This window comes from Xenopus tropicalis, chromosome 3, assembly GCF_000004195.4.
Source record: "Xenopus tropicalis strain Nigerian chromosome 3, UCB_Xtro_10.0, whole genome shotgun sequence".
In the NCBI taxonomy this organism is placed as follows: Eukaryota; Metazoa; Chordata; class Amphibia; order Anura; family Pipidae; genus Xenopus; species Xenopus tropicalis.
In genome coordinates, this window is record NC_030679.2 from 50,222,999 (window position 1) to 50,278,953 (window position 55,955).

At 38.6% G+C, this 55,955-nt stretch overlaps 2 protein-coding genes across 2 annotated transcripts; one reads left to right on the plus strand and one right to left on the minus strand.

Moving 5' to 3' along the window:
• Nucleotides 1-3,365: 3,365 nt before the first annotated feature.
• Nucleotides 3,366-21,637, plus strand: actr6 (ARP6 actin related protein 6 homolog). The gene is given in 11 exon segments (NM_001016472.1): nt 3,366-3,465; nt 5,153-5,270; nt 6,663-6,731; nt 8,486-8,609; nt 9,781-9,916; nt 10,028-10,084; nt 18,328-18,426; nt 18,500-18,578; nt 19,204-19,375; nt 20,637-20,775; nt 21,360-21,637. Coding segments are annotated over 11 exon segments (1,191 nt in total). The 5' UTR covers nt 3,366-3,397; the 3' UTR covers nt 21,490-21,637.
• On the minus strand, nt 21,602-50,835 carry aldh1l2 (aldehyde dehydrogenase 1 family member L2). The gene is made up of 23 exons (XM_002938070.5): nt 50,623-50,835; nt 47,248-47,392; nt 45,046-45,280; nt 43,570-43,735; nt 42,366-42,467; nt 40,681-40,770; nt 40,438-40,572; nt 39,587-39,712; nt 39,224-39,315; nt 37,032-37,176; nt 36,474-36,593; nt 35,363-35,490; nt 33,770-33,920; nt 31,897-31,967; nt 31,700-31,805; nt 30,761-30,848; nt 29,244-29,337; nt 28,961-29,060; nt 28,306-28,404; nt 26,593-26,758; nt 26,152-26,257; nt 24,899-25,098; nt 21,602-22,559 (listed from the first exon to the last, which is right to left on the minus strand). Exons 1-23 carry the CDS (start codon nt 50,668-50,670, stop codon nt 22,504-22,506), a joined length of 2,769 nt encoding a protein of 922 aa, XP_002938116.1. The 5' UTR covers nt 50,671-50,835; the 3' UTR covers nt 21,602-22,503.
• Nucleotides 50,836-55,955: the final 5,120 nt, after the last annotated feature.

Sequence of the window (55,955 nt, forward strand, 5' to 3'; positions counted from 1 at the left end):
AAACACTGACCTAGATTGTCAGGCTTTCAGGTAGCCAGCTTAGCAGGAGTTTCAGCATGAGCTACTTCTATGCACAGATTGGCTAATCAGGGAACCACAAGCAGCAGCAAGTTCAATATGCTGTAAAACCTGAAGTGCCTCCCTGATTGGCCAATTTGTGCACGAAAGTACTCTTAGTAACAATTTTTTTTTGTCTATGAATATTCTCATTCATCCAGGTCATTATATACAGTATCTAGTAGAATTTAGTCTAAAAACAACTGGACTTTTCTGAGTTTTTCTTGAAAACGTTTCACCACTCATCCGAGTGGCTTCTTCAGTTCAAATGACTGGTAGGGAATTCCCGGTATTTAAACCCTTCAAAGCACCCTTAAAGCACGCAAGGTTCTAGCTTGAGTCCCACCACCCTTTGGAACATAAATTGGGTGTCATTAGGACATCATTGGGCTGAAACTGTGGCATTCAATGCAGAGGCTAAAGAGAAGGAATATAAACATCCAAAAGGAGCTCTGAAAACTTGTGGGTACCCAGACTGGGCCTTTATCAAAACCAAATCTAAGACTAGCAGAAAGACCAGACCAACAAACAGAAGGGAGGAACACAGCAGGCTGAGCAACATAGTCCTCCCATATGCTGCTGGGACATCAGAAAAACTTAGGAGAATTTTCAACAAACCGCATGTTTTTCAAACCCAGCAACACTCTGAGACAAAAGCTGGTACATCAGAAAAACTTAGGAGAATTTTCAACAAACCGCATGTTTTTCAAACCCAGCAACACCCTGAGACAAAAGCTGGTACACCCTAAAGACCCTACACCAAAGCACATGAAAAGTAATGTGGTCTATGCTGTCCAGTGTAGTGAAGAGTGCTCTGACTTATACATTGGGGTGACAAAACAACCTCTCTGTAAGAAAATGGCCCAACATAGGCAGACAAATTCCTCAGGACAAGACTCGGCAGTCGATCTACACCTCAAAGAAAAAGGACACTCTTTTGAGGACAGTAACGTGCATATTTTGGACAGAGAGGACAGATGTTTTGAAAGAGGTGTGAAAGAGGCCATTTATGCTAGCCTGGAAAACCTATCCCTGAACAGAGGGGGCCTGCGACACCGCTTGGCATGAACATACAATGCTGGTGGTTTCACAACAGTTCACACTTCCAGTCATGTACTTTTTAACACCTAACTGAATAAGTTCAATGGAACCATTGTGATTGGATGTCTGTGTCTGAACTATCTGAACTCAGAAAAGTCCAGTTGTTTTTAGACTTAATTCTACTAGATACTTTTTTTTTTACTCATCATTTTGGCTAGTGTCTCTCCCATAATCTGATCTCCCCCCCCACCCCATGCCAAGAGAATCGGGCATTTCTCTTCATATGAATTTGTGCTGACATGAGAGGCTGATGTTGATGTATTGCATCAAAATAACAACCAGGTTAGGCCCTGCAGTGGAGCAAAAATCTTGCCCACCTGCCTGGAGGCTAACAGAAACCTGCTCCACAATCAACAGCAGCCTGTGCTCCTCTCTCATTCTAAAAGATGGTCACAGAGGCACCTGTCTGCTCAGCCTGGCCAGTCCTGGCTGATTTTCCCGCCACACCCACATACACGGGCAGATATCAGCCGCTGATTCGGACCCTTCATACTAATTTGGTAGCCTATCTGCTCGTGTATGGGAGCCCAACAGGCACAACCCGACCGACATCTGGCCTAAAATTGATCAGATCTTGATCGGGCAGGTCTGATTTTCCGTCAGATCAGGTACCGCATCTGCTCATTTATGCAGTCTTCGATTCGATGGCACCTATGCCCACTTGTGTAATTTGATTGTTTGGCCTTAGGGAATTAACCCAGTATTGCCCACCATATTTGGCATACTGGGACACGATCCACTTGTACCATGTATGGCCACCATAAGTATTTACTTATTGTCACCTTAGCTCCATATACTGACCTGCTGCTTCCCCAATAGGTTTCTGTCACTAGTCACTCATAATAATTTACTTACAGCAAGGGTTAAGCTGCAGATTTCAGTGGTAAGCCTGTGTTATTGTTTTACTGTTGTAGAGCCCAGCTGCAAGCACAACCCCTTTAAAACTCCCTTTTCTTTCCCAAGAACTCCCTATACTACCTTCTGCAGAACACAAACATGTATTTGTACAGAGAATATAAAGACCATCCCAATCCTTTGATTATTCTGACCCAGTCTTGTTCAGAATCACACGGAATCTGTGATAAACTTCTTCTACCCAGGGTCGGACTGGGCCGCAGGGACACCGGGAAAAATCCCGGTGGGCCCCGGCCCTAGTGGGCCCCAGCGGCCCAGTCCGACCTTTGCCGGCGCTCCCCGCTACTGACTGTTCCTCCCCGACACGTTCAATTTATACGCGCTCGGGGAGGACGTCAGGCGGGGGCCCTTCGGGGGGGTTAGGGGGGCCCTTGGGGGGGTTAGGGGACGCGGCTGGGGCGGGAGCCCCGGTGGGCCCTGCACCCCCCAGTCCGACCCTGCTTCTACCCCAAATGACCTCAGGTATCTGAATTTCCATAACAGATACATGAAATTACCACTGTGTTCATCCTTCTATTTAGTTCTGAGGGTATTATATTTGAAATTGCCACTATGTAATCCTGCTACAAGGTCTGGGGGTATTAGGGACCAGTTTTGTCATGGCACTCCACCATGCTTGCCCCCATGCCTGGATTACACTCTAAAATACCTGCTCACCTTACATCAAGCATCATTGCCAGCCAGACAGCAGCCCTAAGGCTAACAGGTAATTATGTGCAACAAAATTCTATTTTAAGGAAGTAATTTCCCTTTTGTTGTTTTCACAAGAGCTTGGAGTAAACAACTGTGACATATGCATTACGGCTGATTACAAATTAGCACTACTTGTTAGCACACAATGGCATATTTGGTTTGGACATGCTTGAAAAAGAGCGCTTGTAAGCCGCATTTTGGCATGACATTTCTGCCTGCACCTATGTTAGCCCTTTCTTATCAAGTTAATAAAAAAGGGCATATTTTGTCGAGGTCTGTTAACCAACAGTTACCTCTCTAATATATTTTCCCATTCTAATAGCTGACCATTACACCCCAGCTGCTGATTGGCTACAATGGTTTACAAGCGCAGGGCACGGCGGGGCGGGGATTGAAAGCGTTAAATAGCGTTCCACATCGCCCCTTGTCTCCCCTCCCTGTTACCTTCTATTCCGCGCCTACTCTGTTCGGATATTTTTGGCACAAAACTACAAAAATACGCAGCTATGAAAGTCCTCCCACATCCCACAATGCACTGTTCTGCGGTATTGGCAGGTTCTTGCCGGATATCCGCTTGTTCCCGTACAGTGATATGTGATTGTTAGTTCAAGCTTTGTGAGTGGCGGGCAAGATGACCACACTTGTTCTGGACAACGGGGCTTATAATGCAAAGATTGGTTACAGCCACGGACAAGTGAGGTGCGCTTAACATCGCCATGGCCTCTTGAAGTGTTAGCCGTGCTATTTTGTCTCGTACTTCTGCACTGACTTATACACAGATCCCCAGCAAGCAGAATTCCCATGCTAAATGGGTTTCTCCGGCTACTAAAGGGTGGCATTTGTTAGATTCTACTGATTCCTGATGTGATTGTAATAGTAAAATAGAATCCACATTTAAATGGCCTAAAAGCCAGATGTATTGTAGCGCTGAAGAGTTTATAAAGCTTTTAAACCTTTTAATCTTACATTTCTTTTCTTCAAATGTAGGAAGAAATCTTGGAGACTGACTGTAACTAGCATAGGGCTGCTGCACATTCCCTGTTACTGAAACCAGGGTGTAACTATAGAGATTGTAAGCTCTTTTGGGCAGGGCTCTCTTCACCTCTTGTATTGGTTATTAATTGCTTTATATGTTACTCTGTCCAATGTATGAAACCCACTTATTGAGAAAGCACACCCTAAGACTGCTGTGTGCTAGGGCACAGTGTGTATAGGGCCCAGTGAGACAATGACAGTTAAGCAATTTGTTTTATGAAAAATGTTATTGTTAAAGTTTAGAAAAAGGGCACTTACCCTTGCGGTGCACAGCAGTGCATTACATGTTCCTACATTAAACACTCCACCACATTTACCAGTACAGCAAGGGTGAGAGTTTTTATATGTATGCCAATTGCAATACCCGTTTTATAGTATACTGGTTGACTGACCTGTTCAGCTTGTAATATTCAATATGTGGGCTGCACCATTCGTCCTTTAAAATGCAGAATGCGGGAATATATTGGACAAATTGTGTCTAAGAGTGGCAACTGTCCAGTTTCAAAACATTTTATACAGTGTTGCAATGGCGATGTGTCCCATTTACAGATACAGGTGATCGATAGAGTGTTGCCAGATGAAAGAAGTAGAGATAGATTCACTAGGTTGCTACGTTTGGAGGGTAAATGGATTTTTAAGTTAGGTACACGTCAGCCAAAAGGATTAAATTCTGTTTTTGACATCAGTTGTTATATTGCCTCCAGCTGAGTTAAACCTTTTAATAAAGTTAATATTTGATATGGTTAAGTTTACAGTAGGTCCTCCTTATTCACATTGTTTAATTGCAGTTTCATTTATTGCTTTATTTATTTTATTTACAGAGATGTATATTAGTGCTGAATGTTATTTGGTTACAAATAATACGTTTTGTCATTTGATGTATTGTATAATGCTATAAGAAAAAGAAAGAAACAAAAATTTGTGTGCCTCTGCACGAAACTAGTTAGGCTTTGTTCTTTTAAATGAGCGAATAAAATTGGATTTTAATTGACTCCTGTGGATGGTCCTGGTGTATGAGCACAGCTGTTTTTTCATGTGAAGTTTAGAAAAGCACTTAAATGATTTTGCTGTGTCGCCTTCAAACTTTTAGGTATGCTAGTGAGCACATAATGCTAAAGATAATCATACAAGCAAAGATTGGTAGAAGGCAAGAATGGCAAAAGATACTCATCGCTAGAAAAAATATCCCTGCTTGCATACTTCATTATTACTTGGAAAATGGGTTTATGTGTCAAGATATGGAGTATTGTACATAGAAAGCATTTAAATGCAACACAATAACACAATAAGCTGTTGAAAATATTCCAGTAGTGCTTGCAGTTTTCCTTACATGCGTTTCTTTTTATTGCAGTGTAATTCCCAACTGTCAGTTCAGAACCAAAACAGCACGTTTAAAAACATTTACAGCTAATCAGATTGATGAAATAAAGGATCCATCAGGCTTATTTTATATTCTCCCATATCAAAAGGTAACATGTTGGTGTTTTTTAACAGGACCGTGTGCATATATGTCTTCTTATGTGCAGTTTTTGACAGAATAAACATTTATACACAATGGAAATTAATGTTATAGCAGCTAACTAATTACTATTAATATTCTTATAATAATGCAATAGGAACTTCATAGACTGTTTCACCATAATAAGGACCTAAAAATTAATGGGCTAGTGAAAATAAAAATCTTGACAGTGGCTGCAACAATAGGCACCTCCATTTATATCTATGCAGTGGTATAGTTCTGTAATATATGTAATTTAGTACTAATGCTACGCTGGGTGAGTACTCAGAGATGAGTAAAAAAAATCAGGGAAAGTCACCCAGAATATAACTGATTTTCTTCTAACAGAGCAAGGCATATGCTTGTCGGCAGTTCTCCATAATGCCTTGTGTATATAGTTTATCTATATTGTGCTATTTGTATATGCAACTTTATGCATTTTTATATTGCCAACAGACTTATGTATGTTTTCATATTTATGTCAGAGATGCCATATTGTTTACTGATCTCCATAAACTGCTAGAGTAGTGCAGAGAGAGCTCTTCTGTTTAGGATAAGCATATGGCAGCTCTACTCACCTATACACATGCTCTACTCAAATAAAAATGTAAATATGGAAGAACCTTCCTACAGATAAGTTATATTTCTTGCAAAATTTGCTGTGTTTATAAGCACAGCAAGACAGGAGGGATCATCATTATGAAAAAAACGCATTCGGATGCTTTTCGGACGTTCGTGGATTAGTAAATGTGCCCCTAAGTATCTTAATAAAAAAGTTGGCCCGCGACTTAGCCTGCGTTTTAGATTTCGGCCGCCTTATATGATTGAGTTTGACACCCCTGTCGTAGACATTTTAAAGCTGCTAAGTATAAAACTGGGTCATACATAATGCAAAGAACCTGCAGTGTCTAACTGGCATTTTTTCATATGGATAGAAGTTACTGTAGACAACAAAAACAATACCATCTGTATATGACTACCAGAGTCCTGGCTTACCATTATGGAGAATATACGAGCAGAGGCAAGCGCCACAGCAGCTCCTTGATGTGAAGGAGAGAGTAATGCTCTCACACTTTAAGATATACTCAACAAAATATATATTCCCTGATAAGTGGCACATTTCTCTTGACAGATTAATTTTTACTCTTTGCTTACCAGCATTTAAATCAGCATATGAATCAAATTCCCAGCATGAGTCATTTACTAAGTCCTTTTAATTTTTACTTGGCTCCTTGTGATGTAAGGAATTCTGGGAAGGGAATCACAATGTTATTTACATGGTTTTCACAATTCAGACGTTGGGCTGCAATTTATTTTGTCTGTTTCAAAATGTCTACTAATGTGTCTTACTCCAACACGATAGGGTTATTTGGTCAACTGGGATGTCCAGAGACAAGTTTGGGACTACCTTTTTGGGAAGGAAATGTTTCAGGTATTGTACTTGCCAGTTTATCTTATCAAATTGTGTATGTAATTTTAAAAGGAAAACTGTGTCACATTTACAGATTAGGCTTTCACTTCCATATATTTTCTCTTATGTGTATGTCATGTCAGGCAGTGTTTCTGAGGAAACTACACTTTGAAGGAAGTTGTATCTGCTCTGTCCCATTGTTAGTCTGGTGCAACATCAGCCTTAAATAGACTATATAAAGGCATAAATTATGTTGTGTACAGGACACTCATTCTGACTCTTTTGGTTTTTTAATGTACTTAGGTGGGTACTGATGAACAGCTTACCTCACCCAAACAAAAAGATTCTCCACAAACCACAGCTAAAGTGTGGCGTTCGGTGGGATGTGTATATCTGCCCTTGCAGCATTGTGCATGTGTTTAATACTGTTGTGAGTCTTTTCCTTACCTAGTTACTAAGACTAAGGGGCTGATTTACTAATCCACGAATCCAAATCCCGAATGGGAAAAAATCAGATTGGAAACGAACATTTTGTGACTTTTTCGTATTTTTTTGCGATTTTTTCGTAGCCGTTACGACTTGCACGAATTGTCACGACTTTTTCATAGCCATTATGACTTTGTGAATTGTCGCGACTTTTGCATAGCCATTATGACTTCGTGAATTGTCGCGACTTTTGCATAGCCATTATGACTTTCGTGAATTGTCGCAACTTTTGCATAGCCATTATGACTTTCGTGAATTGTCGCGACTTTTGCATAGCCATTATGACTTCGTGAATTCTTGTTGCGACTTTTGCATAGCCATTACGACTTTCGCGAATTGTCGTGATTTTTTCATATTGAGCGCTCTAAAAATTTGCGATAATTCTCAAAAAAGTTGCAAAATACCGATCATTATGAAAAAAACGCATTCGGATGCTTTTCGGACGTTCGTGGATTAGTAAATGTGCCCCTAAGTATCTTAATAAAAAAGTTGGCCCGCGACTTAGCCTGCGTTTTAGATTTCGGCCGCCTTATATGATTGAGTTTGACACCCCTGTAGTAGACATTTTAAAGCTGCTAAGTATAAAACTGGGTCATACATATATATAGGCAAAATATAATACTGTAGCTGTACTTCACATATATCACCCTCTTTCTGTCTTTGTGTGATACACTGATGAACTATGTTCCCAGCTATGATAAAGATCATATTTTAGCATTTTTGAAAAGGGGTGCATGTTTCAGTTGCAACATGAAAATAAAGCCTTTTGAGCATGCAGATACACCTCTCTTTGCTACAGTTTAATTACAGGTATGGGACCTGTTATCCAGAATGCTAGGGACCTGGGGTTTTCCAGATAAGAGGTCTTTCCGTAATTCGGATCTCCTACCGTAAATCTACTAAATAAATTATTTAAGCAGTAAATTAAACCCAATCGGATTGTTTTGACTCCAATAAGGATTAATCATATCTAAGTTGGGATCAAGTACAAGGTACAGTTTCCTTATTACAGAGAAAAAGGAAACCATTTTTTAAATATTCACTATTTGATTAAAATGGAGTCTATGGGAGATGGCCTTTCTGTAATTTGGAACTTTCTGGATAAAGGGTTTCCGGATAAGGGGTCCGATACCTTACTACTTTGTGCAGAAATTGGGGAAATGTAAAAGTGTAGGCCGATTGCTAAGTTGCTTAAGCTTGGAAATCGGCAGTTGGAGTTATTATTTCATGTTACAAATCTGGGCTTATATTAGTGTTGATAATCAGAATATTTTACTGTCTCTATGCAGGTGGACTTTCCTGATTCTAATATAATTATTACAGAACCTTATTTTAACTTCAGTTCTATTCAAGAATCCATGAATGAAATTTTGTTTGAAGAATATCAGTTCCAGGCAGCTCTCAGAATTAATGGTGAGTGCCTCTTGATATTGGAAATTCTTAGAAGTTTTCAGTGAGTGAGTGATTCAGTCATCATACCCAGTGAAGGTTTTTAATACGCAAAGCCAGAGATACTGACACCAGAAATGGAACCTTTTTTACATCTATCATAACATTGTCTTTGCATGCTGTTTATAATTTTGCCTTATAAGTATTTGCCTGGTGTTTTTACATTTCCTGTCTGATCCCCCATGTTCCTCTATGAGGGGGCTGCCATATTTGTGCAGCAGGGGTCCATTAGCATTAGAAGCTATAACTGACAGGCTGAGAAGGGACAGTCAGGTTTGGGAACTTCGAGTAACAATGACTTACAAAAGCAGCCCTATCAGCAAAGAATGGTCAACATGACCTATAGGTAACTTTTTTATGTAGATTTATATTTTAAAAAGTAATTTTCATTTTTTTGTGTTTGTATCACTTTAATGTGCCTCTATTTGCATTAACCCTCTTAGCATCACACTTTTTGATCTGTCCTGTGAGTTGTCATGTATACATATGAGTGGCACTAATCAAAGTGCTTGCCAGAAACTTAGAAAGAGTCAAATAGGTGGGTAAATAATTATAAACAATAAAAATTTTGTTTCATCTGAAATTTTGCCAACCATCAACAATTTTAAAGCACTATAAAAGTTAACTTAATTGTGAAATATTCTAACCCAGGGATGCCCAACCTTTAACTCGTGAGCCACACTCAGATGTAAAAATTGTTGGTGAGCCACACAAGCATGAAAAAAGTTCTTTGGAGATGCCAAATAAGGGCTGTGATTGGCTATTTCGTAGCCCCGTGTGGACTGCTAGCCTGTAGGAGGCTCTTATTGGAGTAAAGCTGTGTCTCCGTGTTTCCAATATTTTCTTCCACTACTTTGAGGCCACTGGATGCAACATCAAAGGGATGGTGAGCAACATGTTGCTTTGAAGCCACTGGTTGCAGATCAGTGCTATAATGCCACAAGACATAGCATCTACATCGCAAGTTGGTGTGAATGCATGTATATACAGGTCAATATAATGAACTTTTAGTGGTTAAGCAAATTACATTTTCATTACAATACCATGCTTAATTATCATAATACATACATGTTTTTATAGAGAGTGACTTAGAAATGCTTTGAATAATACCAGTGCATTTCTTCACTATTTTTAGCAGGAGCTTTGAGTGCGCACAGGTATTTTCGAGATAACCCATCGGAATTGTGCTGCATCATTGTAGACAGCGGTTATTCATTTACACACATTGTGCCATTCTGCAGAAGTAAGAAGAAAAAAGAAGGCATAATAAGGTAACTGTAACTGTTAGCTGGCCACATCCAAAAGTTAAAAATAGTTTTTCTTGACCAGCATGTAAAAACTAGTATCTGTTGTTGATTCTGTGTATTTTTTGTCTGTGTTAGGATTAACGTTGGAGGAAAATTAATGACAAATCATCTTAAAGAAATCATTTCATACAGGTATGTGGGCTAAAAATTAACATGGAGCAATGTCACTGTGTATTACATAATTAGAGTATGTTGATTGTCATAAACTGTAATCATTTGTATTTCTTACTTTCATTAGCTATCTTATTGATAAATGTATCCCAATATCTGCTATATTACCCAATTACCTTATATAACTATATATATATATATATATATATATATATATATATATATATATATATATATATATATATATATATATATATTTTAACCCTTTAAGTGCCAGCCGAATTCGTCATTTCAGTTCCCCCCAGTGCCAGACGTTTTGTAAACATTCTGTGCTCTCTCAATGTAGGGGCTTTTACTGGGGGCAGGGTTAAGTTTAGGTAGGCAAACTATATATTGTTTTTTTCAGGAGAACCTGAGCTTTCCAAATATACCTGAGTTTTTGTGTATTTCCACTTCTGGAACAAGATTTAGAGCTTGAAATACAAAAAAAAAAAAGAAAAAATGCTATTTTTCATGATATAAGGATTTCTACCAGAAACATATTTTATTTTATGGACAAAAATTCAACTGATTTGGAAAGCCTCATGTCTCCCGAACGTGCCAATACCTGATATGTATAGTTTAATTGAGATTTCTGACTTCTATAGATCAAAAACTCCCAGCAGTAAATTACTAAATTTTCAAAGCATTACAGCAGAATACAGCATACTTTACATTCCAAAGCCAAAAATCCTGGAATATTAGGTTTACCCCAGGAAACCATACATTTTTGAAAACTACACATTCTGACGAATCCGAAATGGGTAACTATGTCTTCCAACTCCTAAGTACCAAACGGCAATGCTTTACTGAATTTAGCATTTTCTATAAAAAATTATGAAAATTCTAAAAAATCACCTCAAATCTTCCATTTTCAAGCACCTTATCTCCCACATAACATTAGGTACCAAGAAAACACACCCGAAATATGAAAGCCAAGGGTCCGCTGAACAGTTTGATGCCCATTGTGCATAGGATCAGCACTGTATCTGGCATTTAGAGACCCCATAAGGACGTCAGTGCATAGAGATTGCCCCAGAGGTCTCTTTAGCTACTGAAAATTCAACACGTTTACTGCATTTTCTGTGGGGTAAAAACCCAAAAAAATACATTGACCCCCCAAAACCATATATTTTTGGAAAGTACACATTCGGGCGATTTCAAAATTAGTACCCATGTCTTTCTACTCCAAACTACAGAGTCGCAGTGCTTTCCCAAAATTGCTAGTTTTGGTGAAATACCTGAAAAACACATCAAATCTTCCACTTTCAAGCACCTTATCTCCCACATAACATTAGGTACCAAGAAAACACACCCTAAATATGAAAGCCAAGGGTCCGCTGAACAGTTTGATGCCCATTGTGCATAGGATCACCAATGTATCTGGCATTTAGAGACCCCATAAGGAAGTTAGTGCATACAAATTGCCCAGGAGATCTCTTTAGCTACTGAAAATTCAACACATTTACTGCATTTTCTGTGGGGTAAAAACACAAAAAAATACATTGACCCCCCAAAACCATATATTTTTGGAAAGTACACATTCGGGCGAATTCAAAATTGGTACCCATGTCTTTCTACTCCAAACTACAGAGTCGCAGTGCTTTCCCAAAATTGCTAGTTTTGGTGAAATACCTGAAAAACACATCAAATCTTCCACTTTCAAGCACCTTATCTCCCACATAACATTAGGTACCAAGAAAACACACCCGAAATATGAAAGCCAAGGGTCCGCTGAACAGTTTGATGCCCATTGTGCATAGGATCAGCACTGTCTCTGGCATTTAGAGACCCCATAAGGACGTCAGTGCATAGAGATTGCCCCAGAGGTCTCTTTAGCTACTGAAAATTCAACACGTTTACTGCATTTTCTGTGGGGTAAAAACCCAAAAAAATACATTGACCCCCCAAAACCATATATTTTTGGAAAGTACACATTCGGGCGAATTCAAAATTGGTACCCATGTCTTTCTACTCCAAACTACAGAGTCGCAGTGCTTTCCCAAAATTGCTAGTTTTGGTGAAATACCTGAAAAACACATCAAATCTTCCACTTTCAAGCACCTTATCTCCCACATAACATTAGGTACCAAAAGAACACACCCTAAATATGAAAGCCAAGGGTCCGCTGAACAGTTTGATGCCCATTGTGCATAGGATCACCAATGTATCTGGCATTTAGAGACCCCATAAGGAAGTTAGTGCATACAAATTGCCCAGGAGATCTCTTTAGCTACTGAAAATTCAACACATTTACTGCATTTTCTGTGGGGTAAAAACACAAAAAAATACATTGACCCCCCAAAACCATATATTTTTGGAAAGTACACATTCGGGCGAATTCAAAATTGGTACCCATGTCTTTCTACTCCAAACTACAGAGTCGCAGTGCTTTCCCAAAATTGCTAGTTTTGGTGAAATACCTGAAAAACACATCAAATCTTCCACTTTCAAGCACCTTATCTCCCACATAACAATAGGTACCAAGAAAACACACCCGAAATATGAAAGCCAAGGGTCCGCTGAACAGTTTGATGCCCATTGTGCATAGGATCAGCACTGTCTCTGGCATTTAGAGACCCCATAAGGACGTCAGTGCATAGAGATTGCCCCAGAGGTCTCTTTAGCTACTGAAAATTCAACACGTTTACTGCATTTTCTGTGGGGTAAAAACACCAAAAAATACATTGACCCCCCAAAACCATATATTTTTGGAAAGTACACATTCGGGCGAATTCAAAATTGGTACCCATGTCTTTCTACTCCAAACTACAGAGTTGCAGTGCTTTCCCAAAATTGCTAGTTTTGGTGAAATACCTGAAAAACACATCAAATCTTCCACTATCAAGCACCTTATCTCCAACATAACATTAGGTACCAAGAAAACACACCCGAAATATGAAAGCCAAGGGTCCGCTGAACAGTTTGATGCCCATTGTGCATAGAATCAGCACTGTATCTGGCATTTAGAGACCCCATAAGGACGTCAGTGCATAGAGATTGCCCAGGAGATCTCTTTAGCTACTGAAAATTCAACACATTTACTGCATTTTCTGTGGGGTAAAAACACAAAAAAATACATTGACCCCCCAAAACCATATATTTTTGGAAAGTACACATTCGGGCGAATTCAAAATTGGTACCCATGTCTTTCTACTCCAAACTACAGAGTCGCAGTGCTTTCCCAAAATTGCTAGTTTTGGTGAAATACCTGAAAATCACATCAAATCTTCCACTTTCAAGCACCATATCTCCCACATAACATTAGGTACCAAGAAAACACACCCTAAATATGAAAACCAAGGGTCCGCTGAACAGTTTGATGCCCATTGTGCATAGGATCACCGATGTATCTGGCATTTAGAGACCCCAAAAGGAAGTTAGTGCATACAAAGTGTATACACTGCAATATAAGCTACCGGCATGTGCATTATGCGGCATAAGACCACCTAACAGTAAGGAGACCCTAGAAAACTATACATTTTCCGAAAGTACACAATCTGACAAAACAAAAATGGGTAAATACATCTTTCTACTGCAAACTACCAAACTACAAAGCTATGCTAAACAGAAAGATTTTTTTGACATTTCTGAAAATTGTCACAAAGCTTGCATTTTACCCCATTATGTACCCCCACATTTTGTACCGTATCAACATAAAACATTCTAAATATGAACGCCAGGGGTCTACTGAACAGTTTGATGCCCTATATGCATAGATTTACCAAACTATGTGGGGTACAGGGGCACCCAAGAAAAATAGTGCATATGAATTTTCACATAAGATGCTTCGGCTCATGCAGTTTTTGCACCCGGTATGTGTATTATATGCCATACGACCCCCTAACAGTAAGGAAACCCTAGAAAACCATATATTTTCTGAAAGTACACATTCTGACAAAACAAAAATGGGCAAATACATCTTTCTACTACAAACTACCAAACTACAAAGCTATGCTAAACAGAACGGTTTTTATGATATTTCTGAAAATTGTCACAAAGCTTGCATTTTACCCCATTATGTACCCCCACATTTTGTACCGTATCAACATAAAACATTCTAAATATGAATGCCAGGGGTCTACTGAACAGTTTGATGCCCTATATGCATAGATTTACCAAACTATGTGGGGTACAGGGGCACCCAAGTAAAAATAGTGCATATGAATTTTCACATAAGATGCTTCGGCTCATGCAGTTTTTGCACCCGGTATGTGTATTATGTGCCATACGACCCCCTAACAGTAAGGAAACCCTAGAAAACCATATATTTTCCGAAAGTACACATTCTGACAAAACAAAAATGGGCAAATACATCTTTCTACTACAAACTACCAAACTACAAAGCTATGCTAAACAGAACGGTTTTTATGATATTTCTGAAAATTGTCACAAAGCTTGCATTTTACCCCATTATGTACCCCCACATTTTGTACCATATCAACATAAAACATTCTAAATATGAACGCCAGGGGTCTACTGAACAGTTTGATGCCCTATATGCATAGATTTACCAAACTATGTGGGGTACAGGGGCACCCAAGTAAAAATAGTGCATATGAATTTTCACATAAGATGCTTCGGCTCATGCAGTTTTTGCACCCGGTATGTGTATTATGTGCCATACGACCCCCTAACAGTAAGGAAACCCTAGAAAACCATATATTTTCCGAAAGTACACATTCTGACAAAACAAAAATGGGCAAATACATCTTTCTACTACAAACTACCAAACTACAAAGCTATGCTAAACAGAACGGTTTTTATGATATTTCTGAAAATTGTCACAAAGCTTGCATTTTACCCCATTATGTACCCCCACATTTTGTACCATATCAACATAAAACATTCTAAATATGAACGCCAGGGGTCTACTGAACAGTTTGATGCCCTATATGCATAGATTTACCAAACTATGTGGGGTACAGGGGCACCCAAGTAAAAATAGTGCATATGAATTTTCACATAAGATGCTTCGGCTCATGCAATTTTTGCACCCGGTATGTGTATTATGTGCCATACGACCACCTAACAGTAAGGAAACCCTAGAAAACCATATATTTTCCGAAAGTACACATTCTGACAAAACAAAAATGGGTACATACATCTTTCTACTACAAACTACCAAACTACAAAGCTATGCTAAACAGAACGGTTTTTATGACATTTCTGAAAATTGTCACAAAGCTTGCATTTTACCCCATTATGTACCCCCACATTTTGTACCGTATCAACATAAAACATTCTAAATATGAACGCCAGGGGTCTACTGAACAGTTTGATGCCCTATATGCATAGATTTACCAAACTATGTGGGGTACAGGGGCACCCAAGTAAAAATAGTGCATATGAATTTTCACATAAGATGCTTCGGCTCATGCAGTTTTTGCACCCGGTATGTGTATTATGTGCCATACGACCACCTAACAGTAAGGAGACCCTAGAAAACCATATATTTTCCGAAAGTACACATTCTGACAAAACAAAAATGGGTAAATACATCTTTCTACTACAAACTGCTAAACTACAAAGCTATGCTAAACAGAACGGTTTTTATGACATTTCTGAAAATTGTCACGAAGCTTGCATTTTACCCCATTATATACCCCCACATTTTGTACCGTATCAACATAAAACATTCTAAATATGAACGCCAGGGGTCTACTGAACAGTTTGATGCCCTATATGCATAGATTTACCAAACTATGTGGGGTACAGGGGCACCCAAGTAAAAATAGTGCATATGAATTTTCACATAAGATGCTTCGGCTCATGCAGTTTTTGCACCCGGTATGTGTATTATGTGCCATACGACCCCCTAACAGTAAGGAAACCCTAGAAAACCATATATTTTCCGAAAGTACACATTCTGACAAAACAAAAATGGGCAAATACATCTTTCTACTACAAACTACCAAACTACAAAGCCATGCTAAACAGAACGGTTTTTATGATATTTCTGAAAATTGTCACAAAGCTTGCATTTTACCCCATTATGTACCCCCACATTTTGTACCGTATCAACATAAAACATTCTAAATATGAATGCCAGGGGTCTACTGAACAGTTTGATGCCCTATATGCATAGATTTACCAAACTATGTGGGGTACAGGGGCACCCAAGTAAAAATAGTGCATATGAATTTTCACATAAGATGCTTCGGCTCATGCAGTTTTTGCACCCGGTATGTGTATTATGTGCCATACGACCCCCTAACAGTAAGGAAACCCTAGAAAACCATATATTTTCCGAAAGTACACATTCTGACAAAACAAAAATGGGCAAATACATCTTTCTACTACAAACTACCAAACTACAAAGCTATGCTAAACAGAACGGTTTTTATGATATTTCTGAAAATTGTCACAAAGCTTGCATTTTACCCCATTATGTACCCCCACATTTTGTACCATATCAACATAAAACATTCTAAATATGAACGCCAGGGGTCTACTGAACAGTTTGATGCCCTATATGCATAGATTTACCAAACTATGTGGGGTACAGGGGCACCCAAGTAAAAATAGTGCATATGAATTTTCACATAAGATGCTTCGGCTCATGCAATTTTTGCACCCGGTATGTGTATTATGTGCCATACGACCACCTAACAGTAAGGAGACCCTAGAAAACCATATATTTTCCGAAAGTACACATTCTGACAAAACAAAAATGGGTAAATAAAACTTTCTACTACAAACTACAAAGCTATGCTAAACAGAACGGTTTTTGTGACATTTCTGAAAATCAAGCGAACAAGAACTATGCATAACTGAAAATGCTATAAAATGGCTAAACATGCAGTAAAATACCCCAAAATCCACCAAAATCACAGAAAATGTAGTAGAAACACCAAAATAATACACAAAAGATATTGCGCAGTGCGGTTAGCGAATACACTATCCGCAATGGCAATAAAACATTTTTTTCAGGCAGAAATAAAAACGATGCGATTAGAAAAAAAAAAAAATTACAAAATTACATAAGTGTGTAAGTGTGTGTGTACATTAGGTAAAATGTGTTTTGTGTGCATGTATGCAAGTAAGTGTGTGTAAGTGTAAGTGTTGTGAATGTTTGAAATCTCCCAACTCCCCTAAAATGTATGTGTTTGTGTGTAAATGTGAGTATAAGTGTGTATTAGTGTATTATTAGTGTATTATGTGTGTGTATGTGTGTTTTTGTGTGTTTTTGCCACTTACCTGTGTAGGAGATCGTGGATCAGCAGGGAGACACACGCAGCACGAGTCCGGCAGTGAGTATCAGCAGCAGGAAGCAGGGGGGCCAGCAGGGGGGGGAGCAGAGAAAGGCAGAAGGCGATCGTGAAATCCAGGAATGGATTTCACGTGCCTGCCTTTTCTTATGTGGCCCCTGGGCGATCGCGCCCCAGGGGCCACTCGTTCCCCACCTCTGACTTGTGTCTGGAGGCTGGGGAACGAGCGGGGAGCGAAGGAGCGGCTTGAAAAGCCGCTTCTCCGCTCCCAAACCCGGAAGTGCCCCAGGACGTAGAATCTACGTCCTGTGGCACTTAGGTCCTTTAGTACCCAGGACGTAGATTCTACGTCCTGTGGCACTAAAAAGGTTAAAAAATCAGTTTCATTTTACTGGAGGTTTTTTTTATACACATCTGGTGTAATCAATACCCTACTTAAAGGGATTCTGTCTTGATTTTTATGGTGTACTTTTTATTTCTAAATTACACCATAGCAAATAATTCACTCTACCATTTAAAATGTTATTCTTGAACTAATAAATGTATTTTTTTTACTTGTAATATTGGTGTAGGGGGGGGTGGATGATATCACTCCAACTTGCAGCTCAGCAGGAAATTGTGACTGAAGTTTATCAGAGCACAGGTCACATGGCTGTGGTACCCTGGGAAATGAAGAATTTGGCTAGCCCCATGTGAAATTTCAAAATTAAACGTAAAAACAAATCTGCCTGCGTTTTTGGAAAACATATTTCAATGCAGGATTTTGCTGGACAAGCTTTATTAAGTGATGCTTTTAAAAAAGAAAAAAAAAAGTTTTCTCATGACAGTATTCCTTTAATTAGTCTGCCTCCAGCTTCATTCTTATGATGCATTTATCTGCTCTAGCATAGTAATACTTTTTTTGTTTTTAGCTTAGCTGTTTACATGAGTATATGTAATTAAATAACTTCTTTTAATATTTTCTTGTTTTTTTCCCACTTGTTTTGTGCTAAATGATGTTATTATATTTTCCAGGCAGCTGCAGGTTATGGATGAAACACATGTAATTAACCAAGTCAAAGAAGATGTTTGTTATGTGTCTACAGATTTTTATAAAGATATGGAAACTGCAAAGTATGTATTTGTGTGACTGAAAGATGCAATGTTTAATTACATAGAATAAATCTAATTCCAAATATTCTTTTAGACTAAAAGGAGAGGAGAACTCGGTGATGGTGGACTATGTTCTGCCTGACTTCAGCACCATCAAAAAAGGGTTTTGCAAGGTGTGTATGTGTTAGTCTCTGTGGCTCTCTGTATAAGCAAAATGCACTACTTACTGACCCACAAATCCAATCCTTTACTGCCATGAGCAAAGGTTCACCAGCACAGCCTGAATATATTTTTCTTTAATATAGAGACAACTGCTTTTTAAAGTGCAAGAAAGCTTTGATACCGGCGATCAGAGATCAGAGCAGTATACTATAAGTGAGGACATTTGGGCATGAAGTAGTATTCATTTTACATGTTCCTTAGTTAAGATACCTTTAAGGGCTGTGGCACACGGGGGAGATTAGTTGCAACAAATCTCCCAGAAATGCCATCCCACCGGTGAGAATGTAAATCGCCAGTGGGATGGCATATGCGGTGCCTTGAGAGGAAACTTCCAGGATTTCGGGGAAATTGCGGCGCCACGTATGCCATCCCACCAGGGATTTACATTCTGGCCGGTGGGATGGCATTTCAGGGAGATTAGTCGCTATCACCTAAACCAGTACTATCTTCCATCTATTGCCTCTTCTGTAGCAGCTACTCTATATGGCCAATAAAATGCTGTATGCATTATAACCCTTTTGATTAACACACAACCCTTTGTTGTGACAGCTCCTAATACATTTTTTTTTTGAGTAGCCAAGGGAAGAGATGGTGTTTAGTGGAAAGACCACAGCTGGAGAGCAAATACTACGTTTGACCAATGAGAGATTTGCTGTCCCTGAAATCCTTTTCCATCCCTCAGACATTGGGATTCAAGAAATGGGAATTCCAGAAGCAATTGTGCATTCCATTAATAATCTTCCTGAAGGTGCGTGTCATTGTATTCATTTAGATTTATAGAGTGTCAAGTATATAATGTAGCATTGTGTTTAATTGGGGGGAAACTATAATACGGCAGCATAACATACATGCAATCTTTGGTAGGTTACTAGGACTAAAGTTTGGCCTGTTCTTTACCATAGAGATTATGTAAATGTTTCCTAAATCATTCAGAATGCAACCTGTTAAAATAAACTCCAGAGAACTCCAAAACACTATCATATTTTGTCTAGTTCCTTATTATGTTCTGTATTATACTGTTATTTGTAGCTCTAGGGCTCAGTCCTATGGCCAGTTAGGGTAAGCTTTGGGGAGACAACTTATTTGGTGCCTGAGATACTCCTTTGAATTAATAAGGACGAGATTTGGTGTAAACATGTATTTGCTGTTCTAGATATTTTCTGAATAATTAACAAATTGGTGGTACAGGTATGGGATCCCTTATCTGGGAACCTGTTATCCAGCAAGCTCTGAATTATGGAAAGCCTGTCTCCCATAGACTCCATTTTAATCAAATAATTCAGAATTTTAAAACTGATTTTCTTTTTCTCTGTAATAATAAAACACTACCTTGTAATTGATCCCAACTAAGATATAAATAATCCTTATCGGATGCAAAACAATCCTGTTGGGTTTAATTAATGTTTCATTGATTGTTTAGCAGCCTTAAGGTAGGAGATCCAATTTACGGAAAGACCCCCTATCCAGAATACCCTTGGTCCCAAGCATTCTGGATAACGGGTCCTATACCAGTACAACCATGTTTTCGTATATCTGTAGCTTCGTAAGTATATTGTACCTTACATTTCCCAAAAGTGTTTTACACACACACGGCAGCCAAGCACATGCTTTTTGATCGCTGCTATTCTCTAAGGCCCACCTGCAATGAGTGAAACACTTTTTTTTACAAGCAGCCCCTTCTAGTTGCTCCTTGCTCCCTTGTGGAACACACAATTGCCTTTGAACAAGGATTGCTGGGGGATGCTGACTTGTATGTTTGTTTTAACTTTAACTGTAAATTATATCCCTATAAACATTGCTTAGTGATGTCATCAGTTATAGGCATATTTATCAATGGTTAAAAATCCCATAGGAATGAATACTATTGAAACTATTGCTTTTAAAATGTACCAAGTATGTGCCTGCAACACTGTTATGTAGAAAATATTGTTTGTATGCACCACTGCCAGACAAGTTCCTCCCTACTTTTAGCTTTATGTACAACTAACCACAACTTCTTCCTCTTCTAGAGATGCAGCCTCATTTCTACAAGAACATTGTTCTCACTGGCGGAAACACACTATTCCCTGGTTTTAGAGAACGGGTATTTTCTGAGGTCCGAAAGCTCACACCCACAGACTTTGACGTCTCAGTGATATTACCTGAAAAGTGGGTAACAAAGTATATATTTAATATATCTATTACTACACACTTGCAGTGAATTATATCAACATAAGGAGATCCTTGGTCATATAAAAGCAATAGGCTGAAGACTGAATGACACCAAACAATAAAGTGACATCTAGTATGCTTTATAATGTGCAAGAGCCATGTAAAATATATCCTTATAAATGCTGCCTAGTGAAAGTACCTATAATCTAGGCTTAATAAAGTCATTGGGGTCATAGAACTTATTCAGAAACTTATCTGTGGCTTTGTGGAACCTGAGTGACTTCTATTATACATATATTACAATGGTGAGTACACATATAACATTATGGTATTTATAGTCCTTTTCCTGCTAACATCAAGTATTCAATGTTGTTGCCCAGGAAGTTTAGTGAATTCCAGTAAACGTAGATTCTGTGCTCCCACATTCTTTTCTAATGGCCAAAAATCATGTTGCACCTAGCAAGGTTTGGTTCCACAGCAGGCAGCTGCTAGCAAGTGCAACAGGGATATGGTTTTATCACAGTAATAGCTGGTGGTTATTTATTTATTAATGATTTGTTATCTTTTGTTCCTTCATTCAGCCCCATCTCATATGCCTGGGAAGGAGGAAAGATAATATCTGAAAATGACGACTTTGAAGACATGGTGGTAACCAGGGAAGACTATGAGGAAAATGGCCATATTATTTGTGAAGAAAAGTTTGATATTTAGTTCAGACATTACATAAAAAATGTAAATAATAGGATAAATTTTACTTAATGTATTATTAATTATGAGGAAATGTCATTTTTTTACTATTTATGAAGTAAACTTGCATTTTCATGAAGTATCTGCATTTGTAAATAAATCTCTTTATAAGAAAAAACTGGGGTTATCATTTCTTTAATTGTGGTGTTATTTTTATCCCAAATGGTCCCTTTGTTTCTGGCATTAAATGTAAAAACACTGTCAGTTTTTTTAAACAAAACTTTACTGAGCTTTCCAGCAGGACATAGCAAGCGCAGTTTTCCAATTTTAATTTCCAGCTTCCAAACCTGATAACTGTACAGCTCCCAAAAACTGGTGTCAATTTAGACATATATATATATATTTTGAATGCATGAAGCAATAGGAAAATACCAATAAAATATGTATCTGTAACTTGGTTTGTTTGCAGTCCTATACCAGTGCAGTGTAACAGTACAGAGGATGTAGTACATGGGATGTGAGTGTACATTATTCCTTATTCATTTCATAATTGTTCTGTGCTTCAGCATCATGGCTACAGCATCTTCACAGTCTCTGATCTTCCCAAGCCATGCCGCTGGTGCTGTATATCCAGTGGTGGCAGTCTATGATCACACTTTGCAATGGACAAACTAAGTGCACTTTATTTTTAGCTCAAGAGGTTTCTGGAATCTCTTGAACAGCAAAAACGAAAAGTAATATGGGATTCTACCTTCTTTTGGTTGTATTACATCCCAAGACCCCAGCAAATAATGTATCTGAATGAGATGATTTTACAAAGTTGCGGATGTCATGTTTGAAAAGTTGCGTAGAAAACATATTTTCCTTAAGGTAACATGGCAGTACAAGGTACTTGATGTAGGTAACATAATGCTCCCAAAGCCATGTTTCTCCAGTAACACTGTGTAAATGAAGTGATTAAAAACATGTAAAAATGGAGTGAATAAAAAAAGTCTTGTCGAGGTATTGTCTTGCAGAAGCCAAAGGTTTGAGAACGCTTTAATATTCCACGGTAACAGCTTTTGTTCTGAGGTATTCATGTAGAGCTTCTTCACCTAAGGTCAGAAAGGTATTGGTTTGTTAACAAGGGACAGCATTAATAAAGAATTAAAAAAGGGTTTTGGAAACCTGGCATAAAGGGGAAAATATATTGTGATCAAAAGTTCAAGACTCATCATTCAGGTTAATAGAATATAATGGTTTCTTATCTGGGATGAGGATATCCTGTGTTACATACTTAGCTTCTGTACATATAGAACACTCAAAAGTTGGCCATATATTTTGAGATCTGCTTGCTTGGTAAGGTCACCAAACAAATGTATCTCTTTCTAATTTGGCCACCCACACCCTGGGCCGTATAGAGTCAATCTGATGGCTCAGCAGAAGTATGACAACCTGTTGGGAAAGGACCTTGATCAATCAATGTGCCGATTTGATCTTGACCAGTGAGACTTTTCATCTTGCCTGATTGATATCTGACTGATTTTCGGGTAGGTGTCAGCTGGGCAGCCGCTACCAAGAACCCCATACACGTAGTGATAAGTTGCCTACTTGGTTTTGTGAAGCAGTTTTATAAATTACAAGTTAGGTGTAAAGCTGGTCATACAATATAAGATCCTCTCATTTGGCGAGGATGCAAAATGAGCAGCTCTCTCCCTCAATATGCTCCGATTAGCTATGTAATCTGATCGTAATACAACAATGGAAAATGAGCTGTCAAAGACGGGACCATATCAATGAGCAATGCAGTCCTCGATCCAACTGAAAAATCAAAATTGCCAGATATTAGTCGGGTAGGCTCATCAAAGGTACCTCTTACACAGGTAACTTATCTGGCAATTTTGATTTTTCAGTTGGATCGAGGACCGCATTACTTATTGATATGGTCCTCTCTTTGACAGCTCGTCTTTGACTGCTGAATTGGTGTTAAAGGAAATGTAACACAAAATTTTTACTTTCAAGAAATCCATTCTATATACTTTAATTAGCAAATATATCATAGAAACATTACAATAGTATTAGTGGTTTTTTTAGAAAAAGGAATTTACCACAGATTTACTGAGCTCTGGCAGCAGATCTCTCCCAAGTCTCACAGTCCACTTCCATTCAGATCCCCCTCCCTCTCCCCGTGCAGGCTCTGGCACCGCTCCTTCTAACAGACACGCAGACCCAGCAGAAGAGGAGAAAAGGTCTGTCTTCCCATCCCTCTCCTTTCCCTCTTTGTGCCCCATCGCTAGTAGTACATTAATCTCTTTTAAAAGGACACAGAAGAACGTAGTAAATTAACCTACGTAGTAATTAATCTACCCCATCATCGTATCGCCTTTGCAAGCTTTGCCCAGTAAGCCACTGGTGATGCAATTTATTGTAAAACCACTTAAAATATCAATTTGTTTTAATATTATTTAGGTTAATAAAAGTATTTAGAAGTGATATCTTTAAAGTTTTGTGTTACTGTTCCTTTAAGATGCCTGAATCAGCAGCTTAAATCTGCCTTGTTATGGCCACCTTAACTTCTTATACAGCCAAAAGTAATCCACAGTTTCAAGTAATGGTTGTATCTGGAGATCGTTTTACCACAGTAAATAGTGGTAATGCTGGGCATACATGGTAAGATCCATTCATTTGACAAGTTTACAAAACAAGCAGATCTTTACCCTATTTGGCCACAAATGCAGTGGGCCAAAATCAGGATTATTTAATTGTTGGTCCAAACCAATGATTGGACCAACATGGGGGTCTATAGAGACCTCTTGTGAGATGACTGCATTAATGTACCAATGCAGTCCTTGTCTGGCAAGGTTTGTCAAACTGCTTGATTGATATTCTTCCAAATAGAATTCGGGTAGGACTTCCTAAGGGCCCATGCACAGATAGATAAGCTGCCAACTTGCTGTGAAGGGGTCAAGTTGGCAGTTTTTATCAGCTCACGTAAGGCCAGCATAAGGGGGTACAGTACTGCCTATATTTGACTGGAATTCAGTCAGATAATGAACCTCCGTATTTAACCCACTACACAGTTAGATTAATAAAGCAAGGACAAAGAAGTATTTAAATATATGGCCAGCTTTATCTTTGTATGCCTAGCATCAACTACAAGATATAGAACTACCTAAATATTGGTACATTTGCTTAATAGGAAAGCAAAGCTTTTTTGTTTTTGCGATTACACACAAATCCTGCAGCTAGTATCATTAGAGATGTGAGGGGGGCTACTTCCTGCACTTTGCACTTATTTGCCTATCACACAATTTCTTAGTAAAATCTAATCACAGATACATCTACAACAGACTACAAATTACATATTGGGAAAACATTTAACTGTTGCTACTTAGATTGTATTACTTTCTGCAAACTGTATTTTTACAATGTAGCAGATATATTAAACACTTACCCAAGTCCTTGCCGAAACCAGATTGCTTGAAGCCTCCAAATGGTGCTGCAACATCTGTCTTATTGTATGTGTTAATAAAAACTGTCCCAGCATCCAACTTTTCACTGACATACATTGCCTTGCTTATGTCTTTTGTGAACACGCCTGAGGCTAATCCATATTCCGTATTATTGGCACGTCGCAACACTCCATCAATGTCTCTAGATAATCAAAACAAAAATGTGCTGGAATAAAACTTACACATAGGGAGGACTTCTTAACCAGTAACACTCAAACCCCCTCTAAATCATGGGCGCACTGTTATCTTTTAAATTTTCTGTTTCCAAAAGCTGGTGTAAAAACCCACAGCTAAAAATCTTTCCTCTGTACTAGGGCACTTGTCCATCCTTATTATTCCATACTGTTCTGCTACCTGACACAACTGATTATAACGACAGATGGAGCATGCTTTATTTTCTTATTTGGCTCATATGATGGCCATTCTTTTTATTAGTAAGACGAGTGTGGTGGTGTGTACCATAAGTTAAAATGAAGTATGTTTAACCTGTACTGCTGCATATTGTGACTTTTGTGGCTCCTTTCACCATCAAGTGCATAAACTGCCTATTGTTTGAGGGAAATCAACATCTTGGTTTAGAGCAGGGCTGTCCAGCTTAAGCCCCACAGGCCATATGTGGCCCTCCAAAGGATTTTTATGGCCCTAGTCTGCTTAGAGGCTCCATAGACTTCACTATATGACATCATCACTGTAATTTAATCTGACCCTGCAACATGCTGTATGAGATATAATTGGCTCACTTCATGTAATAAGATGGACAGCATTGGTTTAGGGAATCACAAGTTTCATTTACTGACTCATTTTCCTGCTTTTGTCCCCTTACATCTTTAAATCCACATAACCCAATTTGACATCTGTTGACAGGGTAACCCAGGACCACTGTAAGAGGCCTGGCAAAATGTAGGCCTGTGAGAGACCACACACAGAAAGATTGTCTCTTTTGTATTCAGCATTAGTTATTTAATGCCCACAGTAAAGCAGACTAAAGATTCTGAAAAATGAAAATAGCCTGCCATAACGATTAACCAAGTTAGAATAAAAACTTGTAACTAATATACTAATAGTAAAAACATTACTTTAAACAGTAAAATATATAAAATAAAAGTCTTGGAAGAAAATACACAAATCATAGCTGGCTTCATCTCTTGGCACCTGGAGAATAAAATTAAAAAAACTAAAAATACATGACATGTACCCGTCTTTGAACTTAGAAATGACCATGATGGGTCCAAATGATTCTTCCTCAGCAAGATACATGTGGTCTTCAACATCTGTGAATACAGTTGGTTCCATGAAGAAGCCTAAAATAATGAAAATGATTGGAAACAGTCTGTTGTTACTGACAATTTGAGGTTTAGCTGACAAGAGAGAATCTGTTTACTAACAAATAATCTTTCATTCACTGTTACTTGTGAAATATGAGAAGGCTGTACAGTCTTTATCTTCTTTTACCTCCAAAGCCTGCCAACAATCACCACTCTATCATACTCACTGAGGCCTTTTGCCATCTAGCCACAATGGGCAAAATATTAGGCAAGTAGACCCACAACCATGCTCACGCACATGCTTTCAGTATTTGTATCCCTTATTTCCTTTATATTGGTACCCACAGATAATAGCTTACAATCTGCCTTACCTGGCCTTGGTACTTTTCTGCCCCCATATACAAGTGTGGCTCCTTCTTTCACTCCTATTTCACAGTATTCTAACAGCTTCTCCAAGTGAGCTCTGTGGTTTTGTGGGCCATGATCTGTAGATCTATCAAGAGGGTCACCTATCCTCATTTTCTTAATTTCTTCCACCTAAAAATGTATTGTAAAGCAATTTATGGGTCAGTGGAATTCCCTTTAAAATCCTCAACATACTGTAATCTCTCGTGCATACATACTGTATATACTGTACCTGAAGGATTCATGATAACACTGGATTATTAATAATAACAAAATGAGCAGTCTTACGTTTAACTGGCCCTTTTTCATTCTAGCAAGGCTAGTGTACCATTTACCTTCTTGCTCCCTTTACCAGTATTCTCTACTTTTGTGATGTGCGGAACAGAAATCAGAAATCCAACTTGCAGCCACATTAAGCTGGCCCCTCTTATCTGGGGCCCGACTTGACATTGGAGATCATGTTAGAGGGAGGGGCAGGCTCAAGAAACACTATACAACCAATGAAGGCACTTGCCTTAGGGAGCCCAGCCATAGCTCACAAATTAAGAGTTATATGTGTAGCAACTGGAACCTGAGCATGAAATCGTGGCCAATTTTTCATCCCCCAACCTGCCCAACCCACAGGTAAACCCTTGGCTGGCTTGCACATCACTAGGCCACTTGCCCCAATTACAAATGCACAAAATTATGTTTCTATTTGTTCTTAGATTTAATAACATGCAATATGGTAGATACAGGGGGATCTTGATTTTAATCTGAATATCCAGATTAGATTACTAATACCAATGTTTTTACTACAGCCCCACTAATTCTCATTTGTGATGGCATGTCAGTACTTTAATAACTTTGTTGCCTAGCAGCTGTTTTTAAGGAACCTTTGCTGCATACATGCATCCCTTAGTTTACAGGGGTAGTTTACCTTAATATGAACTTTGAATCTGTCAGTATTCTAAAACTATTTTCAATTTGTCTTCAATTTTTTAATTACCCAGGCAGCAGTTTGGAAGTCAAGATGGAAGATAAATAGTAGATGGTAAGAGAAGGGAGATAAGTAATGAAAAATAAGATTAAAGGAGAAGTAAAGGTAAAAACTACACACAGTTACTCACAGTAATGCTGCACTGAGTCCTCTATCAAAAGAAACAGGATTTCTTTTCTTCTTTTGTGTACACATGTTCTTCTGTGTCAGACTTCCTGCTCTCAGAAAAATCCTTCAGGGCACGGCACGGGTCTGTTCCATTTGCTCCTCTCCCCTCTCTCTTTTCCTTCTTCCCCTCCCATCATCTCTCACTTCCTCTACCAACTGTGCTGTAATCTGAGGTCTCAGCAGTCAGAGCTGCAGCATAGAAGGTACTGAGCCCAAGCTAAAATGGCAGCTGCTTTCTAGGGCTGTTTACTTAGGTATGCTAAAGCTTCCTACAGCTTAAATATAGCATCCTAGCTTACACCCTTGTGACTAATCTATTAGCAATAAAATGCCAAAATGCCTATCCTTCTCCTTTAACAATTGGAACCCTCCAAGGCCATGTATTTTAATTGCTGGTGTCAGTGACAAGTTGCTAAGTATAGGTTATTCTATAACATACTAAACGTTAATTTAAAGGTGACCTTTGCACAAAGTTTGCCATTTGAATTATGTCAACATAGCTAAGAAAAAAATCCACATAAAAATAACTTACCACTCTGGTCACAAACTCATCATGTATGGATTCTTCCACAAAGAGCCTACCCGCTGCAATACAGTTCTCTCCTTTGTTAAAATACACTGCTCCCATTCCCTGGATGAAGAATCAGAGTCAACAGTGTCACAACTGCACTGACAAAAATGTACTTACATCTCAGTACAAATTTTATTTGCAGTTTTGGGGCCACTGCTGTGACAGACTGGTGGGCATAAACTAACTGCATGTATTCATCTATGTGTATGGTGCTACAGGCTATATACCAACCACTGTATAATTGCAGAACTTGTGTTTCTGTATTTTATATGCAGTAGCGCCTAACAGCGCATAACTAGTGTTGGGTGTGCGTGAATCAGCAAAAACAACCAATTTATATGAAGAGGAATGTCAGCTAGCAGCTAGGTAGGAATTATAACAACTAAACAATTAGACTTGGGGGCTTATTAACATTTGAGGCAAACATTGTTGGTGATGTTGCCCATAGCAACCAATCAGAAATTATATTTGAACGGTCACCTACAAGTTACAAAACAAAAGCAAAGATCTAATTGGTTGCTATTGGCAACATCACCAGGGATGTTTGTCTCCAGTGTTAATAAATACACTGATGCGGGTGTAAAGGGAATATTCTGTTACAGCAGAATGACCATACCATTCTCACAGCTTTGTCCAGATCGCAGTCATTAAATATGATAAGTGGAGATTTACCACCAAGCTCCAAGGAAACCTTTTTCAAGTTGCTGACGGCACAACTGGGAAATAAACAATATGGGATTGAAACTATGAATCATTCATCTCATATAACATTTTAAAACAAGAGTACATTTGTAACAGTAATAATTAAATATGAAATTCTATTTGTCTATTAATATGATTATTTTCCACTAGAAACACTGGCTGTGTTTTTGTGCATTTGCACAAACTGAAGGGGTTACCTTTTCATGATCTGTTTGCCAATTGGTGTAGAGCCTGTAAATCCAAGCTTACGAATATCTGGATGCTCAGACAAGCGCTGTCCAACTAGACCTCCTAAAGGAACCATGATGCACAGTGAATTCCAATGAGCAATACAATGCTGTCCTTACTTATACAGAGAAATATTTTAATGCAGAACAGTTTCCAAAGCATGTCTCACTATCTGACATACTGAATACACTTACAGAACAGTAACCATTTGTTAGAACCTAAGCCCAATTTTCATGAATGTTGCCAGAACACCCTAGTGGTTAAAGGAGCGTGGTTAAAGGAGCAGATTTATTAAAATGTGAAATTAGAGCTCTCCACTGTAAAATTCCTCCACACTATTTATTCCTTTGGCATTTTTAAAGACCAATTTATCAGTGGTTGAAAGTGGGAATTTAACTGATAAATATGCCTCTAAAAAACCCACTAAAATGAATAGAGAGTGGTGGAATTGAACTCTATCCTGTTTTCCTTCTATACTTTGTCTTTGGGAGATCTCATCTGCTCATTTGACTTTAAATATCATCTGTATGCTAATGATACCCAAATGTACTTTTCGACCCCCTTCATAAACAGTCCTCTGCCCCTCACTACATCTCTTCTCTTGTGTCCCATATGTTCCTGGCCGACTTCCTCTGCTCTTCAGAGAGCAACCGCTTGGTTCCACCCCCCATTACTACTGCCATTTCTTTCTGTCTTGCTGCTCCTTACATTTGGAATGCCATCCCTGAATGTTTCCAGAGAGAATCCTCACTCAGTCTTTTCAGAGCTAAACTCAAAGACTACCTATTGGAGCACTCACACAGCACCTGATCTTGGAACTAGCACTTATATCATAGTGTCACCCACTGTAACCTGCAGCATTATTGTTCCCCCCTGTTTATGTCTGTAAGTTACCCTTCCATTTAGATTGTAAGCTCTACGGGGCAAGGACCTCCACCATCTTGTCTCTTTGATTCTTAACATATTGCAAATGTACCTTGTATTTATTTGTATTTAATATCATACTTTATATCTATCATTCATTTATTGTTTTACTGTACATTGCTGAGTACATAACTAGAACTATATAGATAAAGATAAACATACATACATACAGATGGGCTGTTTCTGCATGTGCCAACTTTGGAAGAAAAGGAAAGGCTACTTTCTGGTGCCTATTGCAGCACCAACCTAAATACAGCCCTGTATTACGTTAAGTTATTACTGGCTCACTGTTTCTGTCATGCCTAAGGCACCATTGGCTATCTGGCTTCATCCTTACCTTCATCCTTGTAGCCCTCCCACTGTTATAACACATAACTACAAAAAGATAGAAATAGAAGTGAACTAACAACTCAGTGTGGCCTACCATAACTAATATGCACTAGAATGGGGTTATAAACCCAATACTCTCAGCTCCAAATATATTCTTAAATGTATAGACACAATAAAAATATTCAAAATCTAATATAAAAATATTAAAAAATATAATATGGATTTATATTACCTGATCCAGGCAGGATATTGATAACGCCTTTCGGCACACCAGCCTTCACAGCCAGCTCTGCAAACTTAAGTGCTGTCAGTGGAGTGACCTGAGGATGGACCCACATGTAACTTAGAAACTAAAATGATCCCATAAATGTGTTGTTGTTATTATTATTAACAAAGCTTATGTTGAACACTCAGGGGGCTCTAAAGTACAAGGCAAAAATATTGCTGTATGGTGCTGACATCACATTTCCTTTTGTGCTTCATGCCTAAAATGAAACTTATTCCATGGTTGCAAACCAACAAGTTTTAACTTCCTTGTAAAGAGACGGCAACCCTTTATAAGGAATAACTGGTAGAAAAACAAAACTAAACTGAGTTCCCTTAAATGTTCCAAGAAAATGAAGTGAAAACACATATATTTAGCAATTAAAGTGTAACATAACTTTGAAAACTCATATGGGACAATGTTCTACAGATCTGTAGGGTGGAAAGTAAAATTATATCAGACAACAGATCTATATTGACATTTCTCTTAAGACAGAAAACTTCTTTTTATTTGGACCTGGGTATCAATTCTGTGCTCTTCAGCCTGCTAAAACTGTCTAATTGCTAAATAGTTAACTGCATAGCAATACTATAACAATTATGCCGTGTACCACTTCAGATAACTGTACTTATATAAGTTGTCCAGCCCTGTTAACATAGAGATGTACACTTATGAGATGATGGTCCAAACAACTTCAGTAAGCACAAACCAGTTTAGTATTTTAATATAAGGTATTTGTCTGCCTTATTATATTCAAGTTCATCTGCCTAAGGGTAATTCTATCATAATATTTTTGCCCTCGGCCCACTGGTTCCTTAAAACAGCCCTGATACATTATTTGTCAGTACTACATCATGTGAGATAATACTTAAAAAGTTAAAAAGTGTAAAGAAAAGTGGGGTTTACCTGGGCAGGTTTTAAAACTAAGGTATTTCCTGCAGCCAAACATGCAGCACTCTTCCAAGCGAGCATCATCAGGGGATAGTTCCACGGAATGACAATGGCACACACACTAGGGATACAATGATATATGGCAACCGTATGTTACTGGGTTATTCTGGCAGGAGGAGTTAACAAATGGTATTGAACCAAGTCACACTTACCCAAGAGGTTCCTTTTTAGTAAAAGTCAGGTTACGGTTGGGACGAGCTTGGTTTATTGGAATTGTAGATCCCTAAACCAAACAAAAAGTTTTCAGACTTAGAGAAAGTGTATTACAAAGTGTTTCCAAAAATATATCTAAACTTTGAGAGACATTGTGATTTTACTGTTGAACCCTCCCAGCTACATAGAGTGCAGTGGCAAATGTTGTGACTGCTTTACACTGGTACGCAAACATATAAGATATAAGGCCAAATAAACTGCATGATGTGAAAAACCACTACTGAACTGTTGAAACTGTTGGAAAAAAACCCCATGAAAGATCATTTACTTACACTGGGGAAATTAGCATCTAGGCAACTATGGCAACTTTTTTATTTGCTTTTATTGAGTTTCTTACCACTGGATCAACAAAGCTAATATCTGACTGGATGCCAATCAGTTACTTATCAAGTGTGAGTTTGCCCAGTTTTAGTAAATTGGAGTTTAGCACCAAGTTGTTTCTGGGTGCAAATTATCACCCTGTCAAACAGACAAATACTCAGGTGCACCATGACCCATCTGTGCCTCTATTCTATTCTGGTGGTAGTACATGGAAGTCATATACAGGTGTATAGACCACAGGGGTCACAGGGTCTGCTGTATGATTCCCACTTATCCTTTACTTTTGCACAAATGAGTGTGGACCATGGTGGTTTCAGCAGGAGAGAGTGTGAAAGATGTGAAACAGCCCCCTGAAGATTTTTTTGTTGAGGGCCCTGCTCATTATGTTACACCACTGCTACCAACAATAGGAAGGGCAATAATTGACCCTGTGCACGGTATCATATCTAAACCCATCAGCAACCTGTATGTCCTAAGTACATTTTCAAGTGAGCATTTCTTCAGCATAGATACAAATCTGAGAAGTCTTATTTATACAAGCAAAGTCGGACTGGGCTAAAAGAACACTGGGGAAAAAACTCAGAGGGCTCCACCGACCCAGGCCCATTCCACAAAGACGCTCTCCCCTGATAACAGCTGCAAAGTTAAAAAGGAGGAAGAAGGTAAGAAGTATGTGGTGGGGGGTTAAATGTCCAGTGGACCCTGGACAACACAGTCCTACACTGTATACAATCAAGGTCTCAGTTAATGCAACTAAAAATTTAAGTTTGGTGCATAGAAAGGTCTTCTGTCTGAATGGGCATCAAACATTATTTTTACTGGTTGGTAAAGTGGTAACCCCTTGCTACTATGGTAAGTCCTATAAATGCTGCAGCAGTATCGTAACAATCTTCAATTGGCCTTTGTTTATTATTTTTTATCGATTTTCAAATATTTTCAATATTTTTTTCTGCAACTGTGGGGCTTAGAATTTAAACTGCTATCTGAAATATCAGCTATTACTAAAACAATAACACTGAACCCATAACGATACAGTATGATAATTTAAAAACATTGAAAAATATATAAAGGAAACCAACCAAAAAGTTGCATAGCAAAGGTCTAGCTATAACATACTAAAAGTTAACTTAACAGTGAATATTACCTTAAAGCATTCTAGCATTGCATCCTTTTAAAGGATAGCAATTTAAAACTGGGCACATATAAAATTCACATTCTTTATGGATAATTAGCAATTATATGCATGCTGCAATCTTCACTAGGGTCTTTTTTTATTTCCTCCTAAATTCTTGGTTATTTCTGTCCCATGAAATATGCAATGGCATAATTTATAGTGATAAGGAAACTACTTGTACCTTACCAATGGTTAAGTAACCACAGATATACTGTTATGACTATAAACTGCACAATGTACTAATATACCCAAAATAGCCAGGAGGGAATAATGGCAACAACAATCCTTTAGAAAGTGTACAACAAATAATAACTTGCCTGAATCTTGTCACACCAGCCAGCAAAGTATCGGAAGGTCTGAACTGACATTCCAACATGAGTCTTTAGCGCTAGGGTATATACAGCTCCTGAATCAATGGCCTCAATTGTCGCTAACTCCTCCTGATGTTCTTCCATGAGATCTGCAAGTCTTGAAAGGCAACAAAAACCCCTCATTTATCAATTTGACTTGTTGTAAAATCAATCAAATGGATGCATTTTATAACAAAGTAGATTTTTAAAAATTATCTATTACAATTACTGCCTAGCTGAATACATTACCCCATAAAGGGCATATTTATAAAGTTGTGAAAGAAGAAACCATCTGTTACAGATCTTTATGGGTCTTGATAAAAATGCAGAAATGTACCTGGACATTTATTCATGTATTTTTTTTAGAAAGTTTTAATAGCGGGCCACAATAATACAGGCTATTATTATAAATAAGGTCTACTTTCCTTCTAAAAAGACCTGATGCCGGCTATAAATTTACACTTTAAAGGGGGCCTGTCACCCCAAGACATAACGTCAAATTCTATATTGTTAGTTGAGCAAAATAAACGTTACTTACGCTATATAAATAATATAAATCTTGTTTCCTTCCATCTTGGAATTACTCAATCAAAGCAAGCAGGCAGGCACCATTTTGTGGACATGGTTATGAAGGCAAACTTTTTATCATGCCAAAATCTTGTTTATGTGCCAGAATGGGGGACCAGATGCCCATGCCCTTGTACTGGCTACACAATTAGATGATGAGGAGGGAGGGGGAAAGTGAGATGTGCAGTGACATCTAGGTAGTGCTGAACGGAAAGCTAAAGTTATTGTCTGCCCCGCCTCTATGCCTAAGGCATAGAGGTGGGGCAAGCAATATATGATTGACAGCTGGAATTTTCAAATGCCTTTATAATTGGTTTGAATGTGTTAATATAAAAATGAATTTGGGTTTCATGTTTAATTTGAAAAGGATTTTTATTATACAGCTTTTTATGTCTGGGTGACAGGTCCACTTTAAATGGCGGTGTGTTTGCTATCTGTCTAACAAGAAAGTGTGGAGCAGAACTCAGGGTCGGACTGGAAAAATCTGGTGGGCCCCGGCCCTAATGGGACCTGACCCTTGGCAGCGCACGTTAAATTTACGCATGCTCAGGTGAGGACGTTGGGCGGGGGCCCCTGTGGGGGATTAGGGAGGCTCAGCAAGGGCCCCTAGGGGATGCGGGGGACGCAGCCGCGAGGGGCACCCGCAGGGCCCCTGGGGTGGCAGCCCCAGTCTTCAGCAATGCTATAAAGCAGAATGTGCAAGTAATTGTCAATTGTCAATGTGGCTTATAGTCCAATAAGCTCAGAAGCTACTCTGTATTAGCTGCATTTTTCAGGCAACATGTCCCTGCTGACAGTCGCTGCTTTTGTTTAATCTCCACTAGAAATGTGACCACTAAGGCATTCTCCATGAGGATATTTAGGGGAGGATGGGCACAGTCCTTTACAATATTAAGATGGAATTGTTCCACCAGCAAACACATGCCTAAAATTATAACAAAGGTCTTATTCACAAGCAGATTGTTTCAAATTTTATTTACCATATAAAATTACCTATATAAAATTCTGCCCCTGTCCCTTGCGTTCATTTTTCCCCATTCGCCATTCTCAAAAGCATCTTTTGCTGCTGCAACAGCTTTATCAACATCTGCTACTGAACAGTAAGCAACTTTGCATATCACCTGCAAACAAAAACAAGGACCACTTTTAGGCATAGAAAGCTCAGTAACTGTATTGTAGAGCATTAGCTAAAATATGGCAGTTTCAATATTCCTGTAAAATATACTGGACAAATTAAAAATAATACATTAAACAAACCAAAAAGCATATGTCAAACCAAACACTACAGTAAAGTAATCTAAACATTAATGGATGGTTTGTATAAGTGAAGAGATTAGGCAGTTGAGCTAACAGAGATTAGGACCTTTTATTCAACTGCTAGTAGTCCAACCAGGTACAGGTATGGTCCCTGTATGGGACCTGTTATCCAGAATGCTTAGGGTTTTTCAGATAATTGTTCTAGTCAAAAATCATTTAAACATTAATTAAACCCAATTTGACTGTTTTTTTCCAGTAAAGATTTATTATACCTTGGGACTGTTTTATTGTTGCAGAGAAAAATACATAATTTTTAAAAATAAGATCTATTTGCTTATAATGGAGTCTATGGGAGATGGTCATCCCATAATTTGGATACATTTCTGGATAACAAGTGTCAGGATAACGGATCCCATATCTAGTTATTTACTAGTTATTCACTGTATCTGCTTTATATTACGGAGTCAGTTGGCCCATGTTTTTACTGTTTACCTAAGGTTTACTAGCTCACCTGCAACTTACACCTTGGCAAAGTACCATTCCAACATATCTAAACTGCCATCTGCTGAGCAGAGAGTGACGATTCTGCATTGTGTGGCAAATATCCAATATACCAAATGTAAAGGGCTGAACTATAATAAAATTACATATAACAGAATTCTATAGAGCCTAGAGGAAAGCCAGTTGCAGGAATTCTCTTCTTTCAATCTCCCATTTTTACAAACAAATTGCACTGCTTAAATGCCATGGCCTGAATTATTTATGTTTCTTATGCAGTGAGGAGGGAGACCATTACCAGAGGGAACACAAAATAATGTTATTATATGTTTCATAAAATAGTACTCACGGATCCATCAGTTGGATTGATAGTGTCATATGTTTTCCCATTATCTGCATCAGCAAACTGCCCATTGATGAAACACTGGTAAGGCATCTTCACTGTCATGTTGTTGACATTAAGCGATGCCTGGTAATAAAAAAAAAAACATTGCTTATACAGGATAATTATCAGAGATGGGATAACAGACCCATTTCCATACATATCCAAATATCTGTTTTAGTATTCTCATAATTATTCCTGTGAGTAATTGTTACTGTCAAATAAAAAATCAATGATTATGGCAATAGTGATATCCTTAAGGCCATATACTGCATTAGCCCTGAAGAATACACCACACAAGGCACCGCTACAGATTCCATGTAGGGAAGGGGGCACCACCAGGCCTGGATTTGTGGGCAGGCCACAAGGGCCTTGGCCTAGGGTAGCAAAGATATGGAGGTGGCATGCCATCTGCTGGCCACATCTGCACCGGGGACTCGACCAGACAGCTGTTTAAATTTCCCGCCCAGTCCCCAATGCAGCCAATTAGTATAGGAGTTGATTTCTGGGAGGTTTCTCACTTACATAATCTATCACTAGTTCTTCTTTATCTTCTCCTCTTAATTTTCTTACAACCATCTGAATGAATTCCTCAAATGTGGTGGCCATGTAGACATCTTCATTCTGCAGCTCTAGTCCTTCGCATTTCTGCTTGAGCTCCTCAACCAGCCTTTGGAATTGAATAATTATTGGAAATTAAGACTCAACAGTATTAGTTATTTCAGAACAAGCCAAGTGCAAATACTGCATTACTTTCTCTGGTTAATCAGTTAAGTAAAAATGAAAGGGACTAGTAATGCTGGAAAGGCAGGATAAAGAGAACAATTATATAGATGCGGTGGAGGGAACCTGACATATAATTATAAATAACTGTTTTATATTACACTGATTGTACTGAAGGAACAGTGGGTAAATGTAACAACCTGCAGCTTTCTGTGAGGTTATTGCTGTTAATTGTAAATTGTTTCATCTTCAAAGTAGTATAGTTATATAAAAAAGAGGTGTTCAAACTTCTGCCCACCCACTGCAGCCTGGCATCGTCTAGTCTAGACCCCTAAACTTATAACCTGAATGTATATACATAAAGTATTGTTATACCATATAGCCTGCTAAAGGGTTGCAGCTTTCACCCCAACTCTTACCCTGACTAATGTTTGAGTTGGACCAACCATCCATTCATGTCCCCTGGGGGGTTATCTTTATACTTTAGTGACCCTTAATGTTGAGGGTTAACTATGGATGTAAAGTACAACCCTTCAAGTCATTTTCTGTCAAGATATGGTTCTTTTAATTATATGTATCTTTGAAAAAAATTGTAAATCAGACAAGATTAGATAACAATTATATTAGAGTTTGATGTACTGCTCCCATAAATTTTGGATGAGGTCTGCTGATCAGCTCCAGGGCTAAACTAAGTGTGAGAATTTAAAAAGGTTTTATTTTAATCAACAATTCTGATTACAATAAACCTTTTTTTGCTTTTTCTAAATCATGGAAGTGCTGGACTTTTCTTGTTTTGTGCCTACACACATATATATATATCCTTCTGCAGTAAAGTACTGCGGAATAGGTTTGCACTGTATAAATGAGCTTTTCTTTGCTTTAGAAATCTATCTGGTCCATTTTAAGCTTTATGTTTTTCAAAAGGGAATAAACAACAAAAGTTAATATACAACCATCTAACCACTATATTGCATTATGGGTATTATTACCAATACACGCCCAGTCTTCCTAAAAACGGACACAAGAACAGTACAATTTATTACTCAAACTGTGCCAAAGACAAGGCGAATTGTCTTTTTCTGGCGAAAATTTCCCAACAATTTAATTTGCAGCGCATTCATCGATTTACCAAAAGGAAAAAGGAAAAACCTCAGCACTCAGGCGAAGAAGCGAAAATTTGGTAATTTATCAAACAGCACAATTTTCTCTTAGTTTCCCTTTTCGCCATTCTATTTCGCCTAGTTCTGACTTGCAAATTGATGAAACTAGATTCGCAAAGTGACTGTATCAGTATAAAGTCCTGAATTCCAACAAAAACGTTGTCTGGTGTCAAATTGCATTGCATTTTTTCCTATTTAAAGTGACATTCTTTTTATAAGTTGTAAATGTAAAACATTTTTGACTTATAATATTTTTAATACCTCCTGTATTGTTAATGACTGCATTTTACACATGCTGACTGCCATCCTCCCACAGAGATGATTTTTTTTTTTTAATGCTTAAATGATTATAAATAAATAATTAAAAGACATTAAAGTCATTAACACATCTATACTTTTTGTCTAGGTATTAATGCACCCGTGTTGCAATTTGTTAGAAATAGCTTAAACCGTTGTTAAACCGTAACAAAATGTTTTCTTTTTCTGCGTCTGACTTTGTTCTTAATGCGACATTATTAATAAATACACACATCTGTCCTGTATATAGCCACTGATTCCAATTAACACTGGCTCATATACGCTACCAAATTTTGTCTGAAAGATAGTGTTGCTAGAGAAAATTCGATTGGAGAAGTACATGCTAGCAAAAAATCTCTGGCAAAAATTTGCTAGCATTCTCTTGCTGCAACAAAAATTTGCATTTTAGTGAATAAGTATATTCGTCACAAATGATCATCTGACGTAGTTGCACAAACTGTGGCAAATCTTACTGAAGCAAAAGTTTGCGCCTTAGTAAATGTGCCCAATGTCTCTACTCCTACATATTCCACTCACCTGACAACATCCATTGATGCAGCTCCTGATTTGAAAAAGTCAGTGGTATTTTCAATCACAGAGACGTTGCTTAATATCCCTTTCCAAATATTCTGTGAAAAGTAAATGAAACACAAATTGTAACAGTAAATTGTATAGTAGTTCATATATTAAATTTAATCTAATATTATAAAGTTACATTGAATAAAAGATATAGCAGATATAATGTTTACTCTTGAATGGGAATAGATGTTAAATAAAAAAAAGATCTAGCCAGTAGGATACTAAATTATGAGCACTTTATTCCATTTATGTGCACACACACCTTAATTATACATTTGATTCTTAACACTTAGCTACATCAATTGATATTCACGCACCCACCCTGATCTCTGATTCCACTGCCTTTTCCTGTTCTGTAAGCTCCAGAGTCGCTGAATCGTCCTTTGAAAAGTACTTTGATGCTGGTATCATTTTACCATCCTCAAACTGGAGATTTCTTATTGTTAACTAAAAGGAAACACAGCAAACATGTCTTTACCATAGAGATTTCAGGGAACTTGAGTTAAAGTTTAGGAATCCCATATATTATTGTCCATCTTCTTTTAAATACTTTTATTTATTGTACGGAGAAATGTCACTGTGTTAAAAAAAAGTTTAGGAATCCATTTTAAACAGTATGTTTATGTATATATAAATTAAAGGTTTTGAACTATGGCATAACAGCACCATGTTGGTCCCCCCAACCCCTACCTGCCCGCCCACCCCAATCCCCCACTCACTTTTATGTAAGAGAGCGGCTGGTGAGGGGGAATTTCTACAACTATAGAAAATGCATGCCCATCTGGTTCAACCAGTCGACCATGGGGCCTCATGGCCCCCTCTGCCATGGGACCCCTGACTGCAGTACCCTCTGTACTCCTTAAAGGCAGACCTTAATATTATGATAACAGAGACACAAGAACATGAGTTAATAAACCTCTACAAATTCACATTTATGCCATCTATCTGTTTATTATTATTATAAAAGCTCTTTCTCTTGTAATTAATTTCTTAGTGTAACTTGTCATCCCTTGGGACAAATGTTTGTTGGTATGGTGTCTTTTCTTTCCCCACACCTGTTTGTATGACACAACTGTGAAGATTTCAGATATCTGATTTTAGAATACTGCATGCTTTATTTATACCAATATCAGTACTGTTTTGTATAGATATTACACATTGGATTAACGCACCATTTTGCCATCATTACCAAACAGAACAAGTCCATTTTTGGTGACAAGGCCAGGCTTTGAAGCACCTTCAACAGACACCGGCTGACCTGTGGGCACTGGACCATCCAGCAAAGAGGATCCATAAAGTGTCACCATCTGTTATGACAGATTGAAAAATTATTACTGTTTACTTGTTGGATGTTATAATAAACCTTGGCAACAACTTTAAAATTAATCTGACATTTGCTATTTCATTGTATTTACCTGCTCATTAATCAGTGTCCAGGCTCCTGGCACTTTGTCGTGTCCTCTGATCCAATTATGGATTGCCTGTGCAGAGTTGTCCCAGCAAATCTAGGGAAAATGATATTTCAGTACAGGTGCACATCACATCCTGGCTACTAGTCAGAGCTGTACTTCTTCTTGTACTTAGAAGCTAGAATAATTTCAGTTAACTGTAATGTGGGACAATTTCAGAACAAAATATCTGCACACATTGCAACAAGCAAACAAAATTCAAATCAAGACAAACAGCCCTATTTAGCAATGCAACATTGTTCTTGAGCACTAAGGGGTTACGGTGCACATTTCCTTTCATTAGAAAGGAAAGAGCTCTAATGTATTTTAGGCATATCAGTTCATGTCATCTCTAAGCAGTTCTGTATTGGTGGCAGCTAACATAGCGACATATCCATATGTGATTCCCAACGTAATTTCCATATATGGGCTGATGTAAGCCCAGTTTTTTCTGGCAAATCATGAGATACATGCCACTAATGTAGGTACACTAATCACCACACCTAAGAGAAAGTGCTTGTGAGGGTGTTAGGTATGTGAGAACTAACTGGGGAAATATCTGCAATAAGTAAGGTACAATCATTGTCATACTGGGGGGTGCCGGGTCCCACCAGGGAATTAATGCTTTTACTAAATGTAAGAGAGATTTTACTGTATTTTTATTCTGTATGACATGTAGCAGGATCAATGGAGTATTATCTGTACCAATAGAAGACATCTTATAGTCCACGTATCTAGCACAGGTATAGGACCTGTTATCCAGAATGCTTGGGACCCGGGGCTTTCTGGATAAGGGATCTTTCCATAATTTGGATCTCCATGCCTTAAGTCTACTAAAAAATAATGTAAACATCATTTAAACCCAATAAGATTGTTTTGCCTCCAATAAGGAGTCATTATATCTTAGTTAGGATCAAGTACAAGGTACTGTTTTATTACTACAGAGATAAAGGAAATAATTTTTAAAAATTAGAATTATTTTCTTATAATGGAGCCTATGACAGATGGCCTTTCTGTAATTTGGAACTTTCTGGATAATGGGTATCCGGATAAGGGATCCCATACCTGTATTTTACTTTTTGCCTGTTGTTTTAATCATGAAAAATGTATGGTTTCTGTTATTTATATATTTTTTGAGCTAAACAGGATAAACAAGGTAAGTGGCTTACCTCATGTTTGGCCTTTGAAAAGTAGGTAAGTGATTCTTGATTAAAACAATAGGTAAAAGTTATTCGCAGCACAAGCTTCATCCATTAAACTTATATTGAACAATGAGTTATACCCCTTTTAGGCTAAGGTAGCAAAACAGTTTTATTAATTATTCCCATAGCTATTTGCCCTATGGGTCCAACCACATTTATCTGAATGTCCTGGCTTGTCCAGCATTAGGAGAATATATGCCAAAGTTATTTCTTAGGTACGTCTATGCACCACTGTATATAACATACATAATCTATTTGTCAACTTCACAATAATGTAAATTTGCTGAGAATATTTTCTATGTACAATTGTGCTGAACTGTGGGCAGTGTCTATTTCATAACCCTTTACACACTTATTCATGTGCTTATTCAAATACTTCTGTCATCTTGTAGTGCATGTGAGCCTGGTTTTAGTGAGTGCTGCTAGACATTCTATAAAGATTTCAATTACCTTTGCATTCTCTTTCTTTTGAATTCCTTCATATGTAGCCCCATCCTCTGGCTGGCCTATGCGAGGTGCTTTGCCATCAGCAATTAACTGTACAGCTTCCAACTAGTAAGAGAAAAAAGTGAGCTAAGTTCTTCACTTCTTGGGTTTTAAACCTATACTTCACAGTCCAATATTTGGTCAGGGTCCCATTAAAGGTTACAGATACATAAAACATTGTTATCACAAAGAAGACTAGGGTGGTGGCTTGTAAAAACATGAAGTCACTATATTAAGTTCAAATGCCTTAATATTAGAAGAAAAGATATGTCCATTATAGGTCGGAATATGTTGAGGGTAATTGGTTATAAATCATAAATAAATTATGGAAATTTTACTACAATAAACCAAATGACTAGCATATGTTATAATTTTTTTATTTACCAACACCAAAATGAATTTGTACAATTTATGGATAATGCCATATTTCCATTCCCCTATATTGTTTTACATAAAAGGATTATATACCATTCTTGGATTAATCAATGAGTGTTGAATCATAGCAGATACCTGCAGTCCACATCTGGATATTAAACAAAACATATATTGCACAGAATGATAGAGATCCTGAGACCTTACGACAGACAGGATCACTTATTTAAGAGATTAAAGCTGTCTTTGTCTACTACATGCTTTTTGCAGAACATGGCTCTGGCTGTGGCCAAAAAGTGGGAGTGGTATGGGTTGCTGTGCTTTGGGCTCCAACAGAACTTGTCTTGGTACTGTGTCCAACTGGAAGTCATTTGCAATCTTTTAAGAGACTGCTCAAGGTGTAATAAAAAAATATTTTTGATTACATAACTCTTTTTATAAACTACACTAAGAATGTTTTTGATACAGGCTCATCAGTCCACTGTATGAAAAAAAAAGAACAAAATCACAATTAGACCAAGTGTCTCAAGCTTAAATTTATTAAATTGTTCAGGAAACGATCTGTTCAGTATTTCACATTTAATGATAATACATAACAATATGTGACCATACAAGCAAAAGAAAAGTCACAGATACAGAACATGAGACCTTAGCATTTGCCTTTATAGCTCTCCCCAAAACAATAAAAGCTGTGCAGAAAAAATATAACCAAAAGTGTAAATGTGCAAACATGGTTTTTCCATACAGTGAGTGAATTTATAAAAGGAAACAGTTACATATTTTTATTAAGACTTACCATAGCTTTAATTCCTTCAGGGAAAAGAAAACGGTTATAAAGGGTATCTACTGTGTCATTGGGTTCCACATCACACGCTCTTTGCAGCAGGATTGGCCCTGTATCCAGGCCATCATCTGCCCAGAAAACTGAGAATCCTGCCTTCTTATCTCCATTAATTAATGTCCTGTAGATAAATGTTAAGATATGTAAATTAAAGATTCCTTCACACTCTTTCTAATGCTACTTATACATGCATAGATTATTTATACAATCTGTACAAGGGCAATCAAAACAAATCAGCACTTCATGGAAGTCCTCTGTATAAACAAACCCTTCCCTTTCTCCAGCTGCAGCCTGTAAGGTCACAACATACAGAGCAGCTTATTATAAGTGGACTGCTTATTGGTTTTAATTGTGATTTTATGAAAAAGAAGCAAAATATGACTTTATTTTCAATTTCAGGTTTTGTCATGTTTAGCAGAGGAAAAAACAAAAAACAAATATTTTCCAATGAAGAGAACAGGCAAAAAAGTATGTTCTGCACAAGCCCTACTAGTTCAACAATGTTCAAAAGGGGCTATATCGTCCCTGCTTCACGTAGGCTTTATACTAATATAAATTCAAGTACAAATTATGAATTTATAACTAAAGGCATTTATATATATATACATAAATATGAGTGCAGCGTGTGGCTCAGTGAGTAGCACTTCTGCCTTGCAGTACTGGGTTCCTGAGTTCAATCCCTGCCAGGGCACTATCTGCAAGGAGTTTGTATGCTCTTTCTGCATATGAATAATCGCTGTAAAGCACTGTGGAAATGTGTTAGCAGTATATAATTAACAGGAAATATGTAAATTAAAAAAGAAATATATATATAAAGGATATTTGACACAAACAGGTGCGTGTATAAAAAGCATTTACTTCAAGGAGTTTAACACAGAGGGGCACATTCATTAAAGTACGACAGGTCCAATTACAAAAATGTTTTATCTTATTGTTAATTACTGTGAAAATGTGTAAACATTATTTAAAGGCTCTGCTTTATGGATGACATGAGACCAGAAGGCTCATTTATAAAAGTGCAAATTTCAGGTTATTATTATTTCAGGCGCAAATCACATGTGCTTTTTCCACAATGCAATGTTTTTTCATAGAATCAGAGTCATTGTCAGTGCACTAATGACATAGTGAACATTCTACGTATGCAGAAAACCCTTTTATTAGAAAAGCAGAGTACTGTGGTTTTCCTGGCCATCCCCTGGCAGCATAACATTTGGGTTTATCCTCTACCAAATGTTATGCTGCCAGGGAGGATAGCCAGGAAAAGAAAATCTCAGTAAGTATGAATTAATTTTCTCTTATCCTGGCCATCCCCTGGCAGCATAACATTTGGTAGAGGATAAACCCAAATGTTATGCTGCCAGGGAGGATGGCCAGGAAAAGAAAATCTCGGTAAGTATGAATTAATTTTCTCTTTTACAAGACAAACCTCACCAATTGATTGCCGAAGCTCCTCTGTGTCGGGGAAGGATAGAAGGGTGGTAGATAATAGAGCCATTTTTAGGACTATCAATAACATCCATAGGAATAAACTGTGTGCAGTAAGGAAGAACATTCAGATCAGCCCCCACAGACTTGTAGGCTTCCACTACCTCTGGGATAGACTTGCCCTTCACTCGCCACCTGGGAAATTTAAACACTGGGGTGCCATCTTTCTCAGCAGCCACAGCTGAAAAGCAGAGAGATTTAAGATGTTAGTCAAAGAGATCACATCTACAGTATGAAAGCACAGTGCCAAATATTTGGATAGTGGACTAAGATGGAAAGCATTCATCTGAATTCTAAATATGGTATGTGCTGTACTGCTTCTATAGGATAAAGATAGGGTATTTTGTCTGGACACATAGGCCAAAGGTGATAAGGAAGACTAATTAAATACACAGATTCCTTAATACTATCCCAGGGCAGACCGTTAATACTATCCAAGAACACCTTGCAGAACAATCGTAGTGCCAGTTTCATATATATATAATACTGTAGAACAAAAATACAGTGTCAATTTCATACATCCTATAAAATGGCTAGGTAATGAGAAAAGTCATCTATTTATGAAAGACCAAAGATCATATATCAATCTAAAGATTATATACCTGTATATTAAATACCTGAAAATTCTTCAGTGTAGTATACAGTATGTACTATGTACTATTTCGCTAAAAAGAAAAAAATGGGACAGGGAGCCTGATTTTGCATATGGTGCAGCTATAGTAGACGGCTAAAACACCATGTTTGGATGTACCTTTACAGCAACTAGGTTCAGAAAGGACTGCACAAGTTTATAAAAGAGCGTTGCCTATCTCTTATTAAGGACTTTTAACCAGATTTTACTCAGCCTATTGTGTTATTAACATTGGCTCATTCGATCTTAATTGCATTTATTACTCAGAAAAACCTCTAAACAGACTAAATTCACTTTAAAGGTAATGGACCGTGGAACAGTTGAGCACATGGGATATAAAATGCTTTGCAGAGCAATGAGGGTAATTAATTTCACATCAGAGGACACACAGACACAAACTAGATCTCCCTAGCGGTGAAAAAAGCTTCATTTTCTGCTTCTATGATCTGGTGTGTGAAAAACAGCTGGACATGTTACTGCTTGACTTTCCAGCATTATTTTACTCTGGTTCTGCAAAAAGCCATGAAAAATAGCAAGAAATGACCTTGAAAATGCAGCAAAATGACATCCCTCTTTGCACTATGGTTTACTGTATAGCGGGGAAGCTGCACTTATATGTCAGATTTACTGAGAAGATTTACATTAGATTTATTATATTGTAAATTATTTTGATTTGTGATATTTCCCATCACAAATCAAAAACTCATTGATATCAGCTAGCATTTACGCCATGTAATATAAAAAGACAAGGACAAATGTGCCTGGTTTCTACATTCAGATACATTCCAGATGCAAAGGTAAAACAAACAGGGGAGTAAGGTTCTCCTTCATTACAGAGATGTCAGCAAAGTAGTACAACATAATTACCATCGCTGACCCAAGTTCCTAATAATTTAATCTAAAAGGGAGGCAAGCAAATGAAGAAGCCATATCGAAATAAAAAAATCCACTGGAGAGCCAAATGCGTTCTGTGTTGTTTATTAGTTCAGAGATGCATAGCACTACATGTTTCGGACCGCTGGGGTCCTTCCTCTGGTGCAGTATAGTCTAATTTGTAGACCTGGCGAAACCTACACCATTGTGATTGAGCCTCCTCACTGAATTTCACATTTTGTGGCACACCAGCTGTATTTTCCTTTTTGTCGAAGAAGCCATATCCAAGACCAACCCCTATTTACTATGGGGCAGATTTATCAAAATGTGAGTTTAGAGCCTAATACATAAAAACTCACACACATTCTATTCATTCCTATGGAATTTTGAGAAGCATATTTATCAATGGGTGAAAGTTAGAACTCACCAATTGATAAATATGCTTCTAAAAATCCCATAGGAATGAATAGAATGTGGGTGAGTTTTTATGTATTAGGCTCTAAACTAACATGTTGATAAATCTGCCCCAAAGTGTAGCTTTTATATGTGCTCAGTATTATTAGTAATCTGCTGTTATAGCATTTGGCCTACAACAATTAAACAGCATGAGATGTTTGAGAAACACATGTTTATGAGATATTTACCCAAAGGGTCAGCTTTTCCATCCTTGTCTGGCACTGTAAATACTCCAACAATTTTATGTCCTTCCTTACGTAGATTGTTATATACTTCCTGACCAAAGAGACTCTGACCAATGAGGGCCAATCTTAGCTTGTTTTGATAGTAAATCTGTAGTAAGAAAGAACAAAAAAAAACACTGCATTCCATTTTGGACTGGGATCAAGTGATACCGCAAATGTTAAACTGTATCTCTTGTATAAGCTTGAGAAAAACATTAACTACAACTTTTCACTGTCACCTTGGTCTTGTTGCACAAATTCTGCACCAGCCTCCGGCACTCCTACTGCCTTTTAGTTTACTAACAGGATAATAATGTTATTTATAATATGTAACATGTGTGAGTGAAATCTACTAAAATGGTTTGATTAGCCTTGTCCAGTGGTTTTATGTAATTGTCTAATTATCCAGTATACAAGACGTGTACTGGCTGGATTATGTTAAATGAAAGTTATGTAGCCTCAAGGCCAATAAAAATACAATGGAGAGCTACACTTAGCTTGTTAGCTCCCAGTTGCATAGCCATGTAAAACCATTTGATAATATAATATGAAATTAAGGTTACTAGTAAAGATGCACTGAATTCCAGATTTCAGCAAAATGTAGACAAATCCAATTGCCTGAATCCAAATCCTTAAAATCATGTGACTTTTGGTTACACAAACGAGGTAATTGCCCTAATTTGCATTTGCAAATCCTCCATGTAAGATTAAAAATTAGGCTGAACTCCAAAGTGAATTCAGTGCATCCTTAGCTACTAGGTCATCTGAATATCAGGGGTACTTTGAATAAATCCTCTTACCAGGGCTGCAGTGATTGCTAAATGATTTCATTTAAACAAAAGCCCTGCTAGATATCCCTAATTTTATAATAAAGATCTGGTAACTTATACTGGATGTGACTTGTCATGACACACAAATGTTCTGATACAGCTGCATCTGATTTTTCAAAGAAAATGGCTCATGCTTTTCATTGAATAACATTTTGGTTTGTGACAGGTGGACAAGGGAGTTTTGACCATCTCTGTTCTAGCCAAATAATGGTGCAGGTCTAAACATTAAGGGGCAGATTTGGCAAAATGTGAATTTAGAGGTTAATACATAAAAACTCACCCATGTTCTATTAATTCCTATGTGATTTTTAGAAGAGTATTTACTGTATAAACTGGTGAAAAAGTTAGAGTTAGAACTCACCATTTGATAAACAGGCTTCTAAAAATCCCATAGGAAGGAATAGAACATGGGTGAGTTTTAGTATTAAGCTCTAAACTCATGTCTTGATAAATCTGCCCTTAGGGCAGTGGTACATGGGGAGATTAATCGCTGGTGGGATGGCATATGCATCGCTGCGATGTCCCGCAGTCGCTGGAAATTGTCTTGAGAGGAAACTTCGGGCGACTGTGGGACATCACATTACATTGCAGAGAGATTAGTCACCCGCGGCAACAAAGATTTGGCACGAGGCGACTAATCTCCCTGTGTACCACTGCCCTAAGTGTGCCAAAGGCCTCACAAATATATGGGGGTGCTGCAATTGGTTTTATCAGTAGTTTAGTTGGAGGAAAGCAGCAACACAACTACATCTGACCCTTGGAAATTAATCATATCTTATTTCTGCAGATATAACAGTCTAGTGCAGGGATCCCTAACCTTTTATACCCATGAGCCACATTGAAGTGGAAAAAGTTTGGAGAGCAACACAAGCATGAAAAAAGAGGTGCCAATAAGAGCTATAATTGGCTATTTGATAGCTCCTATGGTGACTGGCAGCCTACAGAAGGCTCTGTTTGGCAATGAAACTGGGTTTTATGCAACCAAAACTTGCCTCCTAACCAGAAATTCAAAAATAAGCCCCTGCTTTGAGGAAACTGGGAGCAACATCCAAATGGTTTGCCAGCAACATGTTGCTTACGAGCCACTGGTTGAGGATCACTGGTCTAGTGTAACTAATGTAACTATTGGGATATTATTATTATTATTTTCCAGTCAGTGAGCTTAAACATACTTACTAGCTGATAATGAATTTAAAAAATTACAGAAATACTTTCATTTTACAGGAGGGTTACTATGTGCTCGCCCTATTGGTTAAACAGAAGTGATGTCATAACCTGAGTATCTGCATGCTCCGGTTTCCTACACCCTACAGTAAACACAGATATACTGTAACAAACCGATAGAGCATAAGCTAAAGATCACACAGCAATTTTTAACCTGGCTGCTATTTAACATTCAGGGGATAAAACAATTCTAAATATCAAACAAATAATTTGATAAAGAAAACCTATACACACCAATACTACTATTACACACCTTTTTGTGTCAAAGAAAATGACAAACACATTACAATAAGTGGCATATTCAGTTGCAGCCAAAGAAGTGTATTAAACAGGGTTCTTGAGAAGACTGATGAATTGAATGAAATAAATTGGATGCTACACTTATTACACATGTGCAGATGTACTTTTCCATAAAGCCCACTTATATATATATATTTGCACAAGGCTAGGCTTTTACATTGCCATCTCCCAGCTGTCACAATTGACTCCCTAGTTAAAGTATGACACAACCTGCTGACCTCCAGCTGTTGTTAAACTAGAAATCTCCACCAAGAGCTGAAGGGCAGCAAGTTAAACCTTTCTGCTCTAAAGCAGATCATTGCAGTACTTTCCATGAGCAGAAGAAAGATATTTAGAAAAGAAAGCAGATGGGAGCTGGGTGCACAGAGGGGAGACCCAGAGAGGGTGCTGTGTGTGCAGTGAGGCAGCTCTGAGATCTGACCCATGCAACGTGTCCTCTGCACATTCCCATGTTAGGCTGTTGGGCTATTAGGCGCTGCTGATGCAATTCCAAGCGCTCAGCCTCTTCCCCACTCTCCCAGCGTGGCTTCCTGCACTGCACATTCCCCCGGCTCCCACAAGCCTCACTCTCACCTAAACTCACTGCTGCTCCCTGCACATAAACACACATAGCAATACGCACAACTGTGCTCCCTCGCCACTAAACTCTTCTGCACCGTCTCCTTCTACACAACACCTGCTCCCTCTGACACCCGCACTGCTGTTTCAATGATACACTTGGCCTTGGCCATGGTGGCACCTGATTACTCACTACCCGTTAGCCAGGTAGCAAACAAACCATCTAAATACAGACACCACATGCACTGTCTCTGCTATACTGCTATGGGATCCTTGGGGCAGGGTTGTTGTTCAGCTACATCTCTCAGCGTCCGAAAAGAGTTGGTGGCTTTCGGGTGTTGCTGGGAGTTGTTGGCAAGTAGGACTAGCGCCCCAGAGCTCTAGTAGCCGTCTAGGCTCCCATCTGTCATAGTGACAGGCTACTCACTGCGGTGGTGGAGAACTTCCTTATGAACTGATTGGCCGTCCACAGCATTGCTGCAGATGAGACATACACACACTTATATTCCAAGAGGCACCGGCGGAGATAGTAACAGAAGCGGCAAAGGATTTGCAGATCGTAGTAGACAGCTGCTGTCGCCCTACTACACAGATCACAGTAGCGACCCGCCTTGGCCACGCCCCCTTCAAGCTCCGCCCGCCTGTCACTATCAGAAGCCTGCCTGGCATTGCCTGCTATACAGAGCTACGTCAAAGCTTTCGGCATGACACGCCCATTCCCTCTGTGCCAATGGCTTAGTTAGTCTAAATGGCACGCCTCTTCATTATAAGGCCTCGACTGATGCAACCAATGCTGATGAATAGAATTCATTCAAGTTCATTGTGCTGGCAGTAAGGTCTTTTGGCTGCAAAACAGGTTTCTACAGTAGGAACTAGTATATTTATATATATAAATAATATAGTAGTAACAAGTTATACGTTAGCCCACCAGCACGATGATTTTTCTAGCGGTTACGAATTAGACGCCAATTTGTGACTATTTACGGGACAGAGGTAGTAGCCAACTTATTTGCTACCTAGACAGCAAAAAGCAAGAATAAGTGTGATGTAGATATGATTACTGTTGCAAGCGGGTTTCCTTTTTCATTTTTTGTGGTTTTTGAATGAGAGGCTGGAATATGAATAGCAAAGGTCCTGGATAGACTGGATAGAAACATAATTAATAAGAAGTAACATTAAACTTGTAGCCTAGACAGAGCAAAAGTGTTTCAGCTGATGGGGTTAGTAGTGGTTGTTAAGTCGCAAGGACACTTCGGGCGACGTCGTAAAATCGAAGTGATTCATGTGCCATCCCACCGGGAAACCGAAGTGATTCATATGCCATCCCACCGGGAAACCGAAGTGATTCATGTGACATCCCACCGGGAAACCGAAGTGATTCATGTGCCATCCCACCGGGAAACCGAAGTGATTCATGTGCCATCCCACCGGGAAACCGAAGTGATTCATGTGCCATCCCACCGGGAAACCGAAGTGATTCATATGCCATCCCACCGGGAAACCGAACTGATTCATATGCCATCCCACCGGGAAACCGAACTGATTCATGTGCCATCCCACAGGGAAACCGAAGTGATTCATGTGCCATCCCACCGGGAAACCGAAGTGATTCATATGCCATCCCACCGGGAAACCGAACTGATTCATATGCCATCCCACCGGGAAACCGAAGTGATTCATGTGCCATCCCACCGGGAAACCGAACTGATTCATGTGCCATCCCACCGGGAAACCGAACTGATTCATATGCCATCCCACCGGGAAACCGAACTGATTCATATGCCATCCCACCGGGAAACCGAACTGATTCATATGCCATCCCACCGGGAAACCGAACTGATTCATGTGCCATCCCACCGGGAAACCGAAGTGATTCATATGCCATCCCACCGGGAAACCGAACTGATTCATATGCCATCCCACCGGGAAACCGAACTGATTCATGTGCCATCCCACCGGGAAACCGAAGTGATTCATGTGCCATCCCACCGGGAAACCGAAGTGATTCATGTGCCATCCCACCGGGAAACCGAAGTGATTCATGTGCCATCCCACCGGGAAACCGAAGTGATTCATGTGCCATCCCACCGGGAAACCGAACTGATTCATATGCCATCCCACCGGGAAACTGAAGTGATGCATATGCCATCCCACCGGGAAACCGAAGTGATTCATGTGCCATCCCACCGGGAAACCGAAGTGATTCATGTGCCATCCCACCGGGAAACCGAACTGATTCATATGCCATCCCACCGGGAAACTGAAGTGATGCATATGCATCCCACCGGGAAACCGAAGTGATTCATATGCCATCCCACCGGGAAACCGAACTGATTCATATGCCATCCCACCGGGAAACCAAACTAATTCATATGCCATCCCACCGGGAAACCACTGGTGACCACTGGTGCTGCAGCAGCTCTGAGTAGCTCTAAGGGCTCTGACACACGAGGAGATTAGTTGCCATCACCTGCCATCCCACCGGCGAAAATGTAAGTCGCCGGTGGGATGGCACACGCGGCGGCGAGATTTCGGGAAATCGCAGAAAAAGCCTCGCGAGGCAACTTTGGCGATTTGCCGAAATCGTGCCGCCGCGTGTGCCATCCCACCGGCGACTTACATTTTCGCCGGTGGGATGGCAGGTGATGGCAACTCGGGGAGATTAGTCGCCCGCGAACAGGGAGTTTTGTCACGGGCGACTAATCTCCCCGTGTGCCAGAGCCCTTATAATTGGTGCTAACCAAGAGTGCCAAATCTCAGAATTTTCTCTCACAAAAAAATGTTCAAAAAACAAATTTTCTCTCTAAACCAGAAGTTTTGAGACTTCTTGAGTTCAAGACCACCAATAGCATTCACCCCTGAATCTACCTTAACTTTTATTATGTTATAGAATGGCCTATTCTTAGCAATTTTTCAGTTGATCCAGGGACTGGTCCGATTGCCATCTTGGAGTCAGGAAGGATTTTTTTCCCCTCTGCGGCAAATTAGAGAGGCTTCAGATGGTTTTTTTTGCCTTCCTCTGGATCAACTAGTAGTTAGGCAGGTTATATATAGGCATTATGGTTGAACGTGATGGACGTACGTCTTTTTTCAACCCAACTTACTATGTTACTATGTAATTGGTCTTCATTTTTTATTTATTATAGTCTTTAAACTATTTGCTTTTTTCTTCAGACTCCCAGCTTCAAATGGGGGTCACTGACCCCAGCAGCCAAATAACTATTGCTCTGTATGGCTGCAATTTTATTGTTATTGATGTTCAGGGGCGGGCCAAGCCGACCGGGCGCCCTAGGCAACCCGGTCGGCCAACTCCGCCCTCCTCCCCGCCCCCAGAACGGCGCATGCGCGCCAAAGCACAGGAGTTGGCCAACTCTGCCCTCCTCCCCGCCCCCCGAACGGCGCATGCGTGCCAAAGCACAGGAGGAGAAGCAGGGGGGGGGCGGTGCAATTAGATTGGTCATTGCCTCCACCGCTAATGACAAGCGGCGGAGGTAATGACAAAGTAGCACTAGGGGTAGGCAGGAGAGGTACCTGCCTGGCGCCCCCCAATCGTTGTGCCCTAGGCAGCTGCCTCTTCTGCCTACCCCTAGTTCCGGCCCTGTTGATGCTTTTTATTAATTGTCTATTTAGGCCATCCTCTATTCATATTCGTGTCTTGCTAGGTTAAACTAGACCCTAGAAACCAGACAGCACATAAAATTCCAAACTGGAGAGCTGCTGAACAAAAAGTTAAATTGTTCAAAAACCGCAAATAATAAAAAATGAAGACCAAATGCAAATTGTCTCAGAATAGCATTTTCTACATCATACTAAAAGTTAATTTATAGGTGAACAACGCATTTAATCTATACTGACCCCCCCAGCTGGCATTTAGGAGGTAGTGGAAGAAATACACCTTGTGTATAAAAAAATGGAAAGTTGCATAGTCCACCCATTATACCAAAGAAATCTTTAACAACTGAGTGCACTGTGCACGGCAAGGAGACAATTTGTTGAAAAAGTGGAAAAATTTAGGTGCATATCTTGGCCATTAAAGAACCAGTAACATCAAAAAATTATTATGTTTTAAAGTAATCAAAATATAACGTGCTGTTGCTCTGCAAAAAACTGGTGTTTTTGCTACAGAAAAGCTACTTTATAAATAAGCTGCTGTGTAGCCATGGGGGCAGCCATTCAAGCTGGAAAAAAGGAGAAAAGGCACAGGTTACATAGCAGATAACTAGTAGATAAGCCCCATATAATGGGGGTTTATCTGTTATCTGCTAAGTAACCTGTGCCTTTTCTCCTTTGAATGGCTGCCCCCATGACTACACAGCAGCTTACTTATATAAACTATAGTAGTCTTTCTGAGGCAAACACACCAGTTGTAGCAATGCAGGACAACAGTACATTATATTGTTATTACTTTTATACACTTTCATTTTTTGGTGTTACTGTTCCTTTAACTGGCTGTTAGAAGAAATCATTTCACAATTATAATGTGGAAAAAGAGAGAAGGAAAAAATACTGGTTCTATAGGCATCTGATATTATTATAAACCAGTTCACTGGGAATTATATTCTACAGGACCATATTGGCTGCCCACAGTGTCCATGTCTCTCTTAAAAGAGAGTGCTATTCATTTGCCCATTGATTTTAAAGGACGTCAACCCAAAAAATAATTATTTGCAATAATAAAAGAAAACATCAATCTAAGCAAATTTGAAATATACATTCATTACAAATTTGTAATGGTTTTTAAGTTATTTACAAATAAAAACAGTGTTTGTATGCCCTTTTCTATTCTTTGCCCTTGTGGCTCCGAATAGCTATTACATAGCTATTATTACATATTAGTTTTAAAGCACTAAAAATTTGTAATACATTAATACTGGCAAGTTGTCTAGAATTATGTTTTCTTTTATTAGGCAAGAAAATATTTCTTGGGTTCTTTAAAGAGACGTTCCCATTTAAATTATAAGCTATTGTTTTTTGCAGTTTTATATTTGTGTTTTTGTGAGTTTACATGCATATCTTTATTGTACTATATTATGAATAAGATTTGGATGCTGATGGGTACAACCAGGCAGATCACAATTAAATTGTTTAAGTGTTCCTAAACCTGTATTGAAAAAACAAGTCAAATGAAAAATGCCCACGTGTAATTGGAAAAGCAGCAGTTGAAACATGCTGCAGAACTTTTGGGTAGGTTGCCACCTTTCATGAAAAAAAATACCAGCCTTCCTATATTTTTTTCCTAAAAATAAAAATGGAATTAAGCAACCCTACTTGTGGATGAACACTGCACACGTAGCTATTGGAACATCACACATGGCTCAGCAATAACTAGCAGGTAAACAGATGTTTGGCAGCTGTCTGGATCATTTGGATTTGTCTTGTTCTCCTATTGTAGTATTCTTATGTGAGAGAATTGGACTGATCCATTGCTGGTGATGAGAAGTCCATTATAAAGGGCTGTGGGAAAAGCTGTGTGGTCTGCTAAATGAGTAGGTTAGGGGATATGTTTTTCTTTCCTAACATTAACAACATTGCTATGATCAGGAATTATCCTGTTATGGGTAGACATAGGGTTGCAACCTTTTCTGGAAAAATACACCCTCCTTCAACCTTCATTGGCAATAGTCATTTTTTTTTTACAAGCCAGGTGTTAACCCTATGAGGGTATGTGAACATATAAAAGCACATGTGCCCTTGAATCTTTACATTTCCAGGAACACAGATTTGATGGTCTTCTAAGGAAGTGAGGAAAATGTTGTCATT

Excerpts from the sequence above, each read along its gene's own strand:
- aldh1l2 (XM_002938070.5), bottom strand. The coding sequence starts at position 50,670 with ATGCTGTGGACGGCCAATCAGTTCATAAGGAAGTTCTCCACCACCGCA. Across the intron at positions 40,573-40,680 it reads GGACACTGATTAATGAGCAG|ATGGTGACACTTTATGGATC; the intron begins GTAAATACAATG and ends CTGTCATAACAG. Across the intron at positions 37,177-39,223 it reads GCATCAATGGATGTTGTCAG|GCTGGTTGAGGAGCTCAAGC; the intron begins GTGAGTGGAATA and ends TCAATTCCAAAG.